This window comes from Peromyscus californicus, unplaced genomic scaffold, assembly GCF_007827085.1.
Source record: "Peromyscus californicus insignis strain IS unplaced genomic scaffold, ASM782708v3 Scaffold_11__1_contigs__length_118956290, whole genome shotgun sequence".
NCBI lineage: Eukaryota > Metazoa > Chordata > Mammalia > Rodentia > Cricetidae > Peromyscus > Peromyscus californicus.
This window is the reverse complement of record NW_026294402.1, coordinates 78,266,416-78,338,504: the sequence shown is the minus strand read 5'-3', so window position 1 is coordinate 78,338,504 and position 72,089 is coordinate 78,266,416. Positions and strand designations below refer to the sequence as shown.

The following is a 72,089-nucleotide window of genomic DNA, read 5'->3' as shown; positions in this document are numbered from 1 at the left end:
TGTTGTTGTAATTTAGGGGCTATTGTGGTTCCATATGAATTTTAAGAGTAACTTTTTTTCTCTTTTTCTACTTCTTGAGGAATGTTACTGGCATATTTATATGAGAACTGTACTGAATCTGTTGACTGCTATGGGGAGATGGACATTTAACAATATTAATTCTAATTTTAATGTGATATCTTAATTATTTCTGTATCTTTTTCAATATATTTCATTTATGTTTTGCAACTTTCATAGTAGAACACATTTACATCCTTGTTCCACTTATTCCCAGGGATTTCATCTCATTGTAGCTATGGTGAATGGAATTGCTTTCTTGATTTCTTTTATAGCTAGTTCATTATTGATGTATAAAAACCCCACTGGCTTTTGTATACTCATCTTTTATTTTGTAACTTTTTTGTTCTAATCATTTTTTAATGAAGTCTTGGGTTTTATTATTTCTGTGATCATGACATGTGCAAAGGGTCATTTGCTTTGATCCTTTACAATGTGGAAGCTGTTAGGTCTTTCTCTTAAGCTGTTAGGTCTTTCTCTCACATAATCGCTCTGGCTGAGACTTCTCCTCTATGGGTTTTTAAGGTAACAGTGGGATGTGATTTGTTTTGCTTCCACTCACCCCTTCTCCAGCATCCCTTGCTTTCCCTACAGTGGATTATCTCCTCAGTCAGTTTTAAATGGATGAATCCTTCCCACCTGCGTCTTCCCAAATAACCACAGAGGCTTATATTAATTATAAATGTTTGGCTGATGGCTCAGGCTTATCACTAGGTAGCTCTTACATCTTAAATTAACCCATTTCTATTAGTCTATGTATTGCCACATGGCTGTGGCATAACTGGTCCTCTGGCGTGTTGTTCCTTGGGTGACTGGCTGGTATCTCCCAGACTCTGTCTGTGGTATTATATTCCCACATGCTAATAAACTTATCTGGGGTCAGAGACAGAGCAGCCACAATATTAAACATAAAGGATAGGCAGTGGTGACTCACACCTTTAATCCCAGAAAGCGAGCCTTTAATCCCAGGGAGTGGTGGTAGAAAGCAGAAAGGTTTATAAGGCGTGAGGACCAGAAACTAGAAGCATTTGGCTGGTTAAGCATTTGGCCTGGTTAAGCATTCAGGCTTTCGAGCAGCAAGTCAGCTGAGACCCATTCTGGATTCAGAGGCCTCCAGTCTGAGGAAACAAGACCAGTTGAGGATCCGGCGAGGTGAGGTAGCTGTGGCTTATTCTGGTTCTCTGATCTTCCAGTGTTCACCCCCAATAACTGGCCTCAGGTTTGATTTTATTAATAAGAATTGTTAAGATTCCTGCTACACTCCATTTTTCTTCTCCTGTATCTCTGCTTGGATTTCCTGCCTGGCTCTATCCTGCCTTGTCATAGGCCAAAGCAGATTTATTTGTCAACCAATGAGAGCAACGCATATTCATGGCATGCAAAAAGACATCCCATGGTAATCAGTTATTGTCAGAACATGGCCCAAGAATGGAGTCGTGACAAGGAGAATTCTGAGTACTTGTGAGAAAACTCCAAGAAAACAAGAGTCTTGTGACCTCAGCTTTTTCAAAACACAGAATTGTTGTTGGGATGAGCTTTTCATGCCCTTCCCACGTGTAGTAGACAGAAGTGAGTTTACTTCAGATTATTCATTACAATGGACTATTGTTAGTTGTTTATATGCCTCTGTGGAAAAACATGTTTCTGCCAAGTGCAGCTTGCCCTTGTGGTTGAACACTTTATTCGAGTGACTTCTTTTTTTTTTTTTTTTTTTTTTTTTGGTTTTTCGAGACAGGGTTTCTCTGTGTAGCTTTGCGCCTGTCCTGGAACTCACTTGGTAGCCCAGGCTGGCCTCGAACTCACAGAGATCCGCCTGGCTCTGCCTCCCGAGTGCTGGGATTAAAGGCGTGCGCCACCCACCGCCCGGCTCGAGTGACTTCTTAATCCTCAGAGTATAAATTGTCCAGTGCTCTGAAAAAAAGTTGGCTATTGCATGAGACTTCAGTCTACCTCATGTATCGACTCCATTCTCCCAAGTCCCACCACCTTTAGGGTGGGACACTAAAGGTTATTAACAAGCAAGTTATGAACCTGAACAAGGGCATATTCTACACTCCCCTCTATGACGTAACACACAGAACACTCGTTTGTTATTCTGAAGTTCCTTTTTCCTCAGAGCTGTTTGTTCTAGACACCTTTCCAGACCACGAAACAGCAGGCATTGGCCTTCTTCAGCACAGCTGTGACTGACCTATCCTGTGTCAAGGGAGCTAGTGGTCTCTTCTGCCATGCTCTTATAGGAGTACATCACATCACCTGTGTGCCATCCTGTAAATGTGTGAGGACCCCTATAGGGAAAATCCTCTTCGTAGATTAGCTAAAGGATGGACATCACTGTATGGTCCTCCCTAGGAATTGCATTTTTTTCATTCCCTCAGGAACGCTGGAAGGGGCCTGTTTCCCAGTTACTCTGACAGAGTATATTATTGAGTTTTGGGATGTGTGCCAATAGGAAAAGTGAGAATGACAATATCTCAGAATAGTTTAAACTTGCATCCAAAAAAAAAAAAAATCATTGGCAGCCAGGGAGTGATGATGGTAAACGCCTTTAACCCCAGCACTTGTGAGGCAGAGGCAGGTGAGTATCTGTGAGTTCGATGCCAGCCTGGTCTACAGAGTGAGCTCCAGGACAGCCAGGACTACACAGGGAAACCCTGCCTCAAAAAAAAAATAAAAATAAAAATAAAAATTAAAAAATTGGCAAAATCAGCCGGGCGGTGGTGGCGCACGCCTTTAATCCCAGCACTCGGGAGGCAGAGCCAGGCGGATCTCTGTGAGTTCGAGGCCAGCCTGGACTACCAAGTGAGTTCCAAGAAAGGCGCAAAGCTACACAGAGAAACCCTGTCTCGAAAAACCAAAAAAAAAAAAAAAAAAAAAATTGGCAAAATCAAATGTCTATTCATGTGAAAGTGTGTGTGTGTGTGTGTGTGTGTGTGTGTGTGTGTGTGTGTGTGTGTGTGTGGTGCAGGAGACCAAACTCATGCCAGCACGAGGCAAGCTCTCTCCCACTAACACACAATCCCCAGCCTCTATTTAAGCATCCTTTTATTCGAGTTATCTATTCATGCCTTAGCTCATTTATCTTTCAGCTTGTTGCTCTTTTTCATATCTCTTTTCAGAGTTTACAATGTGAGGCGATAAGTCATAGTCTTATAATGGAAGAGGCCGTGTTTTTCTTAGCTTGAATTTGCTTCGTACTTTATGCCTCTTTCTCAAGTATGAATACATTTTTTTTCAATTTCTATGTGCTTGGATTAAAATGTAAGACCGGCCGGGCGGTGGTGGCACACACCTTTAATCCCAGCACCTGGGAGGCAGAGGCAGGCGGATCTCTGTGAGTTCGAGGCCAGCCTGGGCCACCAAGTGAGTTCCAGGAAAGGCGCAAAGCTACACAGAGAAACCCTGTCTCAAAAAAAAAAAAACAAAAAAAAAAACAAATAAAAAAATAAATAAAATGTAAGACCGAAGGTTATGTTGTTAATTATTCATGGGTTGAATAGGTCTTGTTCACAAAAGCATGTTGAGTGCTTACTACTTACATCCTACTATGTGCCAAGTTCTCGGGACAAAACTGTTCCTGTTGAACACTTCCTAACATAGTGGATGAGATAATTCTACACAGTTTCAGTGAACCAGGAACAAGAACACAGCAGAGACAGGAAAAAGAGACTGGGAAATCCTACACGATCTGCCCACTTACAGAAAATTGTAAAAGATTTCCTAAAGAGAATTATTTTAAAACGCTCTTTTGAGGGGTCGTGAGCAGTGAAGAAAGGGAGAATAGACAGAAGGTTAGGTCCTTACAGGCTCGTTCCTGAATGACTAGATCCAATCCTAGCATCTCAACAGCTTCTCTCTAACCCAGCAAGGTTCACATCCCTGTGTCATCTACCAAACACAGCTAGTGACCGCAACTACCCGTTGCCACACAAGAGGGGGTGGAATTCTCTTACCCATAGGAAACATACTATGGCTAAAATGCCACAGAAGTCAGCCCGATGTGGGCATTGTGTTTGTATAATGCTCTTCTCTTCTAAACACTTAAGTCTTTTGTTTCAACTCCAAGATGAAGGAAAGGAGATTTCAAGGACTGGTGCATTCATAGCCCTTGATTGTACAATTCTACTAATTTCTCTGTGGTCTTTTGGTTTCAACAGAACTGGAAATTATCTTTGAGATGCCTCAGTCATTCACCAGTTAGGTCAAGTATGGGGAGGAACTGAGGTGCAAGCAAAGACAGAATGAGTAAGCATCCACGGTCCTCCGCACATAGTTGGCAAAGCGGGTTGAGTGGTAGACATGTCTGCACAACTCATCCTCCTCTTTCCCTCCACCAAATGAACTCCTGTTTGTTTTCCAGTGACAAAGAGACCAGCCAAGGGGTGTGCTGTGACTAGCCTGGTCTGGTCCAGGCCAGTCACAGAATCTAGACTCTCTTACAGAACTCGTCTGGTTTCTTTTGAAGCTCAAGAGTTCAGTTACACAGGAGGAAGTCAGCTGGGGGATTTCTGAGAGAGACTTTGTTTTCTTAATATGTAAATATGGAGATGATATCTAACCTGAGGGGGTCCCTGCAGGTGTCATATAGGGAAGCAAACCATGAGAAGAGATAAGAATGAAAACCCATGCAGATTGACTTTGTCAACCTGGATCAGTCTTCGGAAGTCTAGTGGTTTTTTCCCAATGTATTTAAGCTCAGTATAATTTGGAAAAAGTTTCCTGGTATAATACAATCCCTGTTGCACAAGTAATTACACTGAAACTCAATCCAGGATACATGTCATTTCTTCCAAGAAGATGGATCCTAGAGATAGGCCACCTGTGGGATGTGGGATGTGCTGTGGGATGGTCTGTATGTCAAGTGTGTTGCTGATTGGTCAATAAATATATCACTGATTGGTCAGTGGCCAGGCAGGAAGTATAGGTGGGACAAGGAGGAGAATAAAGCTGGGAAGTGGAAGGCTGAGTCAGAGAGACACTGCCAGCCGCCACAATGACAAACAGCATGTGAAGATGCCGGTAAGCCACGAGTCACGTGGCAAGGTATAGAAATGGATTAATTTAAGCTGTAAGAAAAGTTAGCTAGAAGCCTGCCACTGTCATACAGTTTGTAACCAATATAAGTCTCTGTGTTTACTTGGTCGGGTCTGAGCGGCTGTGGGACTGGCAGGTGAGAGAGATTTGTCCTGACTGTGGGCCAGGCAGGAAAACTCTAGCTACAGCCTGTACTAGCTCTGGCCTAGCCTTAGTCATACAGAGAGCATAGAGGTCATTTGGGATAATAGCCACCTCTGGTCCTAGTTGTGGGAGCTTGGGGGAGCCTCTGGATATAAGGGCCATTTAGATTGCTAGCCACGACCAGTCTTGGTTGTAACAGCTTGATATGGCCTGGTCCAACAGATAACGCAGATCACCAAGCAGTCAATCATTTCCAGTTCTCAGCTTTCTGGATGGAAGAATGGGTTTTTCATCTTTCCCATTGGAAAGACAGTCCTGTGTGCTTAACCTTCCTGGTTTCTCTGGAGTTCTGTGGGCTCAAGGGCCTTGGTGTTATTAAGCTCTCAACACTAGCCTTCATTGTTTCACTGTGCCCTGAATGGTGAAGTGGTACCTGGAACTGTAGTAGCCATCACGTCCAAGAAGACTGTAGGATTTTTGTAGTGCCATTAGCTCTGACCTTCTGATGCTACTTCATTTTAGCAGTTGCCTCTTCTTAGTAGGCCAAGAAAGCCATCATTCCTCCCTTTTCTCAAGTTACTGACCATCAGGCCACAGAACAGTAGCAGCAGTTAGCTGGCTTGCCACATTTCCAGAGATTTAGTTGGTAATGGAGAAACTCAGGTACACCCAGGTTCCCCATGACTTACACAAACAAGACGAGCATGGAGTCAGCAAGCTGCATCCTTGGTCTCACAGGACAACATCAGGACACCAGGGCCAGAAGACCCGGACAAAGTGGTGGGTGGATCTGTTGGAGAGGAACAACCCAAGGCTCCAGGGGAGTGGTTTTATAGCCAGCAACTGTTCTGGAAGGAGGGGCCCAGATGGGAAGTCCCAGGCTTCATCCTAGTGGAGGGAAGCAGATGGGGAAATGCCTGTGACAGCCTCCTACAAGGCAGGATGGCAGTTGAGAAACAGCCTACCTCCCCTGCACCCCCAGAAGTACCTCCAAGACAAGTCAGACTGTACCCAGACCTCACCTTCCTGCCCTGTGCAGAGACATGCAGGGAAGTCGGGTGTCACCAAACAGCCATGCCTGCCCAACACCCAACTGTCAAGATTCCAAGGTGGCATGGGGGAAGGGACTTGCATTTGCCAAAGGACAAAAGCTTTTCAGAGGAATAATGTAATCTGTGTATTTTTTCACGTTTGGCTGAAATGGTTCTCAGTATCTCATGAGACTGATTGCCACAGCATTTCCCTGCATACGAAGGCAGCATTGAAGGGCATTCCCAGACACTGGCAAGGACAAATGCCAAGGTCATGCAGTCTTGAGAGGAGGCATGTGTATAAACACGTGCATCCTGTGTGCTCTCAGTAAATAGCGGCTAGCCCCACCCCCCGCCCCCGGTATAGCACACCAACACACCTCTGCAGCTGTCCTTTGGAAGCCATGTGTGTGATCCCCAGCTCCAGATGGCTTGTCTTGTGCTATTTCTTAAATCCACTATGCAGATTTTGCAATATAAAATTCCAGTAGTAACAAACCTTAAATCATTTCACAGCCTTTGCAGCCCAGAAAGAGAAAGTCTCAAAAACCTGTGAACACGAATCTCAGGTTCCACAGCTTGTTCAATTGTCACCCTTAATCACACCAAGTGGGCGGTATCACAGCTACTTCAGATTTAAATATTTATGTCAATCACCGTAATGTGATTGAATATCATAGAATTTATGACAACTGTATTTTATGCTTTTCACAGGGATAAAATTGAGATGGATAAAATGCAATCTAGTATCTCTCACAGAAATAGTCTGGGTTCTTTTGAAGCTCAGAGTTCAATTATGTACAAGAGAAAGTCGATGAAATGGACTAGATATTTTTGATCTATATTCCACATTTTAGTCCCTTCATTTTACTGGTGAGGTGAATTGATACAAATGGCCCACATGGGTTATGTGGAGGTTCCGGACCTGTCCCCATCTCCGCATACTCAGTCCTATGCCACAAAGGGCCCTGTGTTCCTGCAGATATGCCAACCGTCGGTCAAGCTCTTCAATGGCCAAGCTTTGTATAACTTTTAGCCTCCTTTAAAGGAGGATGTGTAAACATTGTTCATGAGGTCTGACTGACAACCTTTGAACTTTAGAATTTTCTAGAAAGATCTAACATCTAAGGCTCCTGAAGAAGGAAGAGGTGTAGTAATACCAGGTAGGGGGAGTAAGGGAGGTGAGGTACGATCCTGGAAGCAGAGTATTTAGTGACAGTCCAAGTCCACACAAGAGCTGAGTCCCCTGGGACCCCGGCTTTAGTGTTCTCCCTAGAACACTAGCTACCAGCCTGGCACTCCATGGCCCAGTTTGGTGTGCCAATCCAGACAGCATCTCATTGTCTTATGGTTAGATGCAAGCTGAGTGCTGTTTCTCGACCTCATAGCTGCAGCAAGAAGAGCCGCCATCCTTAAACCATGTAGGTGAACCAACACCTGTATTCACAAGACCATAGTCCTTGAGAGTTCGGTGGCATAAAAGTTTTCAGTGACTCGTTAATTAAACAGAGAAGCCAGAGTGCTCAAGAAGGCACTTTGGATTATAAGGCAAGAAACAATAGAGAGAAACTAGGGGAAGTGGCACTAAGGAAGTTTTGTGGTGGCCTTGGCCAAACCTTATGTATTTGAGGTCACATGGTGCCCAGGCACTGTACTTAGCCCCCAGGACACACCAGAGTCAGAACAAAGCCCTTACCTCCTGGGATATTCTATTGCCTCCTGGGGTATTCTACTTCCCTGTTCATTTCCTGAATACACAGCTGGACTGTGCACTGGAATCCTCTCCAAAAGCTTGACCCGGGAACTCACTGAAACCTCAGCCCTGTCTCACACACAAGCAGGTCACAGAGACAGACTGCAGGCCAGCTAGCTGCCTGCGCTGCTACCTGGCAGAGTGGGCTCCATTCCACGGGAACAGCAAAGCAGAGCGAGGAGGCAGAGAGTCATGGGGCCATGCGCCACCTAACTTTTTTTTTTTTTTTTTAACATTTATCTGCTTATTTATTTATCTAACCATTTAATGTGTGGGGAGAGGAGAGTCTGCATGTGCAGGCTAGCAGACAACTCAGGACTCAGTTATCTTTTCCCATCCTGTGAGGCTTGGGGAATTGAACTCAGGCAGTCAGTCTTGGTCACAATACCTTTACGGACTGAGCCATCTCATCTGCCCATGTTTTACTTTGGATAAACAAGTCCCCCACAGATTTTCTGGAAAGGTGCCACATCGACAGGACTCTCAATGTGCTTGAAAGTGCAAAGGACCCTGGGGCACAGCGGGAAGGGCTTTTCCCCATCTTCATGATTAATTTAAAAAGAAACAGGAAGGCTCTTGCTTGGCAAGTGAGGTTAAATTCCTTTAACTATGGCACAGTTGCCAGGAGCAGTAGCCACAGGCTCCCTGCCAAAAACAGTTGTGTGGTTTCTCAGGAGTTTTGCTTTACTGTAGTGACAATACATTTACTTCTGTGGGTGACATAATTCATGCCCATTCCAAATATGAGATAAAGTTCTGCCTTTTATGAAGGCGTGCAGAGTTTATCACACTGTGACTGTTTCTAGGCTCATATTAATCCTGCTTGTATTTTTTTTTTTTAAAGAATTACTAGAATTGCTATTAACCGTCACATCTGCAGGGCCCCCAGAAAGGACCACAGACATAATCTGCCCCAAAGACCACGTGACTGTTTCCGCTTCCCCCATGGCTACACTCTCTGCATCTCAGCTCTATAGTTTCTCATGTTGTTAACCACTGTCTTGATTCTGTTTTTATCATTCAGTAATGAAATGGCAGGACAGAAGTACTCAGGCTCTCGCTGCCATTAGAAGAATCATAAATGGAGAGAGAGCTCACGGTTTGTGAGTTTTTCTAGCCATGCAGGAGCAGAGCTGTGGAAGCCAGCATGCATATGCGTGTAAAGGGATTGCGTCTCCGCTAAATGTTGTAAATTTTCATTTCGTGATCAATAGAAACGGCATGGTTGGGCACAAGCTCAGCCATGGTATTTAAATTCTTCCCCTCGACCTTAATGAGGGCATCCATTCGAGGTGGAGCAGAGTGGTGACATTTACGACAGATACTCCGACTCAACACAGACTGTCAGAGGCTAGGCTGCAGGCTGGCCGCCATCATCTCGTGTTATAAACAGCAGTCGTGGTACAGTAGCCTGTGGTACAGTAGCCGTGTTCTGTGTTCTTGGACTTCATCCTGGAGTCTTAGGATGTGTCCCCAGCAGATACAGCTTTTACTAGCACAACTATAAAAATTTCAAGCAGGGTGTGGTGACCCACGCCTTTAATCCCAGCACTAGGGCTGAAGAGTCAGACAGATCACTGATTGTGTCTCAAAAACAAACAAGCAACCCCTCCGCCAAAGTTGCAATAACACCAGTCACTTGCTTTCTAGAATGCATTTTGAGATTCTCTTTTCCCCCAGTTAATGTTATCACATAGTTGAGAGAGAGAAGAGCAGCTAGTGTTATGTCTGACCCTGAACAAAAGAAGTGGGTAAGTAGATCAGGGGCTGCTGGGAATGGAAAGAAACAGAGACACACAATAAGGAGTTGGCAGGAGCCAACAGGAAGCCAACTCTAAACATAGTCAATAATGCTTGGTGATCTTGGTGGTGGAGGGGGTGGCCCTGTCTCTGAAGGTACTTAGAGGTGAATGAAAAAAAATGAGGACACAATGTCAACACCCAGACCGTTATGCACCATGAGTGAGGAGAGAGACAACACTTACGGGTTCCAAAGACTTTAATAAACCACCACATAAAGTGAGTCACTGATCAGTCAGGGCTGCAGGACAAGGACTCGGGAACCTTGTTTCTCCTGACAGCCCTGAGCAGGGGCAGAAGTAGGGTTTATGAGCGCAAAATTCACAAATATTTGTTGCCAAGTCACAGCTACAATTTTCACCAATCGGGATTTAGAGATTAGGGGCTTCCTTGAATGTTCTGTCATTGTCAATCGACATACAACGCAAGCCTTTCAGTCCAGCCAATCAGATTCATGGGTTCCTTCTGTGGTTAGGAACAGCCATGATGTTTCTAAAGAACTAAAGATGCAGAATGACTATTTCTATGGTTTGGGGAGGAGGTGGATCAACCATTGGAAAGTTCTCAGCTCCCCTAGGGTTTGGGAACCTGAACTTTATTTCACCCTGCAGACTCCTGTAAAATGGAGTCTGAAGTCAAAATGGCAGCACTCAGGCCAAGGTGCTTTTGTCAGCTCCCTTCAATGACCAGGTATAGCTGAGGAGAATGTTTATTGTAGGTATGAGGAGAGCACAGCCAGAGACATCTGGAAGGGTCCAGACTGAATATGGTCAGCAGACTGAACTGGGTCATGAGAGAAGAGGGGGGGGGGGGAGAGAGAGAGAGAGAGAGAGAGAGAGAGAGAGAGAGAGAGAGAGAGAGAGAGAGAGAGAGAGAGAGAGAGGTGAAGAGAGAGCGGGAAAGAGAGGAGCTAAGAACTGAGAGACCAAGAGAGAAACCAGGAGTCACATGGGCATGTTGCCAAAATGGGTGAGTTTATCTAAGATCAGAAACTGGGGGGAGGGAAGCAGAAGTTTAGGGTATGGGGTGGGTGAGAAGTGCTGAGAAGAGCCAAAAGGACTGAGTTGGACTTGTCTTGGGTTTCTTTGAGACCTAACAATAGGGAGAAGATGGGCACACTTGTGCTTCATGTTGAGAAATGAATCCTCGTGCCCACGTTCTAAATAGCTCAGCACGTGCACACTACAAGCAGCTTGTTGTTCTTTAACCCCAATGGAACCTACGTGGACCCTCAGGAGAATGTGAAGGCCATGGCCTCGGGACTGTGATGAACCATCACCACACAGAGACAAATATACTGAAGAACACACTCTGTCGTGTCCTTGCTCAGAGACAGCACTTCGCCCTACCTGGCCAGATAGTATGAATCAGCGAGCTCCAGGTTCGGTGAGAGAGCCTGCCTCAAAAATAAGATGGAGATGAAGATACCCAACATAAACCTCTGGCCTTCACACACCTGCACATATACAAGCATGTACACCTCTACACATGCATTCACATATGTGCAGGTACCTGTATGTGTATAAATTTTGTAAACCAGCAACTTATATGAGTAGAGGTTTGGTGGCATCTATGGCTATATTAGGGTTCTTTAGAGTAACAGAACTTATAGAATATATATATATATATATATATATATATATATATGATTTATTAGAATGACTTATAGGCTGCAGTCCAGCTAATCCAACAATGGCTGGCTGTGAATATAAAGTCCAAGAATCCAGTAACTACTCGGTCTACAAGGCTGGGTATTTCATCTGGTCTTCAGTATATTCTGGAATCCCAAAGAAGTAGGCACTAATGTCCGTGAAGGAATGGATGTGTTATCAGGGTGAGGGCAAGCATACAAAGATCAAAAGCTTCCATCTTCCATATCCTTATATAGGCTTCCAGCAGAAGGTGTGGCCCAGATTGAAAGTGTATCTTCTTGCCTCAAGATCTAGATCAAAGGTGTGTGTCTTCCTGACTCAAAGGTCCAGATTAGAAGTGGACCACCAACTTCAAACCAAGCAAAAAAATGCCTCATAGGTGTACCCTCCATTTTGGGGTTTTAGTTCCAGATGTAGTCAAGTTGACAACCAAGAACAACCATCACAAATCTACCCCTTGTCAACTTGACACATAATCATATCTCCTTATATCACGATTAATTTCCAAATGAAAACAATAGGCAGGTCATAATAATGCCTAAACATAATATAACTACCTCATGTATAATCACAAATGCATTTAACCAGGTCATAATTATGCCTAACATGATATAACTATCCCTTGTACAGACTTCTGTCTTAGTCAATGTTGTATTGCTGTGAAGAGACATCATGACCACAGCAACTCCTATTAAGGAAAACATTTCATTGAGGCTGGCTTACATTCAAAGGTTTAGTCCATTATCGTCATGGCAGGGAGCATGGCAGCATGTAGGCAGACATGGTGCTAGAGAGGTAGCTGAGAGGTCTACATTTGCATTGGCAGGCAGCAGGAAGGGAGGGAGAGAGAGACTGGGCCTGGCTTGAGCATTTGAAACCCCAAAGCCCATCCCCAGTGACACACTTCTTCCAACTAGGCTGCACCTACTCCAACAAGGATATACCTTCTAATCTCTGTCAAATAGCACTATTCCCTAATGACCAAGCATTCAAATCTATGAGCCTACGGGGGTCATTCCTATTCAAACCACCACAATGGCCACAGGAGAGTTGCACTGACAAACGTTCAGAAAATATCTGTGGCCTTGACACTGGTTTCTGATACCCTGGATATTATTTATTTCAGCTCTGTTCCCTTGAAATCTCTTTCACGGAGAGATCTCTATGGCTTCCTTTTACCAGCTTCCAGTGCCTAGAAATCAGAGAGGGACAGGCAGTTCCTGGTGTGGTGAGGTCAGCTTGTCTAGGCTTTTGGGAATGCTCATTGTGCACTTCCAAGAAGGTTGCAAAATGCGTCCTCCATCCTTGTTGTATCTGTGAAAAACTTTACTTTCAATTTAGGCTTAGAAAATAGGGAAGGGAGCTCCCCACCCCTCCACCCCATCAGATTCCATTTCTGTGTCTTCCCTCCTCATTCACAACTCCCACCCCTGTCTTAGTTAAGGTTTCTATTGCTGTGAAAAGACATCATGACCATGGCAACTCTTATAAAGGAAAAATATTTAATTGGTAATTGGAGTGGCTTACGTTTCCAGAGGTTTAGTCCATTATCATCATGCTGTGACATGGTGGTATGCAGGTAGAAGTAGCTGAGTTTCCTACATCTTGACTTGCAGGCAACAGGAAGTGGTTTGAGTGTCACACTGAGTGAAGCTTGAGCAGAAAATATCTCAGAGCCCACCCCCCACAGTGACACAGTTCCTCAAGCAAGGCCACACCCACTCCAACAAGGCCATACCTCCTAATAGTGACACTCCTTTTGGGGGCCATTTTCTTTCAAACCACCACACCAGGTTTCTAGATTCCTCATGTTCTCTGTCCTAGACAAAACTACCTCTAGGATGTGACTCTGAGAGAGTCATTCACAACACAGTTCAGCCTTCTTTTCTCTTTCCTAACAACGCTTACACCATATATGGCCAATGCGTCCAACAAGGAAACCACGCCCAAATTCCTTAGTCTACCAACTGTGAAGTGAAGATATAGAGGGGTTCTCAGCTGTGTCATTCTATGTCCTACATGTGTGGCGTCATGTATTATGGGAGAGAAAATGAAAAGGAGGGGAGAAAATTCTCTATGGAAGGCCCTTCTATTAGGGTGATTCTCATTATAAAAACAAAAATACCCAATAGTAGTTTATCCAATAAATTCATTAATGAGTTGCCTAGTGATGGGCAGCTTAGGACAGGGTCAACATCTCCATGGTGTGTGGCTGCTGAGTACTTCCCTGATTGGCTCTTCTTCCTATCATGGGTACCCAAAGGTTTGTGGTTGTTCAAGTATCATATTCTCCTATCACAATGTTCAAAGGAGGAAAGGGAGTAGGCCCGTGGGCCCTTACACAGGCAGAATTCTCAGAGGACCCCAGCAAACTCCGCTGTCATCACACTGGATACACTCAGTCATTCAGCCACCTCCAGTTTGCAGAGATTAGCAGTGATCCAGCCTTGAGATCTGAACAAAATGGAGATTTTATCAACAGGGAAATAAGGGAAAGGGGGGCCAGAAATGGTCATAGCATCACCCAGGAGTTACTGTGAGCAGGTCTCTAGCCAAGCTTGAAAACAACCATACTATGCCGAATCCCCTCCTGCCTTGCAAACCCAGCTGCATATGGGAGGAGGGTGTGTCAGGGGAGGGGTGGCATTCCACTCCACAGTAGGACGCTGTAGCTCAGAGTTCCAGCATCCTGTTCACATACGTTGTCTCATATCTCTGTTTGTTGAGTTGAACCTGCTGTGTGTCCTCTTTAATCATATCAACAAACTTACTAGAAAATGCATTAGATTTTTTTTGGGGGGGGGGGGATGACAGGCAGTCAGTGGATTAGTCTCATCCTCACAAAGAAATGGCCCGAAGATGATTGTATTCAGATTTATTTATTAATTCAAAATTTTCACTTATCAAATGCTAGCATGCTGAGAAAACACGCCATTTGACAGGAGGCTTCTTTTATTGTATGCAGGCTAATGTTTTAAACATCATGTCGAGATTTGATTTGTAATTTTCCGATTGCTATTTTTCTAGACTGGCTATGGAGTACCATCAAAATTCTCAGTCCTCATCAGGGGAAAACAAAACATTGACATGAGAGCTAGTACAAGAAAAGTATAAATGTTTAAAAGACACACTTTTTAAAAAAAAAAACAAAAATAGAAATAATTTTACTGATTCTTATGAATAAAAGGACCCTCGATTTCAGAGCACTACGTTCAACATAAGAATGCTGGTCTGAAAGGTTTCACTTCTTTTTATGCTTCTGAAGTATTAATTTAAAGTGATTAATATGCAATGATTATATATTTATTTTTTTTGGTTTATTATTATTATTATATTTTTGAGACAGGGTTTCTCTGTGTAGCTTTGTGCCTTTCCTGGAACTCACTTGGTAGCCCAGGCTGGCCTCGAACTCCCAGAGATCTGCCTGGCTCTGCCTCCCGAGTGCTGGGATTAAAGGCGTGTGCCACCACCACCTGGCTTATATATATTTATTATGTACAGCGTGGTATTTCAACATATGTGTACACTGTGTACTGGTTACATCAAGAGCACTAGCATTTTTATTTCCTTATGTATTTATGCTGGAAACCTTTGAGTTCTCCTCTGCTACTTAAGACGCTCGCTTCACAAGATCTCTGTTGAAGTTCAATCACTCCACTGCACTGTGGAACATTACAACCCACTCCTGCCATCTAACTGTGTTTGATGTCCATTACCCAGTCTCCCACATCCCTCTCCTCACCCCATTCTCAGTTTCCAGTAATTGCTAGTCTTTATTAAAGTCAAATTTCTTTTCAGATTTCACATACGAGAGAACCTAGAGTATTTGTTGTAGTCGGAAGATTTCATGTGTCCCAACGTACTGGGCGGCAGTCAGGACAAATCTCTCCCACTTGTGACCCCCAAGTAAACACACAGAGGCTTATATTAATTATAACTGCATGGCCATGGCTCAAGCCTTTTTGCTAGCTAGCTCTTATATTTTAAATTAGCCTATAACTATTAATCTGTGTATTGCCACATGTTCTGTTGCTTTACCTGTGACCCATTACATGGTGCTCCTTGGGCGGCTTGCTGGGGTCTCTCCCTGCCTTCTTCCTGTCTCTCTGAATTTCCTGCCTGCCTCCAAGCTGTCTTGCCATAGGCCAAACGGCTTTATTTATCAACCAATCAGAGCAACACATATTTGCAGTGTACAGAAAGACATTCCCTCTTCATTTCCCCTTTTCTGTCTAAACAAAAGGAAGGTGTTAACTTTAACCTATTAAAATTTTAAAATTACATATAACAAAACAGCTACCAAGCAAGAATTACAGTTACAATATCTAGTCTATTTGTATTTTGTAAAATCATACATAGATATACTATCTATTCTGTATTTGTGGCTTGTACTATAGATTATATCTGGGAAAGCATGGAAGACCGTGTCCAGATCCAGGTATACTGAGGACAGCACTCCACATATCCTTTCACTAGATTGGGTTCTATAGATATCTTCTGCCTCCAACAAGAGTAAACTTGTCTTAGAAATTGAATGTAAATGTTTGTCACAGGAGGCACCAAATCCCGTGTTCAAGAACAATCCAGGGAACCAAATGCACTTGAAATAAAAGGCCCTCTGCCTTTTTCCCTGGAGCCCCTCACCGTTCTCCAAGGCATTGGTCACCAGGCGCCATTCTTTTGGCCTCGTTCTGACAATTCCCATCAATGGTGTGTAAATGTTCCCTCTCGTCGTCCCTTTGCCAGCCTTTGATATTTATTTACTTTTATTTTTTGTCTTTCCAACGCTCGCTGTTCTGGAAGGTAAACTAAAATGTGGATTTTGAATGTCCCCATGAGGAACAAATGCAAGTTTTAGATGACAGCTAGGCCTGTTGCTATTTGGTCATGACTGCACAGCATGTACATGTATCAAAACACAGGGCATCCCGTACATATGTACGGTTTCTATGTACTAAGTAAACATTACAATTAAAAATAAAGTTGTATTAATAAATTTCATTTGAATAATAATAATAAATGATGTTAATACATTGGTGTTACTTAATTACTTAGTGTTTATTTTGTGTGGATGCGTGTGTGATGAGTACAGGCCTGTGCACCACATTGGCATGGAGGAAGACACAGAGGTCAAAAGAGGTCATCGGATCCCCCGGAACTGGACTAACAGATGGCTGTGAGTCACCATGTAGGTGCTGGGAACCAATCCAAGCGGTAAGTGCTCTTAACCACTGGTCCATCTCTCCAGCCCGACCTTGGAAAACCTGGAATCATTTTTGCAATTTTTTTTTTTTGGATCTTGATAGGGTTCTAGAGTGCCAAGAAAAAATTTCACACTTCTATGAAAAATAGGACCGCTCCCACTTATAGATGGAAAAAAAAAATGAGTTTCCAGAAGAACAAAGTGACTCCCCTAAGGTCATAGAATGTCAGTGACGGAGTGAGGGGAAAAAAATGAGACTGTCACATCCATTGTGGCACTTGCTAGTGTCTGTCAAGCTGAAGTCCTACTGATGTCCTAATGATGGAAGTCACATGCTGAACATAACCAGGTTTAAGAAGAATCTAGCAACATGGAGGCATCCTCTTTCAGAAATACCCGCCATGTTGCACCCAGCACTTGAAAACAGCCCCACCACCAAGCCACAGGAAGCTGGTACACAGGGGCTGCGGTGTGAGCAAGCCACGGCTGTCTCATGATCTAAGCAAGGCCTTCACAGACAGCTTGCCACCCTCCCAGCTACGCTCCTGGAAAAGAGACACTGTCTGGAAGTTAGGCAATTTCATGACTTTAATGTGAAATGACACTCTGACATTTAAGGGTGACGCCTGTTAGTCCTCACTGGGAAAGCGGCACAGAAAAACACTCTTGTTATAAAAAACAGTGTACTGAGCACCAGATTTGTGACACTATCAAGGTTTTCTTTCCTTTCTTCTTAACAACAGATTTGTGTGATTTCTCGGGGGTCAGAGGTTTGCTCTGAGTGAAGTCTTACTAATTTACTCAGCTGTGGTGTGTTCTCCATACATAAACAACCTAACTGGAGTTCACAGTTTAGCTACCCTGATTCCTGCTCTAATACCTATGCGGTCGCAGAATATTTTCCAGGGGCTCTCTGGAAGTGGTCAGGGTGAGCATGTCTAGAAATGATTAGAAACAGGCTGAATCCAGGGCTTGGCCAACAGATCGTGTGGTAGTACAGACCAGGGCTCACTCAATGCTGCAGGGGACCCATGTCTGTATCTCGAGCTACTCATTTCCCAGGGGCCAATGAAAGTAAATAGCTCTCGGGACATTTTAAGTTTGATGACGGCTTATTCAATGAATCAATATTCTCTTCTTCAAGGGACTCGAGGTCCTGTGGGAAGCGTCTGAGTGTGTGGTAACAGGCCATATGGGAACATTTTTTTCCTTTCTCCACGAGTGGGGCTTATCCTTGGGAAATGGAAATCACAGGCGTGACTCCCAGGAAGCGGAAACTTGAAGGAAGTTTGCTGCGTCCTCTTTTCCTCAGCCGCAGTTACTGGCTACACTTCAGACAGTGGCTGCAGCTACAGCTTGTAAGAAAGAGGATGACTTTGAGCAGAGAGCACAGCTGACCTGGGCTAGGCACGCAGCACAAATCAAGAATGACTCATTCTTGTCCAAAGCCCCTGAGAGCTGCTTGCAGCATTGTGTCACATTTTTTTACAGTGACAGCGTAGGTACTGATGATAGTGAGGTGGACAGAATGACACGCTTCTTACTGAATAACCCCGTGGAGAAGTTCCAAATGGACAACGAAATTGAAGCTTCAACTCACCGAGGTTGGGAAGGTGGGCTGGCGATAGAGAATATTTCAGATGCTAAGCATCTCAGGCTGTCTTATGTGTCAGACAGGAGCAGTGGCATCAAATCAATCACGGGGCTGCCGGCGACCTCTTCCTCTCGTTCTTGGTTCTTCACTAGTGAGCTTGGGGACAGGAACCTCGTTCTCTCCTTCACTGGTGTGCTGGAAGAGAGGGCAGGTCTCTCTTGAAATGCTCTTAGTACAGCGTATTGAAGAATGCAGGGGAGCAGAGGCGAAAGACGGCGCTGAAGCATCTTGATGACATGGACGGGGTGCAAGTCTTCTCCGGCGGCTCTCAGCTCTTCCGGCCTCTCCTGGCTAGATAGAGGCTCTGTACCAGTGCCATACCCACCATCCTTCACAGGCATTCCAGCATCAAATGCACCCTAGGAATCTCCCTATCCTAGACTCTTGACACACTGAACATAAGGAGAATGCTTTCTCTCTCAAATTGCTCATAAAAGTCTTTAATTATTATTATTATTATTATTATTATTATTATTATCTTTAAAAATCCTAGAACCAATTATTGTCTAAGGAGATGGACACTAGGGACATGGATTCCTCTGGAGGAAACTCTATCCCCCATCTTCATCTGCTGTGTGGTGGTATTGTGTTCCCCAAAATATTGTATACCCTAATAAACTTATCTGGGGTCAGAGACAGAACAGCCACTAGATACAAAGGCTAGAAAATGGTGGCACTCATACCTTTAATCCTAGCACTCCAGAGGTAGAAATCCCTCTGGATCTCTGTGAGTTCAAGGCCACATTGGAAATGGCCAGGCATGGTGACACATGCCTTTAATCCCAGGGACTGGTGGTAGAAAGCAGAAAGGTATATAAGGCGTGAGGACCAGAAACGAGAAGCATTTGGCTGGTTAAGCATTTAGGTTTTGAGCAGCACAGTTCAGCTGAGAGCCATTCAGAGGACACAGAGGATACCAGTCTGAGGAAACAAGATCAGCTGAGAAGTTGGCCAGGTGAGGTTAGCTGTGGCTTGTGCTGTCTCTGTGATCTTCCAGTGTTCACCCCAATACCTGGCTCAGGTTTGATTTTATTAATAAGAACTCTTAAGATTCCTGCCACACTGCTGTATGGTTCTAGCCAAACTATTGTTTCAAAAAGGATAAGAAAGGTTCAGCTTTGTTTGAGGCCACAAACACTAACAACTCAAAAGCAGTCAACATCACCATCCATCTTTCACTCATGTGTGGCCTAACCTCCATCAGGTAGCTCTCTGAATCATACAGACTCAGTCTTAGGCCCTGACACGCCTGTGACCAGAAAAGGGAAACTGTAGAGCTGTATTCTGTGATCCGCATAGCTCCACTAAGAGCCCGATGGCCAGAATCAAGTGCCCTCAACTAGCCCTAGGGAGCCGAGGGCATGAGTGCTCTCAGCGAAGCCAGGAGGAGATGGCATCGTGCGCTCCCGGGAGTGGCTCTGCTGTTTCTCTTTGGTCTGTTTCCCAAGGCTGGAGCTAATCGGGCTGCAGCGGCACCGCGGGAGGCACATTGACTGCCCAGTCCAGATGGGCTGTACCCTGCACCGCTGCTTCACACAGGCTCATTACCAAACTCTGAGAACACTTCTGCAGCAGCTTGCCCCAGGGTGGTTTCCATTCTTGAGGACTATACAACTAAAACAGACACTCGCTTCTTTCATGAGATAGGCTTGTGATGTAGCCCAGGCTAGTCTTAAACGTACAATCCTCCTGCTTCTGCTTAACCCAAAGAGCTTATGCCATTGTTTCTCAACAAACGACACGTTTTAATAGAATTCAAGAAATAAAATGTACTGTTGGGAGAAACAACAATTGAGAATTTAAAATGTTTATTTTCCATGTTGTAAGAAAAATTAACATACTCTACTAAAAAGTTGATAAATGTAAGAGCTACTGGCCTAAAACTCCTGCTTTGAAGGAACATGGAGGCAAGACTCTTCCTGAGACAATGACCTTGTCAATGAATTAAGAACAGAAGTTGTGGAAGAAATGTTCTCCCAAGAAGAGACATTGTCTAGCTATGTCCTGAATACCCCATCACAGATGAAAGTTTCACGTGTAGTCTGTGTCCTGGGGTTAGGAAATCTTGACATTTCTCTAGCACTTATTTTTCTACAGTGACTTGAACTTTATCAATTCCAGACCTTTTCAGTGTTCCTGTCTAACAAAATCCTACTCTGTTGAACAACGTCTCTGTGGATCTTATGCCATTTCTGGGCAAGATGGGTCCTTTCACTCTAGATAACAATTCCACAGCATTGTCCTCTAGACCCATCTCATGGTATAATTCAGTTTCATGCTGTGATGGGTTTTTGTTTTGTTTTGCCTTTCTCCATCTACTAGACTCTACCTTCCCAAGGACAGGAATTAGGTATTCGTCATGTGTCTAACTTAGTGCCTGACATCACACTTGGCAAAGAGAAGTTATACAATGCTCATCAACTGTGTGACAGCTATAGGCATCACTGCTGCCCTGTCATGCCTGGGCTAGCATGAGTGGTATTATGTTGTAGGAGTATGGATTGTCGTTATATCCATGTTGGGTCATGTATACGAGTCCTGCACAGCATTGAGCCTATTAAAACAGTTCATGGATTAAGACATACAACATGTTTGAGAACTATTTGTGTTGCTAATTCCACAATAAAAAGGAAATTTGAGGTTCTTAGCTGCTGTGGTGATTTGAATGAGAATGCCCCCACCATGGGATCATACATCTGCAGGCTTAATCTCCAGTTGATGAACTGTTTGGAAGGAATGGCCATGTGCCCTGGTTGGAGGACATATGTCACTGAGAGTAGGCTTTGAGGTTTCATGCCAGGGTCCCCCCCCCCCACCTCTCTCTCTCTCTCTCTCTCTCTCTCTCTCTCTCTCTCTCTCTCTCTCTCTCTCTCTCTCTCCTGCCTGCAGATTGGTAGAGCTTTGAGCTACTGCTCCAGCACCACGCCCATCTGCTGCTGCACTCCCTGCCATGGTGGAAATGGACTAACCCTCGGAAATTGTAAGCAGGCCTCCAATTGTAAGCAACTCCAGCATGGAGTTGTCATGCCTTTGTCCTGGTGTCTCTTCAGAGCAATAGAACAGTGACTAAGTGAATTGCCTCGTAGCACTTGGCACACAGCCTGGCAGTAACCCCTTGTTTACTTCTGAGCATCTCCCAATAGTTAAAATCAGACTATTTATAGCTTCCCTGTTAAGACACATAACACATGATTGTATCCTCAAACTGGGATAATCTGTAATATTTTGGATGCAAGATAAAGGACATTCATTTTTTTTTTTGCTAAAATTTTAAGGCCATATAATAACCAGAATTTCAAGAAAATTTATCAGTTTGAATTCTATTTTTCTGATTTTACATCTTTTTTAAATGTAAGGTGAATACAGACCTATTGAAAAACAAAGAAGGGGAGGAAGGGGAAGATTCTAATTGAATATTGCAGACTCTCATTGCTACTGTCCCCTTTTGTTATCAACAATGGTATTTTGTCATTTGTCAGGTCCCTGTGAATATCTTTTTTCTTTCTATTCTATAAGTTAAAAAAAAAGTCTTCTTCAGGGCATACAGGGTAAGCTGTAATAACACATTTGATAGCTCTAAATAATTCTCTTCTGTCAGTGCACACAGAGAGTGTTATTCATGGGAAACTCTTTGTGTGGGCCCTGAAAATAGCCAATAATTCAGCCTGTCAACTTTTGATAACTCCACATTTCAATTCCACATGAAGACATAGAGGACCGAGTTTAGCAGTTTCAAAAGCGATGAGTGAAGATGATAAACTCTGATCGTTCTGGCAACGAGACTGCCAATGATTATAGAGACACTTATTCCTGATCATGTCATGTCAATTTATTTCCCAGTTGCCTGGTGCTCGATGTATTTGTCTGAGAATTAGATGATAATGTAATGATCATTTCAGAGCTCCAGACCCACTTTCGGGGGCACCTACAGCCTGGCACAGCTGCTGGGCGGCGATGCTTCACACCCTGCCCACACTTCCTTGTCTCCCCGTCTTCTAACTTCCCAAGCAGATGTTTGAGAATAGCTCTTTGGAGGATAACTACATGAGCCAGAGTGGCTGTCACTTGGAATGGCTTTTGTTTTGCCCCTGAATTCCACCCTTATTTCCTTCAGGTCTCGGACTAAATTTCCTCTTCTGTGAACCGCCCCCACACCACCCGCAGCAGAATTCCACTTAGTCTTTGTGACTAAGATGACTCAGATGTCCTCAGAGAGCCCAGCCTTAGGAGACGCTGATCTGAAACTCTGCAAAATTGCTGAATGAAATGCACAAACTTCCATTGCCTGGGTGATGTTCCCCATCGCCAAAAGGCTTCCACTTCCTGTCACCATGGTATTGATGGCCACTTGCTCCTTCTCAACTTCACCCACCCTCAGGCCTATGGGAACACTCCTCGCCATGTATGGTACTTCTCCAGGGCACAGTAATGTTTTCAAGAACTGTGGGTGGGTTCATGTTTCCTGTGATTCGCCCCCACACACCTTGTATTTCCTTGTTACTCTAATATCTAGTGTAATGTCTATGAATGCCTCAGATGGTGGGTTCGTCACAGTTCCCTTGGGGGCTGGTGCTTCATTTGTGCTTCCTCACACCCAGACAACCTAGCATGGTGGTGGGATGTATTTCATGAGTATCCTTGAATGGATTCTTAAATGACCAAAAATTATGGACACCAAGATTAGAGAAATGTTATCTTGGACACTTCTTTTCAGATTTTGTAGATTCTTGTTCTCTCTCTCTCTCTCTCTCTCTCTCAAGGATGGAGTCTTACTGGATAGCCCAAACTGGGCTTGAACTTGTGACCCTCCTGCCTCTAACTCCTGAGTGTTGGGATTATAAGCATGTGCCACCACACTTAGGTAGGTTTCTTGCATCTACTTCCCACTAAGCCAATTTTCTAAAAATCAGTTCAGATGTAAATGGAAGGCCTACTCCTGAAGGTAGAACATTATAGTTAGAACCAGTGGTGTGCTGGCCACATTAATTGATATGGTGGACATGAGTCCTATGTTGTCACTCAGCATAGCGCACCAGAGGTGACAGCTTGTGGCACATCACTCTGTGATATTTCCATCATGTAACTACAGAGGAAGAAATCTATCTAAAGAATAGGTAATCGTAAAATACATCTACTATTATTTTATTTTGATGATTTAATTATAAACAATATAATTTAATAACATATGTATATAATTATTAGTTTGAAAAACATCTGAGAATTTAATAACTTTCCAGCACCACCCTGGAAAGGACTTGTTTACTCAAGATGCCGTCAGTACCCAGATCCTCCCCATCCACCCTCCGCCCCAGTCGGGACTACTGCAGCCACACCGTGCTAGCCTCTGAAAGCAGAGACCCAGTGTTTGAAACCACTAACTGCTTTGGTTAACAGTTGAGAACTGCAAGACTTTGTAAAAAAACGGGAGATAAAGCCTCAGAGGGTCGCAGAGATCTTTTACTCGGGGCCTTTTCCTCTGTGTCTCGAGTTGTGGGGAAAGAGCCAGCTTAACTTTACATTCTGTCTCTGGCAGTCCAGCCACATCTGTGCTCACTGCTTCTGAAGTCCAGCTTGATTCCGAGCATTCACTTTTTTATATAGTTGTATTTTCTGTCTTGTACGCCCCCTTCTCCATCTTCTCAATTGCACAAACTTGTCAACTCCATTTCATATGAGTATCACCTCTTTTCATTGGCATTAAAGAGGTGGTTGCTCATCTCCTGCCTTCTCTTCTGCTCCCATCATAGCACACTGAACGTGTCCTTTTTCAGCTATACCAGAATTCTTCTATGGAGCCTGGATTTGGTGGATCTCTGTTTTAGACTGCCCACTTTCAATGAACAGTTGCCCAGGATAGATATACAATTTTATTTTCTATGCATCTCACTTAGTAATGGATTGTACCAAGCTGTGTGAATGTCTTTCGGTGACTTCAGGAATGGGACACTGGTGATGAATGAATTGGAATGTCCAGGGTCATGCATGTAATTGACACTATGTGAAGTGTTAGCTCTACCTTAGGCATGCTTCCTTCTTTAGGGAGTAGTGATATTGTCGGTGATGCTTCCAAGTCCCTGGAATTTGCATTTCCAAGTCCTTGCAACTTTGTACATTATCTGTCCATGAGATCCTATGCTAAGATTGTGCCAAGGCACATTCTCAGAAATTTGCAATTATCGTGCAGTTCCTTATATGTCTTGTAAGTAAGTATGTGATGAATAAACAAATTCCAATTAATTTATGCACAAAGAGTAGGAAACAGTTCTTCAGTCACCTCCTTTTAAACAGAAACAGCCATCCGACGGTTTCTAACTATGTGGTTTTCATCAGCTGTCATCTTTGGACTCAAGATGCTCATCAGTGTGTCTTCTTTTTGTTTTTGTTTTTTTGTTTGTTTGTTTTGAGACAGGGTTTCTCTGTGTAACACTCCTGGCTGTCCTTGAACTCGCTCTATAGACCAGGCTGGCCTCGAACTCACTAAGATCCACCTGCCTCTGCCTCCCGAGTGTTGGGATTCAGGTGTGCGCCACCACTGCCCGGCCCACTCATCAGTGTACTTTCTAAACTGTTTCTAACTGAACAGCATTTCCTTGAACAGCTCAGTGTTGAGAACGTACAATATTGACATTCTCCAGAGTTCGTCTCTGCATTTTGGCCAAGCATGCAAACATACTTGCAATGAGGCTGATACTATTATCTGCAGAGAGAGCAAGCGTGCTTGGTTCAGGGGGAAAAAAGGAAGGGAGGCTGCAGCGGAGGAAAATCTGGAGAGATTCTTTTCATGTTTTTTTTTTTTTTTTTTCGAGACAGGGTTTCTCTGTGTAGCTTTGCGCCTTTCCTGGGACTCGCTTGGTAGCCCAGGCTGGCCTCGAACTCACAGAGATCCACCTGGCTCTGCCTCCCAAGTGCTGGGATTAAAGGCGTGCGCCACCACCGCCCGGCTTTCTTTTCATGTTTTTAATAAAAGTTTTATAGAGCTTTAGAGCTTACTCAGTCCTTTCATAAGAGCACACCTAACATTTTCCCTCCTATTTTCTTTGTTCATAAGGACCTGACCTCGTTTGGTTCACTTTATTAACAGTTCTCTATAGATTGAATCCACTGTTTTCGGGTGAGACAGTGGACGTAGAGATGCCTGAGTCTCCTGGCAGAGCTGCGGAGGCGTCACATGATGCACTTATGCTGAAGAAATGGAACAGACTCAGGTGCAAACGAGGGGCAAGAGATAAGGCCACTGGGCACAGGGAAGAGAGGGCCTGGGGAGGAGGTGAGGCTCCCTCCTCCACAACAGGAAGGCTGGCTGTAGGAAGCCTATGTATGAATACCAGCCAGGGATACAGATCCAGTGAGCTCAGAAACCAGAACAGATGACGTTAGGAAAGCCATCTTACTTGAATTTTTTTAAAGCAACCTTTTCAGCTGGTTGACATGGAAGTGTCCAGCCCATGAGCACTGGAAGTATATATAGACAATATATAGACAATGGGTCTTTTTTTTTCCAAGAAAAATCAAACAAGTCAACTGAGGATAACGACAGCCTTCACACCAGTGTGTTTCCTGGTATAATATATAGCATAATCTTATCTGTAGAACCAGCAGCACGTTTCTAAGGATGCTGCTGCCAATGATAATTCCTGGGAAGCAGGGCACGTGGGGCAAAGGTTCCTGGGGCTCTTACTGAACTAGCTGGCCATGTGCTTTTGGTTCCATGTTTCATGCAGCTGAGATGACAGCAGGACAAGGAACCTTGGAAAGTTGAGTTGTTTGTACAGATAAATCACAGATTTGATCAGCTGTTTATGTCCTTTCTCTGTTTATCTGATACTTGGCCAACAAGGGCCAATTGGAGGGGAAAACAATATATTTCTAAAGGTGGATTCTACCATTCGAATGATGGTTGGCCAACCTTGGGATGTGGCTTTATGATTCCTTGTCCACATGTTGGCCTAGTCTAAAATCATCGTGTCGAGAAAGCGCCAGCTCTGACTCCAGCCCAGGGACAGGGCAGCCTAGGATGGCTTAACCTCCAATTATTTACTAACCACCTGCTGTGGAACAAGTCTGATGCCATATAATGTGTCCCCACCTAAAACAACAAGCACAAAGCTTTGACCGGAAATGGAAAACAGTGAAGACATGAAGACATGTGTTGCTATGTGGCTGAGACATACTGACTGGCTGGACAGTCCTGGCCTTAGAGCAGGGCCTGCGGGAAATGGAGATCTTCACTTCATAGTAAGAGCACTGGAGACTTGGAGTAGTAGAAGCGAGGTAGTTTATTTTATGATTTTGCACAGTTGAGTGTCAGCACAGAATGGCAGGTACTCTAGTTGAGTGGAGAGAGTAGTCTTAGTAGTCGTGAACACAAGACCCCCATCTCTCTCCCTGTAGTCTGAGCAATCGGGGGGGGGGGGTTCAATCTTACACATCATCTAGGTGAGTGGTTCTCAACCTTCCTAGTGCTGTGACTCTTTAATACAGCTCCTCATGTTGTGGTGACCCCAAACCATAAAATTAGTTTGTTACTACTTCACAACTGTAGTTTTGTTACTGTTATGAATTGTAACACAAATATCTGATATGCAGGATATCTGATATGTGAACCCCCCAAGGGGGTCACCACCCACAGTTTAGGAACTGCTGGTTTAGGTCCTACTTTTCCCTCTGTAGCTTAGTTTTGTCTTTTCCTCAACACAAAACATTCTTGGGTTTATCTCCATGTTGTACATCCTGTTTTTTATGACCTTGCAGACAAGATTGGCTGTTGGTGGATTTCTACTCTAAACTTATAACTGGATGCATGTGTGTGTTAGGGGGAGGTAAACTTAGCAGAGTTGGGGGAGAGGAATAAGAGATAAGCAGGCATTAGCAGGGCTCTAGTGTTTTCTGTTCACTTGTAGTTGACCTAAGCTGGCACCTTAGAAAATGACCATCAGACTTTGTTTCTTACAGGATCGAGAAACAGAAACATTTGCTCTTTTGTTTGGCTCATCAGTGGGTTTTCTTTTTGAATTAATTCAATGTTTTCAATTAGGAGATTATACACACAGAAAATTCAAATTTCTGCGGCCTCTTGAAAAATCAGGAAGTCTGGCCCACAATCCACTGGATCCAAATAGAACCTTTTAAATGGGACAGAGTTCCCATCCCATGGTGAATATCTGGTCCAGTCACACCTGCCACCTGAGCATTAGAATGCTGCCTTAGACCTGCCTGGAGATATTTTCTTGGAGCCTCTGCTAACGGCTGTCAGATCCTGAGCACGTTGCTCGTCCTCTGCCTGACGATTTCCATCTCTCTAAAATGGAGGTGATAATAGTATATCTGTCTCATCACAACTATCTTCCCTGCAACTACAGGCTCCCAGCAAGTTCTGGCCATCCAGGTCTACACTCCAACACTCCCACTTTGCAGTAACAGGAACATCATTTTTGGTGCCTGCTGATTACAAATCCCAGCAAGCCTTTGTTTAGCTAGTCTGTTGGCAAGGGATTATTTTCTGATGCTTTAGTCTAGTTTTCTTTATTGCCACTAGGTTTCTTTCTTAGCTTAATAAAAAACAGGAAAAGGAACCAGAGGACTAGTAATTTTTAATGTGCCGGACAGTCAAAAAGCATGCATGAGTGGAAGCAATTTAGACCAAATGCCTTCCTTTGATTTGGGGTGAGGAGCTGGGAGACCAGGGGGTGGGGTGGGGTAGCACTCTACAGCAGCCTTCTCTTTTCTCCATTGTTTATTTCTCAGATGAAGGAATCAATACACTCATATGGAATTTAAATGGATAATATGGCTGTCTGACTCATTCCATTCAGAATAGCCTCCTGAGGATTTGGCATCAAATGGGGACCTTTTGTCCCATAAATAAAAAATTAATCAGACTGCTTATCAGTTTCTTCACAAATGTCTAATTTGTTCCCAGAACATGCCTTACACAGAAATAAAATAGTTTTCCAGTTCCCAAGCTTATGGTGTTCAGCCAAACTCCCCAGGTATCCTACATGTATCGAGCAACCTTTTTGACCACTGTATCAGGAGTACCCCTCCCCCCCCACCCCCCACAGATCTCACTTCCAGACCCAGTGTGATTTGTGTTTCTTCAGATATAAACAGTCACTGAGTTTTATTTCGGCAGAGACCAGGCATAGCAGATCTGTCTATGAGCTTTTCTAAGTTTTTTTCCGTGAGTTCAAATGTCCCAGAATTAATGAAGTCAGTGACATTATTGTGCTAGTATCTGAAATCTGACAGATAAATTTGTTTTTTATGGTAGTTCCAAATAATCTTAGTTAATTATCAAAGTGAAAATGGAACAAGAGAAAACTTAACCATAGAATGAAAACCTCTGGAGGTCATCCTTTAGCCTAGAGGCAACTTTGGTCAATATGGAGATGCAGATGTTTATAAACTTTTCCCCAAACAAAGCCTGAGCTAACACACATGCCATTGCACTGTGCATGGTTCATGTCTAGTTGGGATTTTGGTCAATACTTTTTTTCTTTTAAGACTTATTTATTTCTATTTTATGAGTATGAATGTTTGCCCGCATGTATATATGTGTACTATATGCAGTGTCCATGGTAGCTAGAAAAGGCCATCAGTGGAGTCCCTGGAACTGGACTTGTAGATGGTTATGAGCTGTCATGTGGATGCTGGGAACAGAACATGGGTCCTCTGTAACAGTGACCAGTCTTAACCACCAAGTCATCTCTTGAGCCCCAGACCCAGCACTTGTATTCTCCATCTCCCGTGAGACTGTGTACTTCTTTTGATTTACTTCTGGACCCTTCACCACCCGTATGCCAGATATAGAGGACAGGGCCTGTTAACGAATGCAGTGTCTCCTCCCAGGACCCTAGAATTCAGGATGGTCACTAACATTCTATATCCACCCAGTGGATCATGCAGGTCATACAATCACTTCCAACTGAGGGACTTACTTTTACGGCTCTAAAAAAAAAAAAAGGGTTACCTTTGTCCAAAATATTGGAAAATGAATATAGCAAGAGGCAGTTGACCTTGAACTCACTTATCTACCTTTTTATCCAAGATCCTGGGTCCTAAATAAAATATGGAGCTCTCTTCATTACCTGGTAAGTCTGAACTGTGTGATTACTATCACATTTTCTAGCTTTCTGATCTTATTTCAAGATGAGGTCCAGCTCACTGGTCAATAGCACTCACCTCTCTTGCACAAGACTCAGGTTTGGTTCCAAGCACTCACGTTGGACAGCTCACAATTTCCTGTAACTCCAGTCTCAGGGGATCTGATACCCATTCTTCTAGTCTCCACAGTCACCTGCACACGTGTGCTGCAATAACTCATGCAGGCGCGCGTGCACACACACACACACACACACACACACACACAAATATGCATACAAATGAAAGAACAAGAGAAAGAGCGAATGGATAGATGGAGCTCACACACTGTCCAGTGGAAAGTCACAGTTACGCATATCTGTGCTCACAGCTTTATAAAAACCAGTTTCTCATCCACTGCAGCACCTCAGAAGAAAAGGTCTACCAAGCCAGAACTTTCCCTGGGAGGGCTGAACTAGCTCTAGTGAGGAAACAAACAAATAAGGCTACCAAGGAGAACAAACAAACAAACAAAAACAACAACAACCTCCCTCCCCAGAACTCAAATATGAACAAACTGTAACAAAGAAATAAAAAAAGTAATAGCCAGGAATAGATGGCTTGAATGCGCAGATGAGATTTTTTATAAATAAAGGGTGGGACAATCAGGCTGGTGAGATGGGCTCAGGAATAAAAGCACCTGCTGCCAATCCCCCCGGGCCCCACGTGGTGGAAGGAGAAAGCCAGCTCCTGTAAGCTGTCCTCTGACCTCTACGGTGCTCAGTAGCATGTATGCACCCACACACTCACACACATGCACACAAAATAAATCTTTTAAAAAATGCAATAAAAGTAAATTAACGAGGATGAAACCAATAGACATGCTAAAGTAGACGGAGAAAAGTCCAGGAGGCCTCGGCCTTACACAAAGAACTATAGGCAAGTGAGGAAAGCTAGGAGAGGTTGGCCCTCCAGAGAGCACACTGATTATCCAGTGCCAAATGGTCAGCTCTGGACATGTACATATGGGTAACATTATACAGACTGAGCTGGTTATAGTTAGGAATATATTTATATATATATTATATTACATATATGCATGTAATAATTAATAAAGAAAGAGACTATGAATTTGGAAGAGAGCAAGGAAGGGTATGTGGGAGGGTTTGGATGGAAGAAAAGGAAGAGAGAAATGTTGTAATTATATTATAATCTTACAAATAAAAAAATGAGATAAACAAAATTGCAAGGTTTTTAAAAATTACTTGGTCATCTCTTTAATTAATTTTTTCTGCTGTGTATTCATCAATCTTCTATTTCCTTTTTTTTAGTGTATGGGCATTTTAATTAATAAATATTCCTTTAGTCTTTTATTTTCTGTCACTGGTTTGGAATGCACAAATTATGTTTCTAATTTTCAGTCATTTCTCTTAAAATGTTTTGTAGAAATGCATTTAATAAAAGTCAATAGTTACTTAGTGAAAAAAGGCAATAAGAAGCAAAGACAAATAAAGGGTGAGAGAAAAATTACTCATGCTTTAAACACACAAGTAAACAAGCTTGAAGTGAACCCAAGGCATCTTAAGTATATGCTTAAAAGATTAATAACAAGGCTTACAAATTAATGGATCTATAATTAATGCACAATGACGGTATTAGCATTTCATCAATAATTCTTTTTAATGTTCCACACAAGGCTCAACTCTGAGTTCAAACAAATGCCCCAAAATACACCATTATTAAATTTTTAAAACGTATTTTTATCTTATGTATGTAAGTGTTTGCCTGTCTGATGCCGGTGGAGGCCAGAAGAGAGTGTCAGCGTCCCTGGAATTGAAGCTATAGGGTCTATAACTTATAATTTAGACAGTTGTGAGCTGTCATGTGGGTGCTAAGAATCAAACCCGGGTCCTCTGGAAGGGCAGCAAGTCCTCTTAATTGCCAGGCCATCTCTCCACCCCCCTAAAGTTTTTATTTATTTTAAAAGCTTTATTTTATTTTTAATTATGCTTTCTTGTGTGTGTGTGTGTGTGTGTGTGTGTGTGTGTGTGTGTGTGTGTGTGTGTGTATGTGTATGTATGTACACACATGAGTACAGGTACCCATGAAGGCAGAAGAAAATGTCAGATCCCCTAGAGCTAGAGATACAGGTAGTTTGAGCTACGTGATAGGGAGTGGCACTATTAGGAGGTGTGGCTTTGTTGGAGGAAGTTGCCAACTGAACTTTGGTCTTCTATGAGAATATCGATCACTTAACTGCTGAGCCATCTCTCCAGCCCTGTCCCACTTTCATATTAAAAATAACATGGCCCAGCCCACTTACCACTTCCTTGTAGCTCATGAAGACTGGTCTTGCTCTGTACTGCAGACTCTGTGTTTCTGTCATCACATGAGTTGAGACCATTTTCTCTATGTGGACTTACTCTTCTTTTCAGTTTATATTGTGACCTATGACTTTGTCTCCTTTGCAAGTAGTGACACCAGCATTCACTCATTCACCTGTTACTTGACAGCCAGGTGACCCTTCTTCTGCTTGTCAGAGCCAAGGAACACCTGGAAGATTTGTTGTTGTTGTTGTTGTTGTTTAGCTTTGGGAAGGTATTTTCTGCACAAAAATATATCTTTCAAACCAAAAGAATTATGTTTGTTTTTTTTCTAGATTTATACATTGATTTATTTTTTTTATGTGTGTGTGTGTTTTGTCTGCATGGTCTGCACACCAGAAAAGGGCATCAGGTCCCATGGGGCTACAGTTGTAGATAGTTGTGAGCCACCCTGTGGGTGCTGGGAATTGACAGGACCTCCGAAAGAGCAGCCTATGTTCTTAACTGTTGAGCCTTTTCTCCATCTGTCCCCAAAGGGGTTTTGCACTGTATTATTCATGTTTCCATTTACTGTGGCTTGTGACATTTCATTAAGATTTTAGAAAGCTTACAGAAATGTTCATTACCTGAAATAGCAGATGATGAAAAAGTATCCTTTTAATGTAAAAGCAAGTGTGAATACTTTTTAGGCTTGAACAATAGAAGTGTTAATTTATAGAAATAATAATTAATGGCATTTTATCATATAGCATGTTTATAGGAAGTATAGAAAATTAAGAACAGTGAAGAGGAAATGAAAATCACTTTAATGTCATAGCTGAAGTATACAACTCCAAATATTATGGGTTTTTTTCTCTTCTTGTATTTGAAATTATTTTGTTTTGTTTTGCAGTGCTAGGGATGGAACCTCAAGCCTCACTCATGTTATCAAGCATTCTTCCATGTATCTCCAGCCTTTTACTTGCTGGTTTCATGCCTCATTTTTAAAAATATGATCACAGTATGCAGATTTTTTTACAGTACTGGTGACTGAACCCAGTGTCTCACACATGCTAACCAAGTACTCCACCAATCAGCTATATTCACAGCCTTCTTCTTATATGAATTTTGAGATTCATATAAGAAGTTACTCAGGTTGGCCTTGAACTCACTCTGTACTACAAACAAATTTTGAAATTGCAGTCCTCAGGCCTCAGTCTCCTGAGTATCTGGGATTGAAGGTCTATGTTACCTGATCCAGCTGATAATTATTTTTCATGATACAATGCTGTCTTAGTTAGGGTTTATATTGCTGTGGAGAGACACCATGACCACGGCAACTCTTACAGAAGGCAAACATTTAATCGTGTAGCTGAAGTATTCTTTTTTTTTTTTTTTTTTGGTTTTTCGAGACAGGGTTTCTCTGTGTAGCTTTGCGCCTCTCCTGGAACTCACTTGGTAGCCCAGGCTGGCCTCGAACTCACAGAGATCCGCCTGGCTCTGCCTCCCGAGTGCTGGGATTAAAGGCGTGCGCCACCACCGCCCGGCCCGAAGTATTCTTATGTCCCAGCTGGCCGGTAGTCGGGACAAATTTCTTTCACCTGCCAGTCCCACAGCCACTGAGACCCAAGTAAACACAAAGAGGCTCATATTAATTATAATTGCATGGTCATGATTTAAGCTTTTTGCTATCTAGCTTTTATATCTTAAATTAGCCCATAACTATTAATCTATATATATCGCCACATGTTCCGTGGCTTTACATGCATCACATTACATGTTGCTTCTTGGGCGGCTGGTTGGCATCTCCCTTCACCTTCTTCCTGTCTCTCCTTTTGAATTTCCTGCCTGCCTCTAAGCTGCCTTGCCACAGGCCAAATGGCTTTATTTATTAACCAATCAGAGCAACACATATTTGCAGCGTACAGAAAGACATTCCCACATCACTGAAACCTCAGGTGACTGTCCAGGCAGCTAGCTGTTTCTGTCAACTCACATTTTTTTAGAAGTCGCTTGTTTGCACTTCCTGTTTTACTATTTCCTTCTTGGGTCTCTGAGGAAGTTGAAGATTACATAGTTATAGTTATAATTTCCTTTGTTAAGAAATTTTAGAAATGAAATTGACTAAGAGATGTAAAGTATATAAATTTAAAAGACATTGTAAGATAGTTCTCTATTAGTAATATAAATTAGGATGAAAAGTAAATCAGGTACATTTTGGACTTACCAAAATAGGATAGATAATGGAATATTTTCTCTGAATTTGTCAAATGCAAATGGACTAGATGTTGTTGATGTATTTATTGCTTGTATATATTGTATATTGGATTGTACTTATTGTATATAGTTTTTCTTATATTAGTTATAACGCTTTAATTATTTTTTATTTTTAATTAGACAAAAAAGGGGAAATGTGGTGATGTTTTATTTGTATGTTAATAAATAAAGCATGCCTGGAGATCAAGGGGGAAAAGGTCAGCCATTTTTAAGTAAATATAGAAGTCAGGCAGTGGTAGCACATGCCCTTAATCCAATCTTGTGGCAGGCAGAGTCTCTGTGTGTTCAAGGACACACTAGGGAACAGCCAAGCTGGTGACACACACTTTTAATCCCAGTACCAACCATAGAGACCTGGAGGTCTGTACAGACAGGCAGTGACAAGGAAGTGAGGTAGCTGGGCTAAGAGCCAATGAGATGGCAGAACAGCAAGGCAATAAAGGTGCAGGTAGACAGGAAGTGGCTTTCTTTTTGAAGGCTACAGAGCTGGTGAGGTAAGGTGGTTGGTGGCTCTCACTATTTCCCTGATCTCTAAGGCTTTCACCCCTATATTTGGCTCTGTGTTCTTTATTTAATAAAACTGCTTAGAATTTTGGCTGCATAATTGGGGCTCGCTTACAGTTCAGAGGGTTAGTTACTTCATGCAGGAAGTAAGGCAGCATGCAGGCAGACATGGTGCTGGAGAAGGAGCTGAGAGTTCTTACATCTTGACTTGAAGGCAACAGGAAGTGGTCTGTGTTACTGAGCATACCTTGAGCATAGGAGACTTCAAAAGCCCACCCCCACAGTGACACACTTCCTCTAACAAAGTCACACCTCCTAATAGTGCCACTCCCTATGAGCTTATGGGAGTCAATTACATTCAAACTATCACAAGTGTTATAGTAATTATTCTTCTGAATCAAACCTATCACAGTCACATAATAATCTGTCATGTGTTTATATATGATACCCAGAAGTTTTGGTTGAGTTTTAGACTTTGGTCTTGTTTCTGAGAACATCCATGGTGAATGCTACAGGTTTCTGCTTTCTCTTGGTGGGAGTGATTGGCCTTGGGTCCACTTCTTGCTAGTCTCTTTGCCCAAGTAATTCAGATCTGTAATTCTCACAATTGGGTCCCTGGGACCCATGAGCTCCTGTCTCTACCTAAAACTGATTACTTTGCACCTCAGGTTGAATAATTAGGAGACATGCTAAACTAAGCCTATGGTTTACCAAACAGAGTTTGTTACCACAGTTTCCACTCAACTTGTGTCTCCCCCATCTGTTTATCTCAGCCAAAGGTACCACCCTTCACCCAACTGCTCAAAACCAAAACCCCTAAGAGTCATCCATGATTCTGCTGTTATTTCATCTACTGTAACCAAACCACCAGAAAATTCTGAAAGTTTCTGAAATCTGCCTCACGGTATCCATTTCTGTCTATACTGACTTCTACTGTCTTGACTTCCTTCGGCCATAGCTCCCTTCTTCTCTCACTGCCCCCTGTTTCTTCTTGCCTTCTTCTATTAAGCAAACAAATTCTTTTAAAAATCATATCCCTTCCCATCTCTGGTATCATCTTCAATTGTCTCAAATATATCCCTCCACCATTTTTAGGAGGCTAGGCTATTATTGGGAGGCTTGTAGGCTGTTGAAGATGGACCCTTCCTCGTAATGAACTTTGGACTCTCCCTTTTCCCTTTGTGATATTAGAAAGAGAATGATCAGCTTCCCACCCCCCTTAGGGTTTAAAATATCATAGGAAAGGGCAGAGGATGGAGATATGGGGCTTTGTTGTATCCAATTAAAGGAATGCTGTTTCCTCTTAGACAAAAAGTTAGAGTCTGACTTCTACCTCTGGCTCTGGGTAGAGACATAACATTTTTAAGCTGCTTAAAACATTACATACTATGGTCCTCTCCCTTAAGAATTAATAAAACTGGGCCTGTCAATCACCTGGACAGGAGACCACCCCTCAGAAATAGCCTCAGGAACAGACAGAACCAGACACTTCCTGTGCTGCAGAAATACATCTTTGTCAGACAATTTTGTGATGAGCACTTGGACATTGCTTGGTGCAGCCATCAACCGGGCCAGAGACAACAAGGTTTTGAAAGTTGGATGTCTTATGTCTCTTATTTGGAACTTTAAAAAAAAGATGAATAATTTAAAGAAAATATTAATTTCTCCTATCCAAAATAGTGATCATTTTTTAAAAAAATGACTTTTGGGTTACTTTCTCTGATATATTTATGTCTTGACTTTGTTCTGAGAAAAATATATGAAATTGTCACAGGAATATTCCTGCTTTTGTTACTGAGAAATGGAGGCTGGCTTCTGTGGATTCTCAGTCTTGTGCGTGGATAAAAGAACTTAAAAACTGATTCAGGAGGAAACTCAAGGACCACTTATTAGAGTTTGGAAGAAAAACACTAGACCAAAAAAGCCATAAATCCCTGCAGCTGCCTGGAGGGGGATATTACCAGGAGAGGCAGGAAGAGGAAGAGAGGAAAGCATGCCTGTTGAGTGGAGCCTGGAAGTCGGCAAACAGCTGTAGAAAGGGGGCAGGGGCGAGGTCTGCAGGGAAAGAGTGAGAAAGCCCAAAGTGTCAGGGAAAGCATGTCTGGGTTCTCATCCAGTGTAAGAAAGTGAGACAGAGAAGAAGAAAAGCTGTGCTTTTTAAGTTAGAACTCAGAAAAGCAGGCTTAGCCATGAAGATCTGCAAGCAACTGCCCAAGGTAGGGGCTTCCCAGAAGAATAAATCCATTTTCTCATTAAGATGATTATTCCACCCACCTCCTTAGTATAGCTTCAGGCAGATGAACTTTTCTGAGGGGTGGTCTTCTGGTCATGTGATTGACAGGCCCAGTTGTGTTAATTTTTAAGGGAGGGGACAATATTATGTAGTGTTTTGAACAGCTTAAAATGCCATGTCTCCTTCCAGGGTTTGAGGTAGAACTCAGATTCCATCTTTTTGAGTGAGAGGAAGTAGTTTTTTTTAATGAGCCTCAACAAAGCCTAACACCTCTATCTTTCCACAAAGATAACATTTTAACTGCTTAGGAGGGGCTTCCCTTTCTTGTGTTACCAAGGAAACAGGAGGTGGGGGTCCAATGCTGATTATGAGGGAGGGGGTCCATCTTCAACTGTCTCCAAGCCTGCCGATGCCTCTCTAGCTGCCTAACATCTTGACAAACTCACACTGTTCCTGCAAGCCATAATGACACACAGGTTCCGGACAGATGACTAGGACCTCTCATAAGCTCCAGAGGTTATTCAATTTTTGCTTAAGTGAAAGAATGATTTGCATTGTAAACTTCATTGCTCTTGAGATGCTGGTTATTCACAAGAAAAAAAGATTTACAACACTTTTTAATATTTTAGTTTACGTAAAAGCTTCGTTTTAAATTATTTACTAAATTGTAAATAAATTTTCAAATGATGTTTTTACTTAAGTGCTGTACTTGCAAGGCTGCAGCAGTGGGTTCTAGGAAGTAACCCCTTCCTTGTAGGCAGGAGCCTAACGAACACTGACGTGTGGACAGTGGACAGTAGAAAAGAAGGAATGGAGGAAAGGTGAACTTTTGACATTAAGACTCTTCAGTCCAAATACAGAAAATCAATCCCAAACTGGGTTCATTTTCAAAGAGGCAGCTATCGACTGGGGTGTGAGACTGCCGAGAGCTGTTTCCAAACGCAGCCTAAAGGGAAGACTCAGGGCATGCCACGCGACCCTGCGGCTGCTTCTCCTGCAGCGTGATGACTTGGTTTCCAGCCCACTCTTGGCCGAGCTTGGATGACTTCCAAGGCACACCGGTTGTGTGAGTGGAAAACAGCACACACCCCTTCCTCACCGGTCCGGGTGACGTGTCAGTGGATCTCACTGGCTGTCCCCAGCAGTCACTGCAGCCTGAGGGACCGGAGAAACTGCTGCTGCAGAGAAACCCGGCCTCACGGACCTGAGCAGCTTGACCGATGCTCGCCCCCCGCCTCCCGGGAAGCGCGCCATCTAGCGACTGCACCTGGGAGCAACGCGGCGTGATTTTTGTCCCGGTTCCTCATCTCTCTCAACCTCGTTTCTTCGTGGATAAAAAAATTCCAGCTCATGGTATTGTGAGGACTAAATAAGTTAACACAGACGAAATTTCTGAAAAACACAGGAGCTGGAAAGACAAATGAATTCTCACTCTGCTACTGGTCTGGCCTTTGTCACGGAATAAGCGACAATAAGCACTGTTACCGCTAGATGGCAATCGTGTGACGAGAGGTAACGAATACCGTCTTTTAGGCAAGCAATTAAGAATTGGTGGTAGCACCCATTAACAGGTGCTGAAAAGTGTGGAGACCCGAATCCAATTTCTGCTGCCCGGGAAACCAAAGTATGATCCTGATCAAAACTTGAATCGATCTGTAGTCTGGATTTCTTCAAGTGAAACGGAAGGCCAAGTTTGCATTTGGCTTAGTATTTTTTTGTTCTTTCTATTTTTGTAAAGAGAATCTTTCGTTTTATAATAATTGTGACTGTAATCTCCAAAGCCCCAAACTACCCCCCAATTGCTGGCTGTTAATATACACCGTTTAAAAATACAGCTGCGTGAGGCATAATCCATTCATTTATTCCTAAATTGTAGCCACCGTGGGGGACCTGAAAGAGTTCATGTAATTTTGCAAGGTGACTAATGGGCCTGCAGAGACACTCTTGAGTTATATCCGACTCTGGAAATCATCCTTTGAGGCATACAATTCGGAAACCTCACTATTAAAAAAAAGTCATACTGAGAGCAAGCTTTAAAAGTATTTCTTGCTCATATAATTATGCCCTTAATGCTACATTCTCAAAATGACTTAGAAAAGAAGCCACTCGGAAGATTTTAGGACCAAAATATTAGCAACATCTAGGATGCCAAACACATTAGGAAACCATGATGTTTAGTTAGGTTAAGAATGGACATGAGGACTCTGTACTTCTGCATGAATCAAAACTTTTTTAGGGCACAGTTGAAACAGGACAATGTGATACAAATTAGCATTTGTGTTGCATAATTTGGGGAGGTATTGCATTTTCTTAAAATGGGAGACCTTGGTGCTCCAAAGTTCTGCTCTGCGCTCGTCTAAGCTTGTTCAGTAGTAAGACCCTTGTATAGGGTTACCCGATTTATATCCCAGGGCTGCCCACAGTCCTCATGCCAGGTCGGCATGTTGACCCTTATTTACCAGCGTGCTCTTTTCTTGGGATAAATCCTCCTGGATTCTTACAACTGGAACATAGAGGTAAGGATTCGCAGGTGAGGTTTGGAGTTCTCGGGGTTCCCTTCATCCTTCCTAAGTCCAGACTGTACTGCACCCAGTGACTTATAAAAGGGGAGGGGGTTAATCATTGATCGCCGAGGTACTAAATAAGAGCTGTTTTGTTTTTTCTCTTTCTATTATTTCTCCTCCACTTAATGTTTTTAAAATTATAATTTTTTTTTTGGCGATGGGTGTTTTGCCTGTATGCATGCCTGTGTACAACATCTTTGCCTGGTGTCTTTGGAAACTTTGATGGCATCGGATCCCCTGGAACTGAATTTACAGATAGCTGGGTGCTGGGATGCTAAGCTAGGTCTCCTGGAAGAGCAGCCAGTACTCTTAACTACAGAACCTTCTCTCCAGCCCCATATTTCTGCTATATAATGAGCCAGGACCTGAAACCCCTTTGCTTCTGGGTGGCTTGCTCTGATGCCGTAGCAGAACACACATATTTATGGCACCTGGAGCTACAGCCGGCCCTGGAGTTTCTGCTGCAGCAAGATTGGGGTGTAAACATAGAATCCAGATCACTATCCACAAGCCCTTTTTATGATGGTGCCACAAGGTGGGACCAGCACCCTCCTGAGAACTGCTATGTGCGGGTGACTGAACTTCCTAGCAACCCTGGAGTCTCTCTTCTCTTTCAGAAGCTTGAAAGCTGCCATCGCCTGAGAAGTTGTGCTGGGCGCTGTGTTTGTGTGGGGAGAGCTGAATGCTTGTCCAGGGAGCAAGCAAGACATTGCAATGGGGAAGAACTGTTCCTGGGGCCTTTTCCTCAGCCAGCCCCAGGCAGGGCAATGCTCGGGTGAGAACGGGCTTGCCCATTCTTGGTTCAGAATCTCCTCAAATGAAGCCTTAGTCAGCAAAGATCTGTGCACCCAAGGACAAATTGACTCACATTATTCAAGGCGACAACTACGACTTTCGGGTTTTATGGCCACCCAGGGCGCAGGACCGCTGATAACTAGGATTCAGTGTCTGACTAATTCAGTGCCATAGGGTTGGCAGACAGATTTAATATGATCTGAACAAAACAAAATTATGTATTTCTTTCCTACCCAACTTGGGGCAAATGCCACCCCCACTCCCCAGGTCTCTGGTTTCTCCATACAGTTTGAATATGAACTGTTCCCTACAGGTTCATGTGTTCAATGGTTGGTCATAGTCAGTGGTGCTACTTTGAGAGGTGCTTTCAACGTCTCCCCCAGTCTCTCTCTCTTCTCCCTTCCCTGCTCACTGTCTCCTACGACGCGAAGTGCAGATGTTCCTGTACCACGTGCTCTCACCACTAGGATTCTTCCCACAAGCATGAGGTCAAGTAACCATGGGCTGAATCCCCAGAAACCATACACCACATAAACCCTTCCTCCCTGAGGCTGTTTATGCCAATGTGTGGTCCCAGTGATAAGAGTAACTAATACACACACACACACACACACACACACACACACACACACACACCACATACATACACACAGAGTACAAACCACATACATACACATAGAGCACACACACCACACACACCACACACACACATACACACAGAGCACACACACCACACACACACACACACACATATACACACACACCACATACATACACAGAGTACAAACCACACAAACACATACACACACACAGAGCTTCTCTCTCTCTCTCTCTCTCTCTCTCTCTCTCTCTCTCTCTCTCTCTCTCTCTCTCTCTCCATGCCTATTGATATTTGTAACTTGAAACCAGGTCTGTTCCTGCCACAGCTCCACACTCCCTTGAGAAGGCCAGGCAGGATTTCCAGCTTGCTTGTTGTATAGTTATCTTCCTGCCCAGTAGTACCCTGAACATGAAGACTGAAGCCAGTCAGTCAGGCTGTAGGACACAAAGGCTTTCTCTAATATTCTCATGGTTGCATTTAATGTCGGTATTAATGTTGTATTAACGTCTGTATTTGATATTGCAGTGCTGGAACGTGCTATACTTCAGACATTGTCCTGTTGATGTTCACAGGGTTTTCCTTCTTACTACCATGCCCACACATTCTGCTACTTATACAAATACTTTGTTGTTGTTGTTGTTGTTGTTTCGAGACAGGGTTTCTCTGTGTAGTTTTGGTGCCTGTCCTGGATCTCTCTCTGTAGACCAGGCTGGCCTTGAACTCACAGAGATCCTCCTGGCTCTGCCTCCTGAGTGCTGGGATGTGCGCCACCACCACCCGGCTTTTTTAAAGAATCATTTTCTATTATTTTTAAATTATGTGTATGTGAATGTGGGTTTGTGCATGTTAGTCCAGGTGTCTGTGCAGGGCAGAGGTGTCAGATCCCATGAAGCAGGAGCTTGAGGTGGTTGTGAGCCACCCAGTGTGGGTCCTGGACACCCAACTCAGTCTTCAGCAAGACTCTTTACCACAGAGCCATCTCTTCAGCCTGCTGCCTGTGTGAATACTTGTGAGGGAGCTGACATTTGATTTTCTTCAGTTAACTTTTTCTCACACAAAATCTATTAGCTCGAAACATGTGTGAGTTGAGAATCATTTTCCCATTTTCTACAAGTGCAAAGACTTCGGGAGTATTGAGACCACTGCTCAAGCGTGTTCATTAGCCCATGCAGACTGCTGTCCTATACTTGCTAGCCCAGATACACGGTTTTGGGTAAATGGAAGAAACCATGGAGGACAGTAAGTGAAAAATGACCACGATTTTTCAGATGACAGTGGCCGCACACAGTGTACAGTGTCAGTGACTTAGACCACATCAAGGCGCTGTGTCCTCAGGGTTGGACACAGAGTGCTGGGAGATAGACAACTGCCAGGGATGAGCTTGTCTCTCAGATCATAGTTCCGTCCTGGCCTGCTCGGCACATCTTCTCTTCTTCCGCTTTTCTGCATTGGCACCTAGCTGCTGCCTCTGGGACTCAGGCTCAGTCAAATTGGCTCTGAGCCTCGGGCAGGCTTTGGGGGTCACATGGAAGGAAATAAGTGCCACTGCAGAATGTCCCTAGAGGAAAGGAATCTCTCTTCCCAGACATCTGATTTCACTCTCTGGTTTTCATGTTTAACTTGTCATTTGGGACAAGCCTATCTGTGACTATAAAGCTCAGGTATGAAGGACTCTGGCTTACCTTAGTAAGTACTGGAAAAGAAACCTTGGTTTCAAAATCTCCATGAGACCCTCTACAGCAGTGGTTCTCAGCCTGTGGGTGATGACCCCTCTCAGCATCGAATGACCTTTTCACAGGTGTTGCATATCAGATATCTAGTGTATCAGATATTTACATTATGATGTGTAACAGTGACAAAATTACAGTTATGAAGTAGCAACAAGATAATTTTATGGTTGGGGGTCACCACAGCATGAGGAACTGTATTGAAGGGTCACAGCATTAGGAAGGCTGAGAATCACCGCAGTGCTTACATTCAGGACACTCAGTGTCATTCTGAACTACTCTGCAACACCAGGACATGCACTGTCTCCCCCCTGGACACAAGGAGAGGTCCCAGGGCCTCTCCCCAGAAGGCTTCCCACAGCAGCCCTCCAGCTCAGGCGGTCCTGATGGCAGGAGGCCAGAGGAGGGGGCTGCACCTCCCGTCGCAAAGACCCGTTAGATCTCTGACCTAGATTCTGAAAATATTCAAGGAGAAAACAGGGACACCAACGCTGGCTGCCGCTCCCTTCAGCGAGCCCTCATTCCCCCCTCCATTTCATTTTAGCTGCATTTGTTCGAGCAGCAGGTGAAGCGCCTTTCAAAAGACCGTCATCTCCGAGGGAAGTCATCTGTTTTACATTAATTGTCCATTAGTCTCCAAGCCTCCATCCATTAACATCCTCAGCCACTCATTACGGATATTGTGCCCGGGTCCCGCTGTCAGCTTTTCAATGCGGGGCTGTTTTCCTGCATCTGACTTAATTGCTCTAAGTGCCTGTTTCTTTGAGCGTACCAATTAATGTGGGCTTTCTTCTTGGGCTAGCTTGGACAGGAATGCCAAGGTGAGGATATTTCAGCTGCTATTTACTCTAAATTTTTAGACTTTGCTGCCTTAAGCTCCTACAGTGAGTATTTCTCATTTATACTGTTGTGTTTGCCTGACAGACTTCTATGAACAGTATGTTTTGAACAGACCTAGCCTTCGACCGTAAAAGGGCTCCATGGATTTACAGTCCACCCACGTTATTATGATGAGGGGTTTATATTCCCTTTGCTCCTGAGTAGTTTAAACATGTAATTTTTAAGTGCATGTGGCACTCAGCACAGCAGCTTGGGTGAAACTGGCGTTGTGGATGGGGGAAAAAAATGAAGCTTTCATCTTTAAAATGACGGCTGCTCGGCTGCTCGGAGCAGCACCACAATACTTTAATTGCTATATCTCCCTGGATATGACTCATCTACCTCCAGCCCCATGGCTGCTTTTTGAAAAAAAAATGCATTTAAATGGAAGGGGATTAATTGAAAAAATAATTAAGAAAAAGAACTGTCATGTTTCCAGAAAGTTTTGGTAGACATGGAGCCAAATGAAATGATTAGACTGACAGGTTATGAGCCATGCTTTATAAAAAGAATTAGAAAGACAATAATTCTGATTGATAAATCTTAAAATTTGGATCGTATTACATCTGTCAGTAGTGAATTTTGGATTTTTTTTTTTTTTTTTTGGTTTTTCGAGACAGGGTTTCTCTGTGTAGCTTTGTGCCTTTCCTGGGACTCACTTGGTAGCCCAGGCTGGCCTCGAACTCACAGAGATCTGCCTGGCTCTGCCTCCCGAGTACTGGGATTAAAGGCGTGCGCCACCACCGCCCGGTGAATTTTGGATTTTTAAAAATCAATACTTAAAGTACTCTGTTAATATAAATTCCTTTCAAGATTTCATGATAACATGTCTATGAAATCAGGCTTGAATAATAACTGCTGACATTGATTGAATTTTTTATGATTTTAAAACTTTGGCCAGGCCATCTTATAAGTGAATTTGTTAACAAATGGCCCTGTTACTATGTGGCAAATATTGTCAATTTGCTTGATTTTTTTTTTCCTAATGAGCACCCCTTCGCATTCAAGTAACTCACTAAAACAAATGCACCCAGACTGAGTTGTTATAGAATAAAGTAAAATATTAAAGACAGAGTTGGGGGGGGTGTTTCTTGATAGTTATTTGGAAAATATTCACTTTGGCCATAAAAAATTTATTTGGAACAAAAATGAGCAACCCCACTGGGAAACACTTTAAATAGGTCACCTCTGCCTCTGAGGCCCCTTGTCTTCTTCCCCTCTGGTCCTTAACCCACTCTACTCTGTGTCTGGGTCCAGTCCTGTACTCCACAGTAAACGGCCCTGGTCAATGTCAATAACAGGATGTACAAACAGCTATCGAGACTTAAGATTTTGACCTTTTCAGCAAGGCTGTCATGATTTTCACTGTCGTGATTTTCTTTCTTTTTCCTGGGAATAGAGAGTGTGCAGAATGTAGCAGTGTGATTGGAGCCATCTTTTCCCACCTGTGAGGTGACATTTGTCCTCTTGATGATGAGTCAGTCACCCTGATTACTTCCACAGGTGTTCTGCAACATGAACAGAGTTGCCTCATCCGTGATTACCTGGGGAAAGTCTGTGTTTGTCAAATGACAGACTAGTTTGTTTCTTAAAAGTTCCTGTGGCATCCCACCTCAGCTTTTTTTCTCAGCAATTTCCAGAAAGAGAAACTAGAGAAATAGTATAATATATCCCAGCAAACTCAAAGACAAACAGCGGTGACTGAAACCTCATACGTACCGGTTCCCCTTGAGGCCGCTTCTTAACCCTAGCTGACATTTACAGCATGATTCAAATGTGCCGGGATGACTAGGCTCGAGATGATGCATCACCCCACCAACCAGGAGCAGAGCTGGAGGGTGCTGGTGCCTCTTCACCTTCACTCAGTGTCCATCATCTTTATCTCTGCCTCACTTGCCCTGAACAAACGATGCTTCTGTATTTCTACTTCTGAGTTGGCCGCAGTGCCTTGCTTGAACATCTAGAATGTTGCTGACATGAGCAGGATCTAGCCAGGGAGTTCTTTCTGGATTTTTATTGTTAGGTTTAATCATGTACCTTTACTAACTCCCAGTGCGATGACATTAACTCCTTTGTGTTTATGGCTAGATTTGTCCCCATCTGTGGCAGACACATCATAGGATGACTTCATACATCCTCCCATAATCCCCTCACCATGTGTATAGGAGGTAAAACTGTGATTTGTTTCTCATTGAGAATTATGGCAAAGATGATCATGTCGTTTCACAGGAAATATGTGAAGGGTTTTGTAGATGTAATTAAGTTCCTTAATCAATTGACTTTTAAACAAAAAAGTTTATCCTGGCTATATCAGACCTAGATCTCCTTTTAAAAGCAAGCTGGCTTTGTCGCTGGCTTTGAGGAAGCATTGTGTCAGGACTCAGCCACCATGAAGAAATGAGTTTTGTCAACAACAGCACATCCAGTGAAGCCTCCAGATGAGGATTTTTTGTTTTGTTTTGTTTTGTTTGTTGAGACAGGGTTTCTCTGTGTAGTTTTGATGTCTGTCCTGGATCTCATTCTGTAGACCAGGCTGGCCTCGAACCCACAGAGATCTGCCTGGCTCTGCCTCCCGGGTGCTGGGATTAAGGGTATGTACCACCACTGCCTGGCCCCAGATGAGGATGTTAATGGCCAATATTGTAGGCAGACTTTTCTTTCTCTCCTGCCAGTTCCCAAATAACCAACATGGAGACTTAATATTAATTATAAATGCTTGGCCTATAGCTCAGGCTGGTTACTAGCTAACTCTTACAACTTAAGTTAACCCATTTATATTAATCTACATTTTGCCACATGGTATTACCTCTCTTTGCTCTTAAACTCCTGTTTCCTCTCCGTGTCTGCCTGATGACTCCTCTGACTCAGCCCTTCTTCTTCCCAGTGTCTTTAGTCTGGTCCTTCTACCCAACCCTACCTAGCCTGTCCAGTTATTGGCGATTCAGCTTCTTTATTAAACCAATCACATCGACATATATTTACACAGTACAAAGGAATATTCCATGTAATATCTTCTGAGCCTGATCCACAATGCAGGGAGATAATAGTAATTGGTATTGTGTCACTATTTGTTATGTGGAAACAGGAAACTAACATACTAGCCTTGTAACAAAGATGTTTGGTTTGATGACTCAGTGTCCCTGTTGCATGATTTATGAATTGAGACCATTATGCAAGAACTATGCACAAGGGGCTTCTTGTCCTCTGTAGCTAGAAAACTTGACCAACTCACGCCTCGAGCACCAGATGCGATTTCACTCAAGCTCTATGCTTCCAGTAGCCTTTTTCTTTCATGTAACCTGAAGGGAGATTCGATGATTGGAAATGAGTTCCTTTCGCTCTCATGGACATGCATGCCTACTCTGCCATCTCTGTACCAGTAGTTGTACAACATGTGGATGCAGAGTCAGTAACATAAAGTTAGGCAGGACCCCACAGAGATTTGGTTGATTGGGCCATGACTATCATCTATTGCATTAGACATTCAATTATAATGCACAGCGCAGCCTCCATCAGACATCAGAACAGTAACAGCATTGCTCACACTAAGCTTCTCAAAAACCCCTGCTTGCTTGTAAGAGTCAGAGTGTAAAGCTAACTAATATCAATTGCCATGTCGTATAAACTGGCCTTTGGGATCTAGTGTGCGGAGACCCTAAGAATCCTTGCACCTCACTTTGAAACCCACTTGCTCTGTTTTCAGTTTTTAATCTTTTTTTTTCCTTTTTTTTTGGGCGGGGGTTCGAGACAGAGTTTCTCTGTATAGCTTTGCATTTTTCCTGGAACTCACTCTGTAGCCCAGGCTGGCCTCGAACTCACAGAGATCCGCCTGGCTCTGCCTCCCAAGTGCTGGGATTAAAGGCATGAACCACCACCACCCGGCTTTTTTTTTCCTTTTACATGTTGAGGTTTTTTTTCTTCTCTATATGAAGTGTCTGTGTGTGTGTGTGTGTGTGTACACACGAGGGTGTATGTGTAGCATAGTTGTATGTTGGTGCATGTGAAAGACAGAGGTCAAACATTTCTCTAATAAGAAGAGTAAAGCAGAACTAGCTGTGATGTGAGGTTGTGTTAATTCTTCTGCAGTTTCCCATAGAAACAGGTGGTCTGTGCTCAGGGTTACCTCTGTACCTGTATGTCCTGGCACCCGACCTCCAGCTAGTCTTTCCTAGGTTTGGCTCACAGGAGTCACCAGTGAGAGACAACAAGATGGGGTTCTGTGTTTATCCCCTTACCTGGTACAACATAGGTCTCCCAGGCAGTCCCTCTTCTGGGCTTCCGCTCTCGCTGGGCCCCATGGCAAGGCTCCCACCCATGCTTGTTCCAAGAGGGCTGCTTCCTGCTGCTGCTTCCCCGGGTGTCTCAGTATGCTTTGCTGTTTCTCTAACCTGCTCCCTCAAATTTACCACTTTATGTTATTTTCAGCTCCCTTTGACTATCCCGCCTGTTTACTGAGGCATCTGGAGGTAAGCCTAGAAACCTCCCTTCTGCCAACAGACCTGGTTGTTTTAGCCATAAAATGAAGCTTGTGGGCAGCATTCCCAATGTGGTTTCTGCATAACAATTTAACATATTCTAGTGGTGGTGGTGGTCATGGTGTGTGTTGTGTGGTAGTGGTGGTGGTGGTGTGTGGTGGTGGTGGTGGTGTGTGTGTTGTGTGGTGTATGCGAATGTCTATGTATGCAGATGCATATTTGATGTGTGTGTGTGTGTAGAAGCCTTAGGAGGACGTGGTACCCTGTTCTATCACTCTTCACCTCATTCCCTTGAGACAAGTTCTCTCACTGAATCCAGAGCTGGGTTAGTGACCAGCTAGCCCCAATACCCTTGTCCCCATTCCCTAGCCTTCCTACAATGCTGGGGTTGCAGGCACCTGTAACCACGCCCAGCTTTTTACATAGGTCCTAGGGATTTGAACTCGGGCCCTCATGTGGCGCAGCAAGTGCTCTAATCTGATGACTTACCTGCCCACCTTCATATTCCATTTTGTATTCTCTAGCAAGATGTATTTACGAAACCATGAACATAATCCTCTAGAAAAGCCACAACTTATCACATTGTATCAAAAGCTTGATGAGTTCCTGAAGACAATGAACTTATTTAATCTAGAATTTCCCTAACGCAGCCATAGAGTCACTGTTATGTTGTTTATTTGTTTTTGGAGAATGTCTAATAATGTCTAGAAAACGCTGGGCCAGATCATCCCAGGGACTCCCTTTAGGACACACCCTTTAGGGACAAGGTCACACCCTTTAGGAAGGTCTCTTAGGCTTGTTTCTGATGTTGGTAACAGTTACTGATTGCCCCACAATATTGAAGAATAAGGGCCAGCAGACTAATGGAATTCCGTTGCTGCATGCCCAGTACAATGCTGAGCTGCTTTTTCTGTCCCCCGACTTTTTGGTGGTAAAGTAGCTCTTATCAAAATCAGGACTATAACTAGAATTCTGGAAGCAACTGAATGCAAATTTACCCAGTGTTATGGTGTAGATCTTAAATGTCCCCCAAAGCCTACATGCCCAAAAGACTTTGTCACAGGCTGTGGTGCCAACGGGAGGTGGCGGCACCCATGATACTGCAAAACAAGGTCTGAGTCCTGCAGAGACACCCCAGAGGTCTGTGGTTGTCGAGAACAACACAACTCCGGCAGGTGCTAGAATCTCTCCTAGCTTCCTGTCCCAGTGAGTAACTGCCTTTTTGGATCAGTCTCCTAAGAAACCAATGTACACCATCACTATTTGATGTAGTTTGTGACGGTTTGAAGGTGGAAGCTATCCGTGACATGTGTCCTCATACACAGCACACTGAAGTGTGTCTTGAGCTTTATAAATACTTTCCCATTTACTAATAGCCCTTTTTTTTCTATAGTGAATGAAGGGCGTGAGAAAATGAGTCCTCTGTCCTTATTAGTTCTTAAAAAATGTATTTATTTATTTATTTTATTATTTTATTTTATGTATTTTATATTTTGTTTGTACATATGTACAGGTACTACATTTGAACCTGGTACCCATAAAGGTCAGAAGAGGGTGTTGGATCCCCTGAGACTGGAGTTATGGACAGTTGGTTGCTATCGTGTAGGTGCTAGAAATTGAACCCAGGTCCTCTGCAAGAGCAACAAGTACTTTTAGCCACTGGGCCATCTCTCCAGCCTACTTCCTCATTTCTTAGTGATAAAAATCCCAGCATCAAACAGCCATTCCACACCAACCCGACACAAAGGAGAGGTTTTAGCTCAGGTGTGAGGGTTAAATCCCGGGGGAACTAGACTGTGATCACTTTCTCCTGATAGGTTTAGTGGTGAGTGTGTCACGTGCTCTGGCCAATGTTGTTCTTATGAACAACCAAATGCAGTGGGACTCATGGGAAAGTCCTTGTTTCTGGAAAAACAAACATCAGAGGCTGGGTTCCCTGTGAGCTCTCCTGGTACTGGACATTTCATGTCCCATCACTGGATGTTTCATCTAGGGAAACAACACTCATCCTGTTTATGTAAGAATGGCCTCAGAACAGAACTGGTACCAGTACGAGGCAACAGAATTGAGCAGGCAGGACCCTAGGTCCTCGTATCACTGAGACAACATTCCTTGTAACACAAGCCAGCTTAACAGTATTTTCTGTCTTTTGAAACCCAAATCTTTTCAACTGACAGGTGCCCATTTAAGCTCGGCTATCCACGGCCATTGTTTTCATGTTTGAAATAGCTTGTGTGCAGCAGCGGCAGGAATCTAAAAACTACAGCCCTTTGCTCACAGCCCCACCTCCTCCTGCACCCCACGCATGCAGTGGCATGCTGATCTTTCGTGACAATACATCAGAACCACTCAGGAAAGTGGAAGACTTCAGCACATGCCCAGTAAGACTGCCTATTGAGCATTTCTTCACCAAGTAGCAGGTTTTGGAACGAAAAAAACATTCCACTTACTTGCTTTCAAAAGATCTTTAAACAATCGTGTGTGTGTGTGTGTGTGTGTGTGTGTGTGTGTGTGTGTGTGTGTGCGCGCGCGCGCGCGCACGCGTGTGTGGTTGTTGTTGAGACTCAAATCTAGCTCCCAGCATGTGTAGGGCAAATTCCCTATCACTGGTCTAGATCCCTAAAATTACTAGAGGACTTAGACTTGCTCAACCATTAGAAGGACTGGGTTAATAAAGAATAGAAGAAACCGAGAAGTGCAAAGTTCTCAAAGACCATTGGAGCTGCTGATGTGCTCCAACTGCTCCAACTGAGCTTCTCCAGAAAACAGGGATCCAACTCATTGCTCACAACGGACACCAGAGAAAGATGGCTTTTCCTCCTTCTCCACGTTGAACAGCTCCTGGGGGTGCCTCTCCCTGGTCAAATCTACCCTGGGAAGCACAGTGGGCGAAGAACTGGGAAAAGAGATTCCTAGTGATGAGAGCAAGGAGATTCTCCAGGATGGAGCTTCCCACCTGGGATGGGGTTCTCTTTAAGGAAGGAAACCCAGGCTTCAGGGGGAAAAGGTGGGAAGGAGATTTAAAAACAAAACAACAACAACAACAAAACAAATCAACAAAACAGTTGCCAAAAGGCCCTATTTTTGACAGTGAGAGATCCCAGAGGGCATAAGCAGATCAAATGTAGCACACTACTGCCTGCAATGATTGTCATAGCAACAAGAAGTGATGCTAACTTTTTTTTACAATTCTTTCCTTATTGGTTGAATGTAGTTAAGAGATATATCCAATCAAGGCTAAGCTGGTACTCGATAAATCTCATAGTCCTCAGGAGAAGGCTTCTGGCCTGCCAGGGAGCTCACTCCTACCATACTAAACAACAGTCACTGGCAGGGGGACTCATTCCTGCCTCCACCACCAGAGCTCTGGGACTCTACTTTTCAATAACTGCAAGAGACAGGAAACCTGGACCTGCCACTCCTATCCTGACCTGCAAATTTGCTCTGCAAAGGTCTTCCCTCAGCTGGCACCCAAAGCCCCGGAGGACTTCTAGCTGTCACACTTTGCAGGGCTGTAACATGGCCCTGGGGCTTCCCATTTCTACCACCCCTGCGGAGAAGTCAAGCCTGTTTCATCCAAATCTCCGGAGGCCATCTGTTTAAGAGTTGTTCATCCCTGGTTGATAATAAAGTACCTCCTGTTTGTACTGTTTGCTGGGTGCCTACTCTGTTCTTGGAGGGAGTATCGACAAGAACCTAGTCATGGAAGGACAGTGTCTACCCACGAACTCTTTTACATGTTTCTCCTCTAAGACAGAGAACAAATAATTGAGGGTATGCCATAATGTGGCTGGGTTGTCCACAGACCACCCAGGAGCTCTGCCCCTTCCATGTAGGACTAGACACAAAGGAAAAGAGTGATTGATGAACAACTGTCTTTAAATTACACTAAGGACAAGCTGGCAAGAAGCATTTGGTGCTCGTTTAATTGGTGGAGTGTTCACTATGCAGAAGTAGAGACTTTCCTTCTATTAGTTGTCAAAATGCACCTGGGCACCTGGGACAGGATGCTTAGCCAGCAGTGCAGCAGAGATCTCACTGGAAGGCTCTTCAGAAGCCTAAGGTCTGCAGAAGCCTTCTGAACCCCTCAGCTCCGAAAGCTGAAGAGCACAGTAAACACCCACACACTTGTTCACCGCAGAATCTAGCACAGACTAAGAGGACAGAAATGATGTCAACCAAGAAGGTAGCTATTTCACCCTTTGTGAATTAAGAGGGAATAAATATTTGGGGGGCAAAGTGTCGATGCTTCTAAGTGTGCACCCATCCCCACACCTACGGTCCTAAGGAGCGTCGCATTTTCAACTAACCTCCTTTCTGTGGTGGAGAGACAACAGCTAATTGACCAAAAGCTAAATAGAGCCTGTCAGAGCTTCTGTGCTGTTTAGCGAGATTGCCACATTTCCAGGGGAAGCCAGACACCTCTGTAAGAAAGGAGTCCCAGTAATGGCCTCAGCCACCCGAAGACTCTTCAACATGGAAGTTCTGGACACCTAGTGGCTTGCCACCCCAGCAGCAAACATATCAACACCAAAGCACAGAGAAGGCAGAGATCTCCAGCAATACATTTGTGTACAGCATAAAACTTAGTTTGCTAGTCCCTGGTATTGTAACTGAGGGCGGAGAACAGGGGAAATATTCAAGTAAAGGAATATACAGTTTGGGGTCAGTGACTCATTTTCCCATCCCCCTCAAAAATTAGTGCGGATGATGGATAAAGGACCTGCCCTGTATATTTAAGTGTTCAGCGGTAGGTTGAGAAGTAGCCAACGGCATTCTGCTTCATAGATGAGGCCAAGCATATGGCCTTACAGGCAAGCAGCTGGACAGCGCTATAGCCAGGTCTTGTCAGATCTAGGCTCTGCTCATCAAGGCATGGTGCATCTTGCATCTGTGCAAAAAATCTTTTGCTCAGTCAGCACCTCCTTCCCTCCTGTATGGCTAGCACCACTGCGACCTCTCTGCTGCCCTTCTCCCAGGACTGGGCCAGGCTGCTCCATGGGGAGATTAGGCTGACCTGTGCTTCTGTGCTCCCCAAGGGGTCCTGTCCCCCTAACTTATCTCACATAAAATGGCTCAGGTGTCCTAAAGCATTGTAAACCCTGCACCGTCCACATGCCAGTTGCCGGGGCTCGTTGGCTTGTATTAGCCTGATGGGGACCTGGGGTGGAGCCCGGTGATACCGGAGTTGCATATTCTGTGTGAACCCTGTGGTGCTCATACTGTCTGGTGACAGATTGAAATGTGTTCCCCAGAGTTATGACTTCAGCGCTTCTTGCCTATAAGACCATTTCCTCTTTGGAGCAGAAGGAAGCCATGCACAGAAATGAATGCTGTAGATCTGAAACGTCTGGCAAAGCCCGAGTTCAGTAAGTTGTTTATCTGTAAGGAAAGATCGCTGCGCTGACAAACACAACTGCCCAGTGTCTTCACAATTCTGATGTGTGATGAATCCTGTGTATCAGTCTCTGAGTTGAGAGTGTTACGTCGTCTTATGCTAAAAGAGGCCACGCTAAGGATGACTGCAGGCTTTCAGTGAACCAGCAAACATGTTTGTTTGTTGGGAAAGCACTAGAGCTGCCAAAGGAAGAGATTCCATTGTGCGCAAAGACAGCCACATAGAAACGGCTGATTTGCAGAGTTCACCAAGTGAGTATCTGACTCTCAGTTGCCTGCACTGTTGTTATCGCTTTAACTTGTAAACGTGCTGCTATGAGAAGAGGCAGAAGCATGTATTTTCATGTTATACTCTCGATGTTCACACCTGGCTACTGGCATATTCCATGTGCTCTGCAATGCTATTAAGTCCAGGTTATTCACTGGGGCCCCAAGTGAGCAACAGATTTTACCATGTAATAATCATTTATTAAATAGCGTCCGCCTTTATAAGTCTCTCCCACTGTTCAAGCAGGGGGCCGTTGTCCATGCTAATAACGGAAGATGACTGGAGTAGGACAAGGGCAATTCAGATTTGTGCAGCCACCGTGCCCACCTGTTCTCTGAGCTGCATGTCTGTTCGCTTAAAGCAATGTCAAATACACTGATCGATGTGAGATGATCACAGGAGAACGGAGGTTGAGGGTCAGCTCCCTCAGTAACCGCTTGGGTGTTGGCCCTTCCCCCGGAGGGGTCCTGACGGCTGTTTACTGGGAGCCGAACAAATCACAAACCAGCTGCTGTCAAGTGCTTTCCTACATGCACAGGGGCTGTCACAACAAAGTCACTGATGGCTACAAAGAACTCGGGTGGCCAGAGCCTGAATCCCAGCGAGGTGCTCCTGTGTGGCCGACTTTGAGTGAATTATGCATCCTCTCTTCTCTTCAGTTTTCTTCACTCACAAAATGGGTAAATAATAATGATAATAATAATACCTAATGGGGTTAATATATGGAAAATGGCTAGTGTCTGTTTTAACATGGCACATGTTAAAAATCGTTACTACTTTCATCTGTGAATAGTTCCTTCCACAAGAGCTTCTGTGAGGAGAGAAGCCCTGTGAGTCATTTTGAGGATAATTAAAATTTTCTACAGAGCACAAAACCCAGAATAAGAAAAAGAAAAGATGAAGACTTGAGCTGCTTTGAACAATCTTTTCACGGAGAATAGGACCCGGCTTGAGCTTTTGAGAATGAAAGGGAGGTAAAGAGACAGAATGAGATGATCCAATGTTCAAAAAGGAACGATGGAGAGAGACAGAGAGAAAGAGAGAGGCAGGGAGAGAGAGAGAGAGAGAGAGAGAGAGAGAGAGAGAGAGAGAGAGAGAGAGAGAGAGAGAGAGAGAATGCACTATATTGAAGAAAGAGAATAAGAGGATGGAACAAAAACCAGCCAGAGAGAAGTAAGAAAAATCATACTCCTCAAGGGGATGAAGGAACCTGGGTGCTGGACTTGGCTGTCCCTAGTGTTCTCCTGAAGGGATCCAAAGGGATGCTGTAGTGCTGCAGTTCTCACTTCATGATGCAATTGGCATCACCTGAAGTGAGGGACAAGCAGGCACTAGGCATGGAACCCATTGCTCCTAGTAGGCAACCACTCTACCATGAGCCATATTCCAGCCCTGAGATTTTTTAGAAATGAAAACTCTTAGGCTCTATTCCAGCCAGATTCACTGTCTCAGAAGCCTGGGGCAGTGTCCTCCATGGAATTCTGATGTACACACAAGATCTGAGGACCACTGACTGGTGTGTTGAATGCAAAATCACATGGTCCTGCCCCATTCTTCCCACTAAGACAAATACCACCTTCTAGGACAGCCTCTGCACTGGTGGTAGAGGTCCACAGCTCAGACACATGTCCTACAGACAGAAGGGAAAACTCCAGTGGATGAGCAGAGAGGAGAGAACAAGTTCCTCCTCACATCTCAAAGACCTTTCAGGTATCCCAGTCTCATGTCTATACCGGTGTCTACAAGGAGTTATGCCTTTGCTATCCTGCAGAGTCGATTTTGGGCAGTGGACCTACGTGAAGGAATCAGACTGATATCTGACATATGGTGTTTAGTTTTCTTTCAAGGTCTATTTAGGGCGTGTTATCATAGGAAATGTTTAAATAATTTAGGTTATTTCGGAACAGAAACTGCTTCTGTACTATAGTCCTCAACCTAACTTAACCCATTTAAGAAATTGACATTGCAGTGATTTTTTTTTTAACCACTCCATCAGCCTCACTCACTGGCTTTCAGTCTTTATTAGATTCTGGGCTTCCATGGGTAGCCTAAGGAGGCTGGAGTGTGCTATTTGCTGCTAAGGGCAAACAAATGGCTCTTTGGTATAAAGAGGAACATTTGAGAGAGGCAGAGAAGAGAGTATCAGCATGTTTGCTAAGTGCCCATGCACATGCTTGTGGAAAGATAGACAGTGGAATGGATGAACTGAATTTGCTAACTCTCTTAAATTCCCTTTTTGACTTATATGCTAGGTGCTTAAGACACACAGGCATGTCTAAATTCAACCACGAGCCTACTGATTCCAGAATAATTCCAGAGGACGTTAAACATTTTTTTTCCATTTTGTTCTGACACATGAAGTGTCTCACATTAGACACAGTTGTCTTTGTTTCCTAAGAGCGTGAGGACTGGGACTGGGGGAGCCAAAGAACTGGGGGGCAATTTCCACTTCCATCAGTTGTGCAGATGAGCAAAATTAGTCTGCAGTAAATATAAGCAGAAAGCATTCTCTCAGCTTCCTAGGAGGAGTCACGGGCACTCTTGTGTTGTGCTGCCCAGCAGCTATTCGTTTGTACAGCATGGCAATCTATACACATTGACAGACAAGAAATTAAAGCAGCCGTGTGAAACCAGACTCCGAACGTCTTGATTTCCTGTTTAAAATATTGCCTGACAGGCAGGAAAGAATGCACAACTGTCATTTGTCAGTTAATGAAAAATTTAACTTCTGTAGTATGTGCTGAAACTCAATAGCCAGGGTGTATTTTTCTATGTAGGAGGGGAAAATGAGAATTAGGAGAAAAAGTAGGTATAACCTGTTCTTTTCAATGTGGAAAGATAGATTTATGTTCACAGTTTCAAAAGTGTCAACCCACGGTCCCCTTGGCTCCACGGCCTACGCTCCATGACAAGGCAGGAATATCATGGAGAGGGGTGAGACAGGAAAGCTGCTCACCTCATAGCAGATGGAGGGGAAGGAAAGACTGCTGATATTATACTCACTAAATCCTCTGACCAGGCTCCACTTCCTAATAGTATCCATTAAGAATTCATCAATGACTGAATCCACTGATGCCTTTACGGTCCAATTATCTCACAGCAATACCACCTATGGGAGGGCACTCTTTCAACAAATAAGTCTTGAAGAATATTTTATATCTATACCATTACATTCTGCCCATGTTTCCTAAAGAGCTGTGTCCATTTCATAATGAAAAATGCATTGTCTGTCTCCATGAGTCCCCCAAGGCTCAGCAGCAGCAGCATTGATCAAAAATCCAAGTTTAATGTCTCCTAACTCTTAGCCATGAGGTTCTGTGAAACAAAAAGGCAAGTTACACACTTGTAACGTATGAGGATGAGATGGGAGACTTCTTCCCATCCTGAAGGGAAGAATGGGAAACTAGCAAGTCAAGAGCAGACTAAGCATGGAAAACATTAAATCGATCTTCACTTCTGATATCTAAGGCACATGTGGTAAGATGTGAGCTTCAAAGGCCTAAGGAAAAGCCATCCCTACAGCCTTACTTGCAATCCCTTACAATGGCTATCCTCTTGGGCTGACCCTGCCCATTGCCTTCTGAGTTCTTTGACAGACCTTCCACATTCCTGACTTCTCCAACTTGCTGGAGTTCCCACTGCATCTTCAGCAATGTGGGGATAAACCACCACCTCCCATATTGACCTCTAAGAAACTGCCTGCTTGGATCCTGGCCCAGACATACATCACAAGCCCCTCTAAGCCTTCTTTGAAATCCTAGTGGAAGCTTCTGGAAGCCCACAATTTCTGCTTTCTGGATTTGTGAAAAACCAGTACCACACAAGTGGTACCAATGACTGCTAGCATTGGTACCATGCTAGCATTGGTAACTACATCCCTTGGACCATGGCTATAGTGACCTTAGAATGCCTGGATTGCAGAGCATGGGAAAACATTTTCCTAGAAAGCCCCTTGCAAGCAGGGCACTCTGGAGGTCTTTTCTCAAAACAAAGCTTTGAAACGAGTTCCAAGTTTTAAACCTAGAGTCTACAATGAGTAGTGTCTGGTCAGTTCTTGAGATGACCTCCAGACATTGTTCCTTTTGTCTTAGGGCAAAGTGTTTGCCTCATTTTTTTTTTTTTTTTTTTTTTTTTTTTTGGTTTTTTCGAGACAGGGTTTCTCTGTGTAGCTTTGCGCCTTTCCTGGAACTCACTTGGTAGTCCAGGCTGGCCTCGAACTCACAGAGATCCGCCTGGCTCTGCCTCCCGAGTGCTGGGATTAAAGGCGTGCGCCACCACCGCCCGGCGTTTGCCTCATTTTTAATGGTAATAATTTCTTCAGCTATCGTACTTTTCTTAGTCCCAACTTAAAATATATTATTGTGGGTATATAGCAACTACAAGTTTTTCAAATCTTTCCATTCTACTTTTTTTTGGGGGGGGTGTAGGGGTTCTAATCCTCACTATAAATCCACCTGAAAGCAGCTGGCAGCGCCCATACCACACTCTGAATAATGGGATTCCTTGAAATGTCCTCCACCAGATTAATTTGCCACCCGTAAACTCAGACTCCCACAAAATCTCAGGATATGAATAAACTATGGACATGATTTTTTACAGAGTATAGCAAGAGTGGACTCCTAGTAGTCTAGTTTAATTCAGCTCCTAGCAGAGTCTTTGTTCCCACGCCTTTAATCCCAGCACTCGGGAGGCAGAGCCAGGCGGATCTCTGTGAGTTCAAGGCCAGCCTGGTCTACAGCGCGAGATCTAGGAAAGGCACAAAGCTACACAGAGAAACCCTGTCTCGAAAAACCAAAAAAAAAAAAAAAAATGTTTTCTTTGATCCTGAGTTCCTCCAGTCTGCCCGGCCCCTCCTGGCCCAGTGGTCCTGCAGGCACTTATAAAATAAAATAATCACTCAGAGGCTTATTATTTACAAACTCTATGACCTATGGCAGGCTTCTTGCTAGCTAGCTCTTATAACTTAACCCATTTTTATTAATCTATAAGTTGCCACGTGGCCATGGCTTACCAGTACTTTTACATCTTGCTTCTCCTGGCAGTACCTGGCATCTCCTTCCTCTCCTTTTCCCTCTCACTATCTCTCTTGGATGTTCCCACCTGGCTCCATCCTGCCCTGCCATAGGCCAATGCAGCTTTATTTATCAACTAATCAGAGCAACACGTATCCACAGTGTACAGGAAAGAAGATTTGGGCAAGTCCAGAAGACAGATTATAGACCAAGTCAGCCTGGGGCCTAAGGACTTCAAGTCTGAGATATACAGGACAAAATGGATCTTTGTTCAAAGGCACGCCCTCTTAGAGATGTTTTTCACCAAATGGATGATCTCAACTCTTAGGTGTCTTAGAGTTACTATTGCTGTGATGAAGCACCATGACCAAAAGCAAGTTGAGGAGGAAAGGGTTTATACTTTCCAAATGGCTTATACTCCCACGTCACAGTTCATCATCAAAGGAAGTAAGGACAAGACATCAAACATGGCAGGAACCTGAAGTCAGAAGCTGATGAAGAGGCCATGGAGGGGTGCTTCTGAGTGGCTTGCTCACACTGCTTTCTTATAGAACCACCAGTCCAGAGATGGCCCCATCCACAATGGGCTGGGCCCTCCTTTGTGGTGGTATTGTGTTCCCCAAAATATTGTGTACCCTAATAAACTTATCTGGGGTCCGAGAACAGAAAAGCCACTAGATACTTAAGATAGGCAGTGGTAGCACATGCCTTTAATCCTAGCATTCCAGAGGCAGAAATCCATCTGTTCAAAGATACAGCCAAGCATGATGACTCACGCCTTTAATCCCAGAAAGTGAGCCTTTAATCCCAGGGAGTGGTGGTAGAAAGCAGAAAGGTATATAAGGCGTGAGGACCAGAAACTAGAAGCTTTTAGCTGGTTAAGCTTCAGGCTTTCGAGCAGCAGTTCAGCTGAGAGCCATTGGGATGAGGACACAGAAGCTTCCAGTCTGAGGAAACAAGACCAGCTGAGAAGTTGGCCAGGTGAGGTTAGCTGTGGCTTGTTCTGTCCTCTCTGATCTTCCAGTGTTCATCCCAATACCTGGCTCAGGTTTGATTTTATCAATAAGAACTTTTAAGATTCATGCAGCCGGGCCGGTGGTGGCACACGCCTTTAATCCCAGCACTTGGGAGGCAGAGCCAGGCGGATCTCTGTGAGTTTGAGGCCAGCCTGGGCTACCAAGTGAGTTCCAGGAAAGGCGCAAAGCTACACAGAGAAACCCTGTCTCGAAAAACCAAAATAAATAAATAAATAAATAAATAAAAAGATTCATTCAACACTGCTTCATCCATCACTAATTAAGAAAATGCCCTACAGGCTTGCCTACAGCCACATCTTATGGAGGCATTTACTCAATTGAGGTTCCCTCCTCTCAGATGACTCCAGCTTGTGTCAAGCTGACATAAAACTATCCAGTACATTATGCTTTCCGTGTCTCAAGCCCTTTAACATGTTTTGATCAGTCTTCATCTTATTCATCCAAGGCTGATGAGTTATTCATCTGTCTACTGTGGTCTCCACCAGAAAGTAAGACCCAAGCCTTCGTTACAGTGACAGAATCTATAAGAGCACCTAGTACATGGCAGACTCTCAGCAAGTGTTCAGGCATCTCTGGCTCTTGGTGCTGCTCTTCTCTCTAGTACTAATGAGTTAATAGACATAGTTTCTTGGACTTTGAACTAATAGTAAAACTGCAATGAAATGAGTGGCAACTGGGAAGTCTCTACAGCCTAGATACAAGTGGAAAGGTCTCCCAAAACTGATTTATCTTCAGCCAATCGCTGTTTAAAATGAGTCAAGCCATAGCTTGTCTTCATTTCTCATTTACTTATCATATTTATTGAGTTATTCAACTAATAAATCTTGAGTTCTACTATATATTGGACCATTCTGGATGTTCAGAGGACACAAATATTTAATTCAATAATACTTCTTCCTTCAGATCACATATTTACACAACAAAATGATGGGTTCTGTGACAGATTGTGGACACACTGCTAAGAGGAAATATACAGACAAATTTGGACGGATGAGTAGGAATTGTCTAATAAACATCACTGTCTTCCAACTCTACACTGATCCCAGATTCTTCGAGTTCCCATCAACCTTGACTGTATCACCTGGTTACAACCTCCTGCACTTTGCCCCAGTGACCTGTGACCTTACCTTTGCACACAGCAAATGAAGCTATAACCTTGTTGGTGGTTGATAATGACCTTCCTTCCCCCATTTTTCTTGAGACAAGAAGTCTTAAACCTTTGGGAATATTGCTTAATATTAATGTCTTGGATTTTTCTCTTTTTGAAAAGTGAGAACTTTAAACTGGATAATCCTTAAACTATCTTCTAGCTCTAAAATTTCATGAACGTGAACCAGGAGATGTACTTGAGTACCACATGGCATGTGAGACTCAAATGCAAGGTTGTAGATAGAATATCTTCTCACAATGCACAGTCTTGGGCAATCTCTGGATACTTGGTGAATTCTAGAAAGTTATGCAAAGCTTAAGACATCATTAAGTCTATTTTTAACAAGTACTGTGATGTTTCTGGCTGATCTGGAACTCACGATTCTTCTGCCGCAGTCTCTCTAGTGACGAGATTACAGACATGCACTGCTATGCCTGGCTCCACTGTTGGTGTGATGAGAGAGGGCTTTACACTGTAGCCAAGGTTAGGATTAGAACTCACTACGTAGCTCAGGCTGGCCTCAAATTCCTGGATATTCTCCTCTTTGTGCCTCTCAAGTTCTGGATTTCAGACAAGAACTGTCAAGCATGGATTTAAGGTTTATTTCCTTAAGATTTTGTTAATTATAAACATAAATAGCATAATTCCTGGAAACTAGTACATTTCATTTGTAGATGTTGAAACATACATGCTCAGCTTTGCCACACCTTGGAAGTATAAAATTATGGTCTGTTCAGGTCACTGTATCAGTCTGCTCTGATCCAGCCAGTGGAAATCTATGCTTTAGAGCCGCTTACAGGTATAAAGAGAGCAGCCCCCAATAGATGGCTGGTATGCCAAGTACTCCCTCATGAATGATACTGCCACGAGGAAGCCGCTCACAATCCACAGAGATCCCTGCTGGCTCTCATGAAATGTGGGCTAGGGGCGACTTCACAATATGAACACACTGTGATACCGTAACTCTCTTCAAAAGTATGGGACACAAGATCACATGACTGTGATCTTCTATTACTATTATGTGATGGGCTCTTCCTAAACCCCTACATTCAATCTTTTTTTTTTTCAGGCAAAGTAACATAAGTACAAATAATTAATTATTGATTTGACAACTGTTCTAGTCAAAACAGACTGTCATGTGTTGTTTTTCTTGTCCCATTTGGAATTTAAATTTGCTAATTCTTTCAATTAAATCTGGGTCCCACAATATGTTTCTTGGACTCCATTTAGTTATTAGCAGAAAGATGTTATTATACAGCTGAGTAAATTTATTGTTTTATAAACTTTGATGTTTATTATTAAAGATTAAGAACCCTAATGAGATAGTAATTTGGGGATTTATTGAGACTATGCATTCCATTTTTTTCTAGAAGTACTTTATTTTTCCTCAAGTATAGTTTAAGGTAAAATGAGATATATAAAATTTTCACTTCTGAAATTAGGTATAAATGCTTTGTGAGGACACAGGGAGAGAGGTGCTCTTAATACCTGTATAAGATGTAAGCTGGGAGAATCTTCCTGGGTGGCAGCTGAATAAAATCTATCCAGATTCATGCTTTGTGGAGTGTTAGGTAAGACTAAAAGGCAGGAACAGAGATGAGCCAGTTGGGGTAGTCTGAACAGGGTAAGGAGAGGTGCATCCGAGACATATACATGGTCAGAGTCCAAGCAGGGTGAGAAGGGAGTTGGATTCGGTGGGCAGCAGTAACAACTGTCCACTATAGGGCATGAGAGCCCAGTTGGAATGGGGAGGTCATCCATGGAGTGTGATGGTACTTGGCAGGGTCTCAGAGTCAAGCCAGACAAAGGTGTCTTTGGAATTGGCCCAGAACAAGGCTCAAAACTACACAGAAGTCAGGCAAGGTGGCATGGGCTTATCATTCCTTTTCTGTAGTCAGCTGTGAGGGGAAGAATGAGTGAGCCTATGAATTCATGGAGAGCCTTAGTGATATAGTGATACCCTGTCTCAAGCAAGCAGGCAAGCAAGCAAGCAAAGAAGGAAGCAAATATAAGAATGGACATTTTAAGGTTTCAGAGCCCTAAAAATGGTGTCTACACATAGTCAGTAGGTATTGTTGGATCCTAATGGTTCCTCAGGAGTGAACGAACTCATTTATTCAATAACAGGGAAGGCCTTAAAATGTTAGCTGGGCTGTGTAGAGAATGGTAGCATGCTGGAGGTTTTCATCACTTTAGTAAACAAATGAAGGGCACTGTGAGACATGGTTCTTACAGTTGAAGAATAAAATAGTAGACATTGGAAGAAGCCTAAAGTAAACCTCATGCTTTTGAATTGGACTTGGGAACGTTGGCATGAACTCAGGATTTAAATTTTTTACCAATAGTTATAGGAACAAGTAAATGTAGAATTTATATGTGTGTGTATGTGTTGTGTGACAAAACTTTTCCTGGGGAGGTGCAACACACATGTTTAACTCACCCCAGATAAGGAGCCTACAACACACCGAAGTACAGATAATATCAAAGTTCAGCTTGCTGAACTAATGAGTTTTATTGGGATTAGTTACAGAAATGGAGGAGGGGTTACTTACAGAAGTAGAAATAACTCAAAGACAGCTGCATTACTAAAGTCCACCTCAGTGTGAGTGGCAGCTCACAAAAGCTGGGAACCTGGAGCTCACTGAACAGCATGCGGGTAGCTCAACAGGTTGGAGAGTGTCCCTACTAAGTGACTCTGGTCTAAACCTCTTCCATTGGTCTCTGTTTCTTCCAGGCAGCTGGTCTGGTCTCAGAGTCTTCTTTCCAGCTGAGCTTGGTTCCTCTGAGAGGGACTCTCAGCCTTTATAGCTTACTCTGGTGGAGAGGGGCTTAGTGAGTCTAGTCAGTTTCAGGGACTTCCTGAAGCTATTTTGAGCTCTTCACCTTCTTGCTAAAAGAGCATCCCTGCAGCATGGACTGTTTCAATCTCGAGGGAAACTGTTACAAAACACTGTGCGAGTGCATGCACGTGTGTGTACACACCATGTACACCTATCTATTTATAGATTCACCATAGACTCAGTCTCTCTGTTCACTAGGAACTCAGAAAACTCTGCAGTATTAGTAGCAATAAACATACCTAGTGTCTAGATTTTGGGTTATAAACATCTTTCAGTACTAAAAGAGCCAAAGACCATTGTGCAAATATTACCAGATCTGGGACAGGAAAAGTAGAAACCAAGCCTGAATTATCTTATTATGCCCAAAGCAAGATGTGCTCAAAGATTGAAAGCAGTGTGTACAAAACACAACGGCAGCTTGGGTGTGTACAAAACACAATGGTAGCTTGGGTGTGTACAAAACACAATGGTAGCTTGTGTAGGATGAACAGGTCTGGGGTAATCAGTGAATCAAAATAAGTTATGGGCTGGAGAGATGGCTATGTGGCTTAGAGCCCTTGTAACTCTTGCAGAGGACTCAAGGTCAGTTCTTAGCACCCACATGGCTACTTAGAACTGTCTGCAGTCCCATTTCTAGGGGACCCAATGCCTTCTTCTGACCTCCTGAGGCTCCTTCATGCACATGGTGCCCATAAACTCACTTGAGCATATACACACACATATCCACACCAATAATAAAGAAATATAAAAATAATTTATGATGCTAATGAATTATAACCTACTGAATCCAAGAGTTTGTCATGATATGAGTGAACGAATGAATGAATTTGAAATTTGAAGAAAAATGGAATAATGTATGGTTCCAAAATACCTTCCCACAAAATCCTTATGAATTAAAAGGGGGAAAGAGTTGCTTTATAGTAAAGAGACAAGATCAACATCCCTTAAACAGGCAAAGTCCACAGAGTGACCGACAGCACAGGCTGGATCAGGTACCACCTGATAGGACATAATGATAGCAGCAGCTTTGCACACGTCACAGATGCTGGTCTGGCTTTAAAATGTGTACACAAACTCTGCTTTTAGGAGGTTACAAATAAATGCCTTTATGCTATATTCTCTCATATATGCAAAGGGTCATGTGTACAATACTATTCAGCGGACACATTGTAGCAAGACAGTACATAGTAAGGACTCTGTAAACCTAACCTCATTACTGCTACCATTTTCCATGACACAGCATTCAGTAAGTTTGCAGGAACTGTGTGGAGAAGCAGGCATCCTCTAGGGTACACGTCCTAAATCTATTTCTGTGCCTAAGGACTCAGGGTCACTCTCACTAACTAAGGCACGGAGAGAAAAGCCAGGATGCTGTCTAACCCGAAGCTGCTGAGCACAGTGCAATAAATACTGAGGCAGCTTTCAGAAAACTGGATTTAGTTGCCAGCACATATGGAATCAGAGATTCCATACATTTCTGATTCTTTGTGTGCCAATCAAAGTCTGTGTTTTCTGGGTCACCTCTGGGTTACTGTGTGCGAGAGAGAGAGAGAGAGAGAGAGAGAGAGAGAGAGAGAGAGAGAGAGAGAGAGAGAGAGAGAGGTATGTGTGTGATGTGCATGCATTCATGTTTACATGTATGGGAACAAATGTGTGTGGTAGTGGGAATGCACATGTATGTGTTCTCATTTGGAGACCCAAGGTTGACATTAAAAGTCTGCCTTAGGTACTCTCCATTTTATTCACTGAATTGGGGTCCCTCAGTTGAAAACAGTGCTCACCAATAGGCTGGTCTGGCTAGCCAGCTTGCTCTAAAGATTCCTTGTCTCTTCCTTCCCAGCACTGGAAATATAGGCAGCCACAGGGCCCGCTTTGCATTTATGTTGGTTCTGGTGATCCAAACATTGGTCCTTATTGGGCCAAGCAGCAAAAAATGTAACCACAGTGCCATCTCCCCAGTCAAAAGATGACTGCTAATTGAGGTATTACAACTGCATCTCTCACTATCATGCAAGGATTGCTGATGCCTTTCATATTGATGTTTAGACTGCATAAATATTCCATATATGCCTGCTTGGCCTCTACTCTCTGGGTAGAAGTGGCAGATGTGCCTACCCACCAGGTGGAAAACCAAAACACTCTCATACATTGCTCAAGGTGCCCAGGGAACAAGGTTGGACCTAGATGGGGTTCTGCTCCTTCAGAGAGGAAACCTACTTTTGGAAGTCAATGTATTTTTAATACACTACACTGAAATAACCAGAAAATGCATTCGTTTTTGAGTTTCCTCTGGAATCCACAACATATGGTTTTATAATATGCAAAATTTAAAATAATCATCATTTCTAACAATAAAGTATTGATTTAAATAATCATGGCATAGTTCTAGGACAGAATACTATATGGAGGTTACATCTTCAGGGCAAACTCACTCTCAGAATGTTGAGCTCTAGTCCAGCCTCACTGCTGGGGAAACCAGGTGGGCAGTAAGGCATGGGGTAACCAAGAGTATCAAGTGTGTTATTTCTAGGTCAACACAGCTAAAAATCCGGCTTCATGTGCCATCCCTTACTTCCCCTCAGCAGCAACAATAGTGCTAGTGTCTTGAGCTGAAGTAACATGGCCTTGAATGGAAGCATCTTGGGCTCCTGAGTCACTGCTTGGAGAGGTAAGGGACAGTCATCTTGTCCACAATGGCATTTGCATTATCATGGAAAACAAAAACGAACTTCTCCTCCTCCTCCTCCTCCTCCTCCTCCTCCTCCTCCTCCTCCTCCTTCTTCACATGTGAATGGTGTACATGTTTGTATGCATATTTGCATGTATGGGGATATACATGTGTATAGCATGTGGTTGTGTGTGTGAGGGAAGGGGGGTGTGTATGCCTGAGGCTGATGTTGGAACTCTTCAAGACTGCTCTCCCACTTTATATTCTGAAGCAAAGTCTCTCAGTCAAAGCCAGAGTCCCCTTCTATGAAGGACTTTACTAGCCAACGCGCCTTTAGGATCCCGACTGCATCCTGTGAGACTGGAATTACAGGGGTTGGGTCACCACACCCATCCGCATCTCCACAGCTTCTGGAGATCTGAACTCTAGTCCTCCTGGCTTGGGGGTAATTGTTTTAACTGCCGAGCCCCCAAACCGAATACAACTTTCAGCCTCCAAGATGTCCAGGCTTATTTGTTCCTTGTGTGTAGTCTCTCCTAGCTGATACAGACATTTATACTTTATAAGGGATTAGGTCCAAAGAAAACCAAATGTGAACAGAAGATGCATTTCAGCGGTGGGCTTACGGGTGATTTATTTACACCATGCATTTGGACGAAGATTTACCGAGCCCATCAGCTCCGGCACTGTAAAATGGGATCCAGTGATGAGGGTGGCGTTATCTTTACCGGGGGAGGCTCACAATTCTTTCACGGCAGAAGACAGTGCGGGCAGTATACTCTTCAGGCAAACGTTGAAAAAATAAATATAACAAAAGAAGGTTTTAAACATTGAGAGGGGAGAATCCCACATTGGTGGCCCCCGAAGAAAGAGAAACACCCGGGCCCTCCCCTTCATGCACCTCTGACAGAGGGTATTTCGTAGAGCCGCAGGATTCCAAAGCTGCGGGATGCTGGGTCGTGGTGGAGCAAGCCCCCTTGTGAACATCGTTTGAGGAAAAAGAGATTGCATGAGATTTTTCGGCCCTCCCCAGCCCAAAGCGTCGCCTGTGTTTGGGACTCGCTGCCTGTAATCTTTCCGCTCTATTTGCTGCGTGAGCGTTCATTATTTTAGATCAAAGAGAACAGAGGAAGCCGCTCATACCCTTCCCCAGTGTCTCTCTCATTAGAAGTAATTATTTCCGCAGTTCAGTCCTCTTTGTTCACAGTCGCGTCCAGTGAGGAAGCGGGTCTTAAGAAACCCAATTATGTCTGAGGCGGTTTCAGAATCCGATAAAAGGGGTGGGGGCTGGGGCTTCAGAGCGGCCTGGCGGGGAAGAGCTTCGCATTTCCAGCACCCTGCCACATTAAGAATTCTGCTCCCTGGGATTAGCTTGGAAAGCACTTGGCCTTAAATAGAGAAATTTTCTAGTTTTAATGTCTAAAGCTGAAAATAATGAATTTCATTAAAAACGAATGAACTCATTTTCTGTATTACTTTACAGCATATGATTTAATTACTGCACCAGCCACTGAAGAATCACAATTCATTCTGGGAAGTGTTTTGGTAATATTGTGCAGCTATGGATTTTTTTGCTTGCTTTATTTAATGAATCTGTAAGAGACATAAATGATTCCTTCAGACTGAGGGATTTGATTCCCAGTTCACGGTGGAACAAATGTGTCGATTATTATCAACCCATCAACCATGCCCAATTAAAGGTTTCCATGCAAATAATTTCACGGAAGGGACCCTAGAATCTAGTCTAATATAATTTATGCTACTTCTTATTTATTTGTAGAAAATAAAATAGAAAATTTAAAAAAAGAGCTTTGTGTCTTGAAGACAAAAAATGTGTTTAAAAATTTAAAAGAGTAGTGAAAATTAAAAAAAAAAATCCCATCTCTCACTTACAGAGACCCTGTGTAGGAATCTGAGGCCCAGAAGGCACTGGGCTGAGTCCATGTTCCATCTTCTGTGTTGACTCTACCTTTTCATGATTGCTAGAGACATGCATGCTTTGTGGTGCTGTTCACCACACCTGGAAAACAGCCATAGCTTTCGTCCCTTGGGTGTGACTATGACAACCTTGCAATGGCCAATGCTCAGGCCCCACCTTCTCCAGAGGAAGGGGATGGGGTGAGTCTAGCTCTTTTCTACTTTTTAATGTTTCACTATTACTTAAAGTTTATTATTTTCAAGACCACAGGCTGTAAGTTTGAAACATAAGGGAAGATTCAGACCAAAGAGAGCTGAACCGGTAAATAGATAGATGATGCCACTTAGCATCAGGAACACCTAACTTTTCAAGCACAAACACTGGCAGGTGCCAGAGTCAACACAATAAAAAAACACAAACGGCTCTAAGACATTTGTCCTACACAAAGGAGCATGAAGAAATGATACAGCCATATAACATATGCATACCATAACATTCTGTTGGTCCACTGAGTAATGTATTTTAACAAAAGATAAACATCTGTACGATCCTTCTAAACATCATAAAATAAGCATACATGTATTACACCCAAATTCTGTGGGTATAAGTTACAGGTACTTCATATTTTCCAGGGTTTTCTTCAAAGTATTCTGGAAGCATTTTAAACATCTGTGTGTTCTCTCAGTGCAAAAGACGGTTAGATCAATTTATGCACGTTGCTTCAAACAGATGGAGTTTAGAGTGAAATGTCCCGCTTACTAAAAATAAAAAAAAAAATTGGTAGTCAAAGTCACTTATATTTGTTGTGTGAAGCAGGTTTTAAACACCAGCCATCTAAACAATGTGTGGAAGGGCTATGGGGAGGGACCACCATTTCAGGATGAAATGAATTAGAATATTTTGGTATTTATTTATAGGTCAGGCAGTAAATTACTCTGATTAAGACAAATGAAGATCACCTTGACATGGTGACCCCAGGGAATTTTAATTAGTTCTGTGGGTACTTGTTTTTTTCAAACACTGTGGTATCCATTACCATATGTCATTCAGCACATCATGTCAAGAAAATCAGATTGTTCTATGGTGTTCAGCCTCTTCACACTCTAGTCTGAATTCCACTTTTCTTCTAGTTCAGCTTAACAGGAAATGAGCTTTTAATACAAGAAGAATTCTAATTACTTGGCAAGCTTTTTTTCCTCTCTACCAATTAAAAAGCTAGCAAACCTTTTGTTAGCTTGCTACTCAGATAGGTAAAAATGATTAAGACAGAAGATGAACAATTTTAAGCCAAAAAAAATAAATATATACAATACAAGCCCCTTTCCATTGGCATTCACTGGAAGTTTTTACAGTTCAGATAGTTGAAGCGCCTTCCAGTTCTAGCTTTGGAGAAAGTTTGAGAATAAGCCTCTCCCGAACTGAAAAGGGCAGCACTACAGCGCAGGCCGGAAGTCTGCTTACCCTGGACTGACGGGCATGTTTTAAGTGATTAAATTCTCTCCACTCTCCAGGATGAAAATGAACATTTATCAACCTCGTTTATAAGAAGCCGGTTTTGCAAATAGCAACACATGGGAAGGTATATGACGACCCAAAGGTCTTTAAATCCAGAAGGAAATATTTTTTTAAAATATATTTCCCTGGCTGAGAAGATGGCTCAGTGGTGTTTGCTATGCAAACATGAGAACCTGAATCCAGATCCCTAACATTCAGGAAAAAGGCAGCTATAATAGCATGTATCTGTAACCCCAGGGTTCTAGGGAAAGAAAAGAGGAGAGATGGAAAAGCCTTGGAAAGCGAGGGACCAACTATCCTGCAGTACACAGTGGTGAACTACAGGAGACCCTGTCTCAAGCAAGGTAAAAAGATGGAGGCTGTCATCCAAGGTGTCCTTGAACCCCACACTACTGCTATGGCATGAGTACACACACACACACACACACACACACACACACACACACACACACACACACGCACGCACCCACATCATGAAGATAAGAAAAAGTATATGTAAATCTGTTTCACATATGAGACTATGGCCTCCATAGGCTCAAAGGGAGTAGTATTATTTAAAAGGATTAGGACCTGTGTCCTTGTTGGAATAAGTGTGGCTTAGTTGGAGGAAGTGTGTCATTGGGGTGGGCTTTGAGGTTTTAGATGCTCCAGCCAGGCCCAGTGTCACTCTCTCTTCCTGCTGCCTGCTGATCCAGATGTAGACCTCTCAGTTATCTCTCCAGCAGCATGTTACCCTGCATGTCACCATGCTTCCCACCATGAGGATAATGGACTAAATCAGTGTGGTCATGGCATCTCTTCATAAAGAAAAAATTCATGTTTGCATTTAAATTTGAATCTGATGGTTCAGTCAAGTGCATTTTTTTTTAAAGCGCAACAATTGAGCTGTGCATGATATTCTCTCTGTAGCTAAAGATCAAGTTAGACTCTACCACACTATGGTAGAGTGCTTGAGCACACAAGAGGCCCTGGGTTCAATACCCAGTACTGCAACCTCCCCCCCCCCAAAACACACAGAGCTTCAACTAGCCAATATACATTGGCCATAAAAAAGGCAAGATGCTCTTTCCTTTCCCTCTTTAAAGCCAGAGGAGAACACTGTGAACCTCAAGAACCCCACAGCATAATTCTAGAACAAGGGTAGTGGTGGCTGATACTAATTTCTCTAAATTCCAGAAGGAATTTAGCTTGGGGGCTGTGGCTTTACAAGTCAATGCAGCAAAAAACTTGCAGTAAATGCAGGCCAGAGCAAGGGTCAAGTGAGAATGTCTGATGGCGTTACTACTGTTAGAAGAAAAAAAAAAAAAACATTTGCAATAGATTTTTTTAAGCTATACTTTTGTTTATGTTTTTAGGAATTAAAAAACTTTTGTATTATCATGCTGACAGGTGCTTGTTAATTATTATTATTATACTATTATTATTATTAACTGTGTGTATGGGTGTTTTGCCCATATGTATGTATACCACACACATGCAGAGCCTACAGAGGCAGAAAGAAGGCATCAGATGCTCTGGAACTGGAGTTACAGATAGTTGTGAGCCACTGTGTGGATGCTGGGAATCCATCAAGAACCTCTAGAAGAGCAGGCAGTGTGCTGGGTCATCTTTTCTAGTCCCTGACTGGTAGTTTTGATGCATGTGGTAAATAGTCCAGTGTTCAGGAAGATATTGTATTGCATTCAAAGGACAAGAGAATTCTTCGTGCTTTTGATCACTCATAACAGCCAATCCTAAGTCCTCTTATTCTTGTTGCCTCATCCTCTGCTTTCTGTCACTCAGATTTCCTCTTGCCCATGCAGACATAGCTTTCTAAACAGTAAACACTGGAGCTAGAGAAATTGCTTGGGTTGGCCTGTGTATTGGTAATCGCAGTAGAAGTGCTGAACGGATCCCCAAACTTACCTTTTCCTTTGGAGTCTTTTGTCTGGGAAAGGCCGGAACCGATCATTCCATTTAAAGCGATCAGAAGAGGGGTTTGAAGAGCCGGTTCAGCAGCTAAGAGCACTTGCTGCTCTCCAAGAGGGCCCAATTCAGTTCCCAACAAATCTCCTGTAACTCCAGTTCTGGATGATCTGATGCCCTCTACTGGCCTCCCCAGGCACCTGCAAACATCTGGTGCACATACATACACTCCATGCACACACATACACACACAAAATCGTTTTTTAAAGTGGGGGGACCATAAGAATCCCCTTTATTGATAAATACTTTCTCAGATAGAGAGGACAGGCCTTGGAGCTCTAACCTTCGGTGGGAGTGCTGGTCTTGGTGCTCTAACCTTTGGTGGGAGTGCTGGTCTTGGTGTTCTAACCTTCGGTGGGAGTGCTGGTCTTGGTGCTCTAACCTTCGGTGGGAGTGCTGGTCTTGGTGCTCTAACCTTTGGTGGGAGTGCTGGTCCTGGTGTTCTAACCTTTGGTGGGAGTGCTGGTCTTGGTGCTCTAACCTTCGGTGGGAGTGCTGGTCTTGGTGTTCTAACCTTCGGTGGGAGTGCTGGTCTTGGTGCTCTAACCTTTGGT

General features: G+C 43.5%; 1 long non-coding RNA gene across 1 annotated transcript; it reads left to right on the top strand.

Annotated features, from left to right (window-relative positions):
* Window positions 1-42,318: 42,318 nt before the first annotated feature.
* On the top strand, window positions 42,319-51,417 carry LOC128096214 (uncharacterized). The gene is made up of 2 exons (XR_008213559.1): window positions 42,319-43,232; window positions 49,279-51,417. It is a non-coding gene; the product is annotated as an uncharacterized LOC128096214 (long non-coding RNA).
* The last annotated feature ends 20,672 nt before the right edge of the window (window positions 51,418-72,089 follow it).